The sequence below is a fragment of the Glycine max genome, chromosome 17, assembly GCF_000004515.6.
Source record: "Glycine max cultivar Williams 82 chromosome 17, Glycine_max_v4.0, whole genome shotgun sequence".
Taxonomy (NCBI): Eukaryota; Viridiplantae; Streptophyta; class Magnoliopsida; order Fabales; family Fabaceae; genus Glycine; species Glycine max.
The window spans coordinates 12,419,855-12,491,484 of record NC_038253.2 but is presented as its reverse complement, the minus strand read 5'-3'; the positions used below and the strand labels follow the sequence as shown (position 1 = coordinate 12,491,484).

Sequence of the window (71,630 nt, the reverse complement as noted above, 5' to 3'; positions counted from 1 at the left end):
AGAGCACGACTTTTTGAATTTGGTTATCATATTTCCATATATTACCTAAATGCACAATTTATTTAATAAATTAAGAATTTTGATCCCTTATTGTATGAAACACGTGATATTAGGATTAATTTGTAACTGACTCCAATTTTAACTCAATTCGAAATTTAGAATACTTTCTGTCGCTTGTCCCCCCCACTGATATATATTTGGCATTCTTCTTGCTACTAATTAAATCGTAAAAGCAAAATTACTGGCAAAGTAAAGTTTAATTTTTACTGGGTCATGAATGCTCAAGCTCTTAACACTTAACAGCTATGTTTCTACATAATTCTTTTCTTAGAAAATTATGAGTAAATTAAAGTATCCCGGATCTAGATGCATGATTGAAAGAGCTATGTTGAGTTCTTCTTCTTTGCTACAGTTTCCTTCTTGTTGGGAAGGGATTTGCTAATTAAAAGGATTTCACACAGGACTATTTCAAATGACCCAAAACTAATTAACGTAGCAAAATTTAAACCCATCAGTAGCCACAACAGTAAGGTAAGAAACTTTCAAACATGAAATGATTTAGTTATAACAAAATTGACTTTTTTAGTTTAAACCAATAAAAACCAACGTTTTCTCTGTTTACAATTTTGTTTTTATTTGCTAACATATTGTATCTTAACTAAATCAACAATTTTTCCCCTTTATTATTTAGGTATGCATGTTGCCTTACGACACGGTTACATTTCCTTGACCATTACTATCTTTGTAAAATTAAAATAGAGCAATTGAACAAGAAAAAAAATAGTGATATGTAGCTGGGGTAGAATGAATGTAATTTTACACTTTTATCCATAATTTAATTTTCATCATTATGAGGCCCTGGGTGGTGTTATGTTTATACGATCCACTAAAGTAATTTTATAATTACAATATTAAGATGATTTTTTAAAAGAAAAATAAGTAAAGCAACATTATTTGCAAATACAAATTCAAATTTAAAGAACCGTAAGCAGTTTTCCTCAAGCTCTTCAAATAAACTATGCATAAAATAAATATACCAATTTTTTTTGTTAAAAATAATGTCAATAACACACTCTTTTACATTTTTTTTATATATTTTTAGCATAAATATTATTATTGATTTTTTTTAAAAAATTCACAATTCGTGTAAAATTCATTTGATAGAGAGTAAGATTCACATGATTTCGTTTATGACAATAAATTTCTACAAGTACTAGTGTAATAGGAGAGTAAACATGCATGCATAAACCATCAATTTAGTACTTTGATTGCTACCATCTTTTCTAAGTGGTCTCAAATAGTAAAACTATTCAAATATTAGTTGAAGTATTGAATATCTATGACTTTAGTTTCGAAATTGATATATCTTCATAAAACTTAAGGATTCATTTGAAGATTTTTTTTTTTTTTTATATTTGAGGTCTACTTAAAATGATTTCTAATATTTCTAAGACTACTTGAATAGTTTTTTTAAACCTAATTTAAGGTATATATGAAGAGAAAGAATGCTTGAAATCACATAAAGATTATCATCACTCTAAACATGGATCTTGTGAAAATTAAATAAATTCAAAGGGCACCAAAATGTATAAGGAGTAATTACATATCCTCAACAAGTTGGTCGGCTAGATCCCCCATAAAAACATAAGGGTAGGTTAAGATTAAGATTTCAAATAAAAATTATGATTAATTGACGCAATCATATAATTGAAGGGTTGTTTTTATGTATACATAAATTAAGAAAAAAAAAGTTTAGAATTGACGGTGATTTGATTCCATGATTGTTGGCTATAAAAATTAGAAACGATAAACATTAGTCATTTCTTTCACTTTTTATTTTTTTTAAAAAAAAGATGATTGAATGAAATGGACTATTGATTTGGTACCAAATTTGGGTGGCGGTGAAAAATAAGTTGTTGAAGTATAATTCAAGATTAGCGAGTTAAAATCCCACGAAGAAGAAAACATTAACGAAGCCGGTGTTGTTGGGTGATCTTTCCCCAAAAACCAAGAAGGATTTTTTATCTTTAATTAATGGAAGAGAGTGACAAAGAAAGAGAGAAGCCACTAAAAAAAAAGAAGAAGAAAAGTAAAGCAAATAGAGGAAATGTGAAAGAGGGCGAATGGAATGGCATCACACAATTTGTCTTTGCTTAGGTTCCAATAAGAGGGTCGGCTAGGCATTTATCTAGCTTATTATCCTTCATCCCCCATCTTCTCATTACTATATTATCTTAATTTTTAATTAGTCTTTTTATGCACGGCAAATATGACTTTCTTTCTCTCTCTTAGACATTGTTTTCTTAACCCTCTTAATCAGGATAGCCCCACTTTTTTCCTTCTGCGCACTGCTTTGTTTGTTTATTGTTTCAGTTCATAATATTGGTGCTTACACAGTTAATAGGACAACAACCTGTCTGGCCTTGCCTTGTTTCCTTCATAAATCCTAATGCATGAATATGAATGAACACACTCCTCCTCTCTCTCGTCTCTTCTTTTATTTTCATTACTTTATCTTTTGGTCCACCAACGGCATAGAGCAACCCATTCATTCATTAAGCTTAGCTTGCTCCATAATAATACCTCCTCCTCCTCAATTACATATCAATTGCCGGACCAAAAAACAAATATAAATAGAATATATATAATTAATTAATGGATTTTTTTTAAATAGCTAGCTAGATACTAGTATTAGATGTGTAGATTTGACAATTATTACCCGGAATTATGGAAAACTGTTGTCCTAAAAACAAGATTGGACCAACACCCTCGCTGGTTGACCTCATACACCAATTATAATCTTGTGTTCTCAACGGGTCGACCAGAAATTATCAATTGCTATATATATGTTGGGTAAAGTGAAAGGTATAATATCGTATCCATATAATCCAATGTTTCGTCAAGAAAAGCAGTGGATCCAGAGTGAATTTTGTGGTGTTTGGCTTGAAAATGAAAGGAACTCGTTACATTTTCAACTGGGTTAATTGAATAACACCAAAGGAGCTGTATAGAATATAGATTGTTGATTACTACCAACATTATGGTGTTCGTGGAATTCGAGTTGGATAGTTTAAGTAAGACTTTGGATTTAATGATTATGGATGAAAAACTATAAATGAAAAGAGAGATTTTAATATAAATAACTATTAGTATTAAATTGTTTAAGTGAAATTTGAGTTAAATTTTTTAAGTTTAAGTTGTACATGAAAAAATATGAATAAAAAAAGAGATTTTAGTATAGATGATCAATTAGATTTTAAAAAACTAATCATGAATAAAGTCGGTAAACTTTATACTTATTGTATGGTAAAATAAATTTGGTAAAAAAAATAGATATGGTTGATTACCAGTGTCCATAAATAGTGTGTGAAATGTTTATATACTAATAATATTAATATTAATGATGGAGTCAATGCATGAAGGACCTGGTCAAACTGGTTAGTTTCTTACGGTAAAATTTAAAGGTATGCTGAGACAGATGGGTTATAATCATGCTAGCTAGACAATACTATGTCCATTGGGAGCTTTTTTTGGTTTTGGTCTCTTGATGGTGGTGAACTTTGTTCTTGGGTTTTGGGTTAAAAAAGAAGTCATATAGTATATATATAGCTAGTAAGTTTGCTGAGATTTTGAGATTCGCAGGGATTGGAAAAGCAATTCATCAATATATATCACATTTTTTCTTTCTCTGCGCTGTCTGCCCGTGCCGAGCCAAATCTTTCGTGACTTCTACTTCTTTATTATTTAAACTTTGATTATTATTATTATTATTAACAATTAAAACAACAATTTGGTCACATCAAAATATCGTATGCTTTACAAAAGTCTACACACGTTCTGGATTTAGCAACAATCTCTTAAAAAAAATTGGAAACTGCAATTCATAATTATCTACTCCACGAAAAAAAATATAATAAACATGATGAAACTCCAGAATGAAGTAAACTATTGTATTGTTTTTTATAACAACGATCTTATGAAGTAATTAATTAGGTGCTAATATGAGTCACCAACTTCAAGAAATGTCATGAAGCGTAGCGCATTTCCCTGGGTGAAAACAACAACTTTGCTTAACACAGTTCTTTTGTCCTTGTCCAGCCAATAACCCCGATTTCTTTGACCCACACATTTCCAACCCAAACTAAACTCCTTTCATTTTCTAGGGTTTTCCATCACTTTGTCTTTCTTACCATTTCTTTGCATCTCAATTTATATTAATTTTTCTGGGGTTTCTCTGGTTACATGGCACCAACTTGTTCACCACCCCCACCACTTCTCCACAGTCTAATCCACTACGTACCTATATATTCGGTTATGCCTTTAATTATCTTTAACATTTTTTCCCTTTATATTTTATTATTTTTTTAAAAATATTTTCCTCTTGTCCTTCCCTTCCAAGACCACCTAGGTCCTCACTCCATTATCACAAGCCAAGTGGTGGTGTTACCATCAAACTTTCAACGATTTATACCATGCCATTTTTCTTATCTACAATTTTTTTTTTATGTATTTCTCGTCACGATACAACTAATAACCCATGTATTTGCACTTAAACACGTGATTATTTCAATTGTTGGCATTAACCGATATCTCATCGTAATTATAAAGAAGAAAAAAATACTGCGCGGATCCCATGTGCTTTTATAAAGATTAGTGACTCGCATTTGTTTGTGCCCTACATATATAGTGAAGTGAACTATCACCTAAGCCAACCAAATTAAATCACCAATCACGTTCAACAAATATAATAGGCTCCCCCAGTTGCTTCTCGTGGATGAACGCATTCTCTACGCGTCTTGGCTTTCACTTTGTTTGTTTCTTTTTTTGAAATCTCATAGTGGGGTGGTATAGCTTGTGAAAGATAATAATGTCTACTATGGTTCTCAAAATTTCGTATTTGGCTTGAGTTACCCCAACACAAAGTTACATGATTAAGAAGAATATTACGTGCAAGAGCAAAGAATCAATTAACTTATATATGCATACAATGTGTATAGTAAATGAAACTTGTATTATTATTATTGAGATCAGATCTTCAATTGTAACTTATTTGTAAATTAATTTTATGGGTTATTGTTAGGTAATACACCTACCACGCATGATGTAAGACCGTAAGAAATAAAGCAAATCTGATGGGCAAGGTGTTATGTTAACCCTTTTTGGGTAATGCATGTAGTCTTGTTGTGCAATAAATAATCCCACTAAACTATTATGTGTGTGTCTTAATTTTTTTTAATCACAATTATTTTTTTATTGTACTTAATCTTATTTAAATTAGATAAAATTATTATAAACAAGAAGACTTTTTCTTTACGTATTCAGAACTCGAACATGAAATTATTATTTAAGTTAAAATAATTTCACACACTTAATAATGTCTAATGTTTTTTAATTAAGAAATCACTTAAGTTGGTTTCATATATTTAATTGAAATTTAATTAACATGTACATGTCAAGAATGGAATCAAACTAGCAAGTACATACTGATCCACCTCGAAAAGGCCTACAAGATAAATAAAAATGTTTAAATATATATAAAATTGGTAGGGAAAATTATTAATGGGGAATTGTCAGTGTTGGTAGGATGGGGAGGGGTGGGTGGTGCTATAATTTATGAGGCAGTGTGTGTTAGAGTGCATTGGCTTCCGTTTTGATGATGATGATGATAATGGCAGTCACAAGAAGAAGCAGTGAGAGCAGATAGATAGACAGAGAGAGCAGTGAGAGAGAAAAAGAAGGAAAATAAAAAGGGACTCGTGAGAGGTAATGAGGAAACAACATCAAGGTGTGGGGGAGGTGGTGGTGGGTCTCTCTCTTTCTCTCTCTCTTTGGTTGTATATATTTGCTGCAAAAGAATTAAAAGACTATAGCTAGCTTAGCTATCTCACTCTGTAACCCAACCCCTACTACTACTTACTATACATTCATTAGTGGACACAAGTATTATATATATTTGACTCTTTCTTCCTCTTCACACCCCATCATATAGGTCCCATGCATGCACCCCATATATATGCTTCAGATTTTAGCTATTGTGCTGCGAGTATAATTAACCACATCGCTTCTAATTTGAGTTGGTTGAGAAATTAATTAATCATTCTTTGGTTGAATTATTGAAATTTAGCTAGATAGCTTCCTTTCAGATGTGTATAATTGAAGAATGGTTGTGTTGCGTGGCGTGACCTTGTACACGTTTGAATTCAAAGCCTTTATGTATCACCGGTTTTAATTAAATATTAATCAATGATATTAAGCTTTTGGCAACAATTTTTTTTTAAAAAAATGACGAATAAAAAACCCCTATAAAATTGGACCAAAATACTTTTGATGGTCATTATAAGTGGCCAAGTCAAAAACTCAAAAGATTAAACGAAACCCTGTATTGCATATTCATTTTGTTATCATGAACATGATATATATAAGCTAGAGTGAAATATAATGTCAATTAACATAAAATTTGTGCAAAACCAATTAATTATTCGGTAGCGCGCATATATAGATGATATAATTATAGGAAAAAAAAATTGCTGGGATATTTAGTTATTTTATTTAACTTGAAGTCTTACATAATAATCTAAGGAATAAATTGATATATATATATATATATATATATATATATATATATATATATATATATATATATAATTTCTCTCGTTCACAAATTAAGAAAATACAAATAATTTTCTTTATCCAACTTGGGAAATTAGATTGTGAAATTATATATAGGTCCTTATAAAATTAAACTTTGATTTCAATCAGATTGAAGGAAGTATATATAGATTCGGGCACAAGAAAATTAAATGAATGGGAAATATTTGGAGAAACGCCAAGTGGACCACAAGAGAAAAGTTGATCCCATCACAAAAGTTGACCCCATCACAGGAGAACGAACGAACCCTCGCAACATTAGAATTTAAGTAAATAATCCAAAATTATGGATCACTTTTGATCTGCAAGCTCCCAAAATCCCAGACCAGAGTGAATATGGAGCAAAAGTATCAACTTGTGTTTTGGTTAAGAACAAAATTTACTGAATAGTATACCCAAAGGCACAGGACAGTGGTCCCCTAATCCAACGGTTGGAAGCACAGGTACCATATTGATAAATAGTACTGTGCCCATCACATCATGCATGACTCTCTGTTCATTTTCATTATTATTTGTTAGGTGAATTTTTCTTTAGACTTGGTGGCACAAAAGTTTTCCTCATAGTCATATATATGCATACCAATAGGATCTCTTACTAATACAAGCCACCCTTATTTTGTTTTTGCCCTACCGACCAGGGACACAGAACCAGTAACCTAATTAAGTACTGCAAGGGTATCTACAACCGCTTAATTAAAGAAGAACCGTTTTTAATTGAACTAGCTAGCTGTACCATTATTTATAGAGATTTGTTTATTTTATTAGATAATAAAAAAATGATTATGTAAATAATTTTTTTTATGGCCATGATGTCCGAAGTATCTACCGTCGAAAGAAGTGATTATGTAAATAGTTAGTTTGCATGGTTGTTATTAACTGTGAATTTCATTTCAAAGTTATTATGAAATTAGATATGTAATATTAAAACTCCATTTATGACTAACAAACAAAATAACTCATGCTGTAAAAAAAATCAGATCCATTTTTTACTGAAGTTAAACAGATCCTTATTTCTAAGAAGTTAAATTCCAAGTTTTAGTTGACACTGGGATAAGGAGAAACTTTCCTTAATTACTTTAGATTTGAGCACCATCCTATGACCTTAAAATTTTATCTACAAAATAGAAAATTCTGTTTATCACAACTGAATTTTGTAAAATTTCTTGTTAGTAAAATTGATTACAATGCCTTCTAACCTTTGAAAATTTTTGTTTGTGCAGTTTGGTAAAGGAAAACTTAAATTTGGATGGAGCCGCATAACAGGAATTTTGGGCGTTAAATGCGATTATGTAACATCTAACATCTAAAATAAAGTAATAAGCACATACTTAGCAAATTAGTAGAACATGAAATTAAAGCATCTATCAGATATGATTATTTGATTAAATTGTTTATTTTAAATTTATGATCTTACAATATTACATAAATTTAAAATCTCTACAAATAAATTCACTCGAATTCTAAAATTGTTAAAGAGTTTAATTAATTTAAGTTTATTTTTTTTTCTAATTCTTGACATGAAAAGTACCTTAATTTTTATTGATAAAAATAGTTAAACAATGTTGCTTATATAAATAATAATAGTTCTATAAAAAAATATCACGTCAAATATTTCAATAACAATTTTTATTAAACAACACGTTTTATTTTTTAGTAACTAAAATAAATAACTATTTTAGTGTTTTAACTCATCTATTCAGAAAGAAAAAAAAACTCAAATAATAAACAACCTCTCTACTGATGTTCTTAAATGAATTAGCTACATTTTCTGTTGAAGACTCGTACACAACTACATGAGTTTGGGATTGTATATTGATTCGTGTAGATACAGACAATGCCATTCTTAATTCCACTAATTATATAATACTTAAATTTTATTGTTTCAGTAGACATGTCCATTAGTCTTTCTTTTTCCCCCACTCTTTCCACATAATTCGTCACCCAATTTGTATATATAGTGTATGCATATGTAATCTTCTCCGAATAAGATCTAGTAAATAACCACATAACCATATGATTCTTTGCAACCATTACTTTTTCTCCAAAAAATTATAGCTGGCCAGGTAATTAATTTTAGCCCAAATATAAAGCCAGGACATGCAGGTATATAGTTCTGTCAAGTGAGAGATATTCAGTGAGGTGATATATCATTTAAAAGAAACACATCTGAACGATGTGGAAATTAAATTGATTTCTGCCATACAATTCGAATCGAGAAAAGTTGCGGTGTGATAAAGTTGACATTCTCTCTATGAACAGTATTGAGATTCAAAATATATAGGTAGTAGAGAGGAAGGTCATATTAATACTTTAATGCATATAATATAAAATCAAGAATGACATAATAGAAGTGAGGTTATAACTATATATAGATTAATAATAATTCGATCATTATATAAGTGTGTGGTCACATATTAGTAAACTTAAGTTGCATTTAATTAGTTGTGGGTGTTGTCAAACTGCATATTTTATATTCACCATCTATACAAGCAACCAATATTGCCTTTTGTTTTTAACATGATGAGCACATATAAACGTAAATAGATAATCATATAGGCAGGGAAGGGTGAGCTAGAGTGTGGCAATCTTAAGTTTAATTTGTTTTCTCAACTTTTAAATGCTTCTTTGGTGGACAAACAAATAATGTGATATATAATATGCGAGAATTTGAGAGCTAACACAAGTTGAAAGTGACATGTAGTGCTCCTAAGCAAGGATTATTAGCAACCACGACTATGATGCAAAGCCAAACCCTTTATATTATGACAAAATGATGAGTGATGATTTGGTTATAGGTTTTTTTTTTTCTTGGTTATAGCCAGCCACCAAGCAAACTATAAGTTAAGATATATACACGAGACACGACCCATGACTCTTCTCCAATTTATATTATATAACTTCTTTTTTTTATCAAAACAATCATGTTTAAGTCGAATAAGATAATTATTATAGACAATAAAATTTTCTCTCTAAATATTTTATATAGTTATGTATTCAGGACTTAAATATGAGATTTTTAGTTAAACTGAAATAATTTTATATCAGTTGACCCATATATTTGATGGTTGTATTATATGACTTTGTCCTCACTTAGAAGCAACAATTTAAAATGACTCTAGTTATTTAGTTTGAAATTGATAGTTAGATTCTCCCTCTCTCTCTCTCTCTCTAAGGTTTTTCTATCGTGATCATGGGCTCACCGGGACCATTAGAGAAGAGTGGTGATGCTAAGGGAAGTCTGGTGAGAAGGGAATCAATTAAAATGACATGCCATGCCATGCCATGGGTTGGCATGCTTTGGAATGACTGTTGTGTGTTAATTGGCATTATATTGACTTTGGATGCAAATAAGGGTAGCTGCTAAATTGCCTTTCAAAGCTGAGGTGCCAATCCAATATATGTAATTATTTCGACTAGAAAAATCCCCCACTTTTAGCTAGCTTCTTTGCTCCTTCTTCCGTATGGAGTTGGTGGAAAGGAAGGGGGAAAAGAGAGTTGTCCATCCCAAATTAACTTGTATAACTTTATTCTTTTTTTTTTCTTGAAGAGAAGGAAATTAACTTTAAAAAACAGTGCCAAACACATTTGGGTTCTTTAATTAGTTGTAGAATCTTAATGGACATTTTTATTTGTTTGCTTAGTCCAGATATAGGAGAGAAAATAAGAATATAAAAGAAAGAAAATAAATTTCTTATGCTGTTCCTTTTATTTCATTAAAAAAGAAGAAGAAAAGTTAATCTTCTATTCTTTTTAAATAGAGAAAAAAAGATAAATAAATGAAATTAAGAAAAAAATAACTATATTTTTATATAGAAAATATAACTATGTTAAATGATAAAGATTTTATAATTTTACAAAATAATAGGAAAATAAAGGCATTTGATATTTCTCATATGGCGTTTCCCATTTTCTCCCTTGAAATGTATCTTTTACTTAAGTACTACCTTAACTGCATATCCTTACAAACAGTTCTATCTTAATTTTCTTTTTCTTATGTTCTCTTTCCATTTTAATTAAAAGAAGAAAATATTTGGGCAAACATATTTTTCTTTGGAAAAAATAAGTTTTTGTTTCCTTAATTTTTGGCGATTTTTGTTCTAAGTCTTAAAACAAAATTTTGACTAGTGTTAATTCCTATTTTTATTTACATTTTTAGTTTTTACCTTAAATATCACTATTATTAAATGATCATGTGATAATCACATTGATAACATATATAACATGTCACATTGTCTATTAATTTGATTTGGCAATCATGTGTCAAATTTTTGGATAAATTGTATTTTTAGTCCTTTAACTATTTATAATAAATACACTTTTAGTTCTTTAATAATTTTATTTTTATTTATTTATTTTTGTAAAAAAAATAATTTCTTAATCAATTTTAGTCCATCAACAATTTTTTTGACTAATCTTAACCCCTCCCTTTTTGTCTGTTATTTTTTTAGTCATATTCGTCAAATATTACTATTAAGAGATTATGTGGAATCATGTAAACTACTAATATGATATAATAATCACCTAATAAAATATTATTGGTTCAAGAATTTTTCATAATTATAAGGCATTACAAATTTAATGATGATGGATTGAGAGGCTAGCTTGTACACCATGATAAAAATAATTTTAAGATTTAAAGAGAAAAACTACAAATTAATGAAAATATAAAAAATAATAATGATTCCGACTAAAAATATGACATTTGCAGCTATTAATTAAGTGATGGCAAAATCTTTTTTAAAATTCCATCATTTAAACATACAATAAAATATCAAAGAGCCAATTATCAATCAACAATAAATATTCAAACACTTTTTATATATTCACTCCATCCCAAATTGATATTCTATGTTCCTTTTTAATTGTCAGATTTAAAAAAATTATATTCATCTAATATTTATAAAATTCAAGATCACATTATTATTCTTTTATCAATTATACATTTACTTATTCTCTAATCTTCAATTAATTTACAAATGCATTTATTATGGAGTGGAAAGGAAAAAAGAATTTTTTTAAGAAAAACTCAACTATTTTATTAGAATTTAAAAAATTATTGTATTTCTTGACTTTTATGTAATAGCTTAAAAGACATATACAAAAGAAATAAAGGAAGTATATGTATAAGATTTTTTCACTCAGATTAATAAAAAAAAAACAAGTATATCAAGCTAATAACATCTTTAAGGGACAATTTTACTAAAGTATCGTTATTATTTTTCTTAATTTCAATAAATACATTATTAAGTATTTTAAGACAACAATAATATTTATTAGAGGGTAAAACTGAAATAGATATTTTAATATAACATTGGTCAATATTAAAAAAAATCCAATGCTAAAACATCAATTAACTTGGATAGAGGTTAATAACCAACCACAAAATATCTAACACTTGAATACCTAAAGCGCATTAAGTTGATTTTATTTATTTTCATAAATACTCAATTTAGGGCTTAATTTTTTAATTTTCACTATTAAATAAACATTTGAAAAAATTATATACGAATTAAGCAATTGGTTCATAAAATCATAATTTAACTCATTTAACTTGCAAATTAACTAAATGAACATACATATATTAGTTTGCATTTTAAATTGGTTAGAGAAGAGTGCTAACAACACACACTTCTTAATATACATTTTATTATTGATCAAAATTTATTAAAAACTACAAAATAATATAAGATATATTAAATAAAGTGTAAGATCCATAATTTTTTTCACTTTCTGAAAATTTTTAACAAATAAAAAAGTGTATTAAAAAAAAAGTATGTGTAAAAGAGTCAAGTCGCAAATCAATGCCTATATGCATAGTTCTAATCTATACTAATAATAAATGATAACCCCATTTGATTTATATATTATCTTTTGCTAATTTTACCCTCAATAATTGCTCATATACACAACAATATCTGTATGCCTATATACATTGTTCTAATCTATACTAATAATAGGTGATAACCCCATTTGATTTATATATTATCTTTTGCTATTTTACCTTCAATAATTGCTCATATACACAACAATGTCTGTATACGATTAAGAGAAAAACAATTATCCATAATATATGCATTTTAACTGTTATAAAGTCCTGTAAAAAAAACTGTCATAAAGTTAATTGTAGACCCCTTCCCATTTTCTATTTAACCTCCTCTCTCTCTCTCTCTCTCTCTCTCTCTGCCTCTACTCTCTTCTCCCCATGAAAATCTCGAGCTATGCAATTCTTAAAAATTTATCTCTTTAACTATATTTATTTGAATGAAAAATTGTTGGGCTGAAAATAAATTAATTTAGAGATAAGTACTCTGCCTATTCCTCTTTTAAGTGTCTTTTAAGGGTATTATACATTAACAAAAAAATGTAATATTTTTTCTTGTTTCTAATAAAATACTAGTAATCATTTTTATATGTATTTTTTTTTCATTTCTTCTCTATAATAAATGCATATCATCTTTTTTTCATTTATAATTTCATAATAAATATGTAAATTAACTAAAGATTATGTGGAGAGTAAGGGTATAATTAAAAAATAATAATGTTATATCTTGAATTCTAAGAAAAAAAAACATAAAAACAAAAGCTTTTTTTTAAAAGAACTATCACTTAAAAAAAGTAGGAAGAAAGCAATATATTTTTCATGACGATATAATAGTAACATAGGAAAGACAAAACTTTAACATAATATAATAATCTAATTGAAATTAAAAGTTCACTTTAATGATTGATGCGCAGTTACTGTCAATCTTTTATTATGTAGGTTACGAAGTAAATCTTTGATTAAAAAGTAATATCAAAAGTTCTTATAAATTTTACACACCCACCCACCCCCAGGGCTTATTTAACATTTATTTTTTAAAATTTTTTTAAATTAAAAAAATCTTTTTCGTATGAGTTTTAATGAAAAAAAGTTTCAAAATCCTGTTTTTAACAAAATTTTAATTGACATAAATTGTCAATACAAAAGTTTTTACACTATCCATTAATAAAAAAATTAATATCGTTATGAAGTATAAAATAATTATTATAAAAATAAATAAAATTTTCATATATTACTATTTAGGATTAGATAAAATGAATAAAAAATCTACTGTCGATGCATCTATTCAGGGCCTTGACCCCTGTTTTTTTAATTGTATTTTTTAATACATGTAATATGATATTTTAATATGAAATTAATTGTTTTATTTAAGGGTAGAAAATGTTTGAATGTCTGTAAAATTTAAAAAATATTAATTTTGTCTTTGTAAATTTTTCGTATTATTTTAATCCATATAAAAATAAAACATATTTTTATTAATTCCAATGATAATTTTGTTAAATAATTATCTGATAAACAAACTTACTTACTTTTTCTCTTTAACGTTCCAAGCACAGTCATACGATACTAGAATCCCTCACTGTTACTTTAGTTTATCCCTTAATCTAATTAAAAAGTGCAAGAAAATACTCATAAAGTGATAGAAAATTACAATTTTTTGTGATTTTTAGTTGCAAGATATAGTTTAATTTATTTTAGAAATTTCAATCATCACAAATTGTTTAATTTATTGTAATGTAAGTGTAAGGCTCTTAACTAGATCAAATTACCGTTTAATAAAATTATAATTGAAGATAAAAAAAATATGTTTTAATTTTATAGGACCAAATTAATATGAAAATTTTTATGAAGACAAAATTAATATTTTTTAGATTTTATAGAGACCACAAATATATTTTATCCTTTATTTAAATATTTTGATTATCGAAATAACAGTATTTAACTTTAAGTATTAATTATTTATTTTATTGAATTTCTTGAAAATATATTTTATTCCCTTTTATAGTACTTCTTACAAAAATAATTAATTTTTTTTCTCTTTTTAGACAAATCTTCCATTTTCTATAAATGGTATTTTTTTATAATATTCATCATCTAAATTATTACATTTATTTAAAACGAAATATTTGATGTTATTTATTTGCTTTGTTAATATATTTTCCTTTTACAAAATGTATTATTGTTATTTTAAAGGTTAAAATATTTACATTCGTAGCTAAATGACTTTATTATCCTTCCTTTTTGGATTGATTTGGTTATAATTGATTTGAAGAATTAAATATTATTTTTTGTGTATGAGATAAAGTTACACTACATAAGAAATTGATAATTCCAAAAAAAAAACAAGAAATTGATAATTTAATTTTTTAAGACATAGTAATAACTATGCTTCTTTTTTGTTATTATTATTTATGTATTTTTTTTTTGTTTCTCTTATCTCATTTTTTGTTATTCTTATCACTGTTAACTTCAATCTAATTTTGGTTAATTGTATGAGTCTAATTTTGAATTTAGGAATCTAAACATCATTATATAAACTTTAAAAAAAATAGTATTTTAATAGATTTTGAGCATTTTATAAAATAGTATTTTATTATAAAATCATTTAAATTATATTTGGCTCCCCTAAATCCCATCATTTATCTTTTAAAAGACAAAATATAAAATAAAGTTAGGATGGTTTTAAGATAAAATAAGAATAATTTCTTATAGGGAGATGAAGTGGAATAGTGGTGTGAGGAAGTTGAGAAAATTGTTTTACAAAACAAATTTAAAAACCAACTGAAACATACTCAAACAAGTCATTAATTGTTCATGATGTGTTATGAAGATGTGAATCAAATAAACTTCTTGAATGTACCGTACCTTTAAGAAATTATACTATCTCCGTACGGTAGAGAGGTAACACATTCAATAACTTGCTAAACCATATCTCTCTAGCATAATTTGGTGTGCTATAAATACCGTTAATATGGGTTCCAATAAAACAAGCTATAAACACTTCTTCCTCATGCCGGAAAAGCAAGTGGACCTTTGTGAAAAGAGGGAAGAAAGAAACAAGTGGAGCTCAAAAATTTAAAAGGTGAAGTGGGCCCATCTCACCGATCAAACAAATCTAAAATTATGCTTGTTTTTCCTAATGAAATCAATTTCAATCTACAACCAATATACAATTAACGTGGATCCAGATTCAACACCAATCTTCCCATTAAATGATCGATTGAAGGGTTTTGTTTTCCTTCCAGTTACAACACAGTTGCACATATGGTTATCATATAATATCAATATTTGTGTTAATAAGTTCATTATGATTATGAAATAGTAAGATTTATTCTTTTGTTAATCTAAATTGTATTTAATTTCAACCACATAAATATCTTAAAGGGTGAGGAAGATAGTTGTATGTGGGGCATGTTGAAGAATAATATATCACGTATGAGATGGGAAAATTTTGCTAGCAAATGTCGCCTTCACACAGATGAATTTTCATGTCTTTTTCTTTTTTTCCTTTTTAATTTTTCTAGAGGATTTTGATTTAGATTCTTACTACTTCCATCTTTAGGTGGGCATACACAAGCACGAACCTGCCATCGAACACGAGTAACATAAAATAATAATAATAATAATAATAATAATGTTCATCAAGAATTTGCCCAGATAATAATTAAATAAGAGATCAGAAGAATCGTGTGAAGTGAAAAATTGAAAATATCGGTTTTCTTGTTACTAGTACATTTTTCTCTCTCTCTTTCTGTCCTTTCTATCGAGAATTACGAGCCTAAACTTATTTCTCTAGAAAAACGAGACCCCATTAATAACGCTCACGCGTCAGACACACACATGCAAATAAACGAAGCAAAGAAAGAATACCTCCCTCTCTTTTCTGTCCCTCTCGTTTGTATGATTCTTTGCAGCTTTTCTTGTTAGAATCAAACCCCATCTCACCAACACGTAACATTGATATCCTCAACACAACATGAAAACCCAGATATATATATATATACCTTTCTTTCTATAAATTGAGTTTATTATATAGTAATTAATCAATAATAATTAACCCGTTAATATAATTTCCATTAGATATGTATTTGTTTATGATATCACCTAAGTTTTACATCTCTCAATCAAATCTTTTTCATCCACATAACTAAAAGATTAAATATCTTAAAAAATTTAGTCATCTATTAATTATGATAAACATTGTTGGTAAATATGACATTTTTCAAAAAAAAAAAAATATACACTTCAATAGCTCTAAACTTCTACCTTTAGGAAGCTTCACGTGAAAGTGTAAAAGAAATTTTACCATAAAGTTGAAAGTTCCTCTTTTTCTCTCTTCTAGGTTTCTTGATAGTGTTGGATGGAATCAGGAAAGGCCTATCACTTAATTTCTCCAGTTTGTTTTCCTTGATTTTTGGTAAGGTTCTCTTCAACATCTTTAGTTTTGGCTTGGTTCCAAATTGGAGTAGTTTGTACTAAAATTATTGTTGTGACACGTTTGGTTCAAGTCATTTTCTTGAAAACAAATAGGTAGCATAAGAGATGGGGGAAGGGAAATAAAAACAAGAAAGAAAGAACAGAACCCAATATTTATTAGAATATGTAGATGCGGGTGGATGTGGTGGAATATCATACAAGCATAAAAACCTACCTTGAAGTCCTAAACATACAAAACGATTCCATGTGGGACTCTCTCATAACTAGTATTCAAAACTTTTTTCTTTACAGTTCATTTAATTCCTCTAGCTAAAGGGAGGAAAAAACAGAAATTGACCAAACTCCCATGCTGTTTGAGAAAGAATAAATTCAATGCATCATCCATCGACATTTTTATTCATGCATCTTCAATGGTGATCGAGCACTTTAAATTATTCAAAAAATCTCCCCCATATAAAGACTATTTTTTTCTATAAACCGAATACTTGTGCAACCAAAATTCTAGACCAAATAAATAAATATATGTAGACCTTTCATCATCCTTACGTGCATTAAGGTGGTTTTTCTTTTTTCAATTATAGCGACAAATAAAATCAAAACTTGATCTCCACCCTGACATGAGAGAGATAGACTTTGAAGAAATTTTCTGACAATACGAAACTACTTTGGCAGGAATTAAAAGATTGAATTGAACAGGAACCCGGGTGTTTCAGATGAATGATAGATTTTGGTGCCATATGAACTAATTAAAGTAAAATTGACCAAGAGGCATAACAATTTTTTTTCTTTGAAATAAATTACCTAGAAAACTTTTTTTCCATAAGCCAAAGAAAAGTGGTAAAACTAAAAGACACTCTCAATACTATGGAACATGACGTCAATGTCATGTTGAAACTACCAACAAAGGTTCACATAGAAGATTATTAGAGATGCCAATGCAATTAAATCTAATTACAACTATTCAACTAGTCTCTAGATGTTAGGAAATCTCCTTGAGGAGGGTTATTCACCAAGAAAAAAAGTGACACAAGAGAAATTCAAATCCATATCTATGAAAAAAGTAAAAGTTCGTTCTGGAATAATCACTTATGTCAAACTGCATTGACATCAGATAGAAAACTATGCATCAACTACATAAGATGTGAACCAAAATTTGTAGTTTGATACTTACTATTCTTTAACTAAAGTTCAAAATTCAATCTCTAACTTGAGAATGAAGTTTCTACTAGGAGTATCACTTTTAATCAAAATAGATCAATCAAATAAGAGGAGAATTAATTAGATATCAAATAAAAATTATGTATAACTCTTGATTTTTATAAAGAAAACTACACATGATGTGAGAAGACATGTTGGATGGGTGAAAAAAAAAACAAAAGAAAGCAAATGCATGGGTTGCATTCATTTTATTTTGTTTTTGCATATTTTGTTTTAATAATTAAAACATGAATTTAATTATTCTGATGGTGTAGTGTGAGTGGGTGTGGGAGGGGTCAATTTTGTTGTGAAATATATGGCTAGACTCAAGGAACATTTACAAAGAAAATAGGGGGGACTAGCGGCTACATAACAAAGTCTCACTAAGGCACAACCTTTTCTCCCACCAATATAATCGACCACCCATCTCATAGCCACAGGTCACAGCATATGGGTGTCTGTCACTGATACATTTTCAATTTGTTTCCTTTCCTTTGCCTCCACGTTGCTTTGTTGCCTTCTTGACCCTCCCTCTCTGTCATTGCCATAATTCATGCCTTCACTTATTTTGGCACGTATCCCCATTTCAAATCCCCCCTCCCACTCAATATAATTTCCTCACCTACCTAAGCTGACATTTCTCCATTCTCCATTGCATTGCAAATTAATTGGTAAACAAATTAAGATGAGTGATTGAGATCCAACCCTTTTTAACCTTAATTAGTCAATGGCTTTTTAGTGTTTTCTCCATCTGTCTAGATTTTTCCGTAGTGTATATGTGTACATCCAACTTTCATTCAGAAGCTCACAATCCACCTTTTTGATTTTTCTCCTTTTTTATCATATAAAATATTTATCAATTTTATCGATAATTATTTTTCATTGAAAAATCTAAACAATATCACTGAACGTATGAATCAACTAATATAAGATTGATCCACCTTAACAAAAGATTTTGAATTGAAATTTTAGATATACATATATACATTAAATACTCAAAGAGAAAATTTTATTCTTTATAATAGTCCTATTAGACTTGAACATAATTCTTTTCGATAAAAAAATATTTGCGGTCTAAACCAAATAATATGAATGATTATATTTAATAAGAGATCTTCCCTCTCAATTATATTTTTTCATCTATAATATTCAAACTCTAGATTTCACCTAATAGATCCCAACTCAATTTCCCTTAAATCTACATAATGTTGGTTTTAATTTCTCTAGGAATTTAAACCTAAATTTTCTTACAGTATATATATTCACTCTAATTAAATAGTTAACTTTGGCTTTCAACTTTTGCAATCATGCTATAACAAAATTATTACTACATGCTTTATAAGACACATATGTCTATCAAAATAAGGTTTTTAAAATGCAAGTTACAGACATGTGACAGAGTTACAGCTCTCTTTTTTTATTTTTATTTTTGTTTAGCTATAGTCACATATCACAAGAGATCATTAATGTTTGAGGTACTAAAATGTAGACAACCACCTTAGCTATTTTATTTTTACCCTTGTAATGGTCTTCAGGGGAAACAAAAATGGAGTTGAATTGGGACCCACGCATCATACACGGGCTAAAGTACTAAACAACTAAAAGGACCATATTAGGTACACTGGTATCCGACCCACTGATAACCCCCAATTAATTGGATCCAATTGTCCTTTCCATCACACAAAATTGTTAGGACCCCAAGCCTATACCCAATTTTCATGCATTTGTATGATATCCTTTTCAGTCATTATACAATGGGTGACAAGGGATATCAAACACATCATGTGAGTAACATGTGACTTGGGACATGTGGATGGCAAAAACCAACAGTACAAATTTCAGCGTACATATGAGATCCGTGGATCTAATCTTTGTCCCCGTAGTTTGGTTTTGGCACAGCCTATTACAAGCCTCTTCTTTATCTACTAATTATCACCATTTTTAGATCTAAATAAACATTTATTCTCTTTTGAAAAACATTTCTTAGCCCTTTTATACAATGATGCAAAAAATTAACCCTCTTAGTCTTATATTGTTAATAGTCGATACCCTTGATCATTGTTTGTTTCACCCAAAAGAAATCATTGTTCTTTTTCAGCCAACCCAAATTGAAGGGTGGTGGTGGTTTGCTTTAGTCATAAAAGACTATTTTGTCTATTTTTTTTTTTTTTTTATGAAAATACAAGTGATAGTGTGTCATAGTGCAGAGTTCCATATTCCATCTACAAATGCTGAGACTTTATTTATTTGCTTTATTCTAATGAAAGTTATAAAGGATTTATTTACTTTTGTAGGCATGTTAATTCTTGACAATAAATAACGGAAATCAATTGGGGTTTGAATAGATAATAAACATAACTATTCTCTTCATGAATTTAAAAGTAAATAAATATATCAGAATAGCCGCTAGCCATCTCAGCAACCACAATTACAGTTTTATTTTCTTAATTTCAATAGTTGCATTCATGCAAATGCACTGATCATTGCAGATACAACCATTCAACCTTCATGCACATATATGCCCAAGTTATATGATTGAAGTTTTATATAAAAAAAAAGAGCTAATTATATATTATATTATCATTATCACGTTTGAACTGTGGAATGTGGTTTGCTGGTGGACGAGTAAGATCCATCAGAAGTTCTAGCTTCTTAATTGGCATAATTTATTAGCCCCCAATTATTATATGTTCTTGTCTGTGACTAATTGGCTCACTTGGCCTAACACATGCTAATATTGTTAGAAGCGGAATAGATGTATAACATGTGTGACACACTTGTGACAAATAATTTGTGCATGAATACTATTATAATATATATATATATATATATATATATATATATATATATATATATATATATATATATATATATATATATCACTCGAGAAAATGATCCATAAGCAAAGCTAAACCCTTCTGTTTTGGAGGAAAAACATTTTTGTTTCGGAAAAAAAAAACTATATGCTGCGCTAATCAAGGAAGAAGAAAAAAAAATGAACATGTTGAAATTGAAGAAGCATTTTCTTATAATCCTCAATAATATCACTATGCAAGCTATATATATATCCCTCAGCTTGAATGGTACATATAGGTTAGGCATTATTGGACTTTACGTATGTACAAAGTCCACTAACCAAATATGAAATGCTTCTAAAAACGACGTTGGAGAGGTGTGGGACACCTATGCGCGCACCAAGACCTCTCAATCAAAGCTTGAAATCTAGAAAACAATCGTTGATGTGGCTGATGAAATCAATTGAATCCCAAGCTTTATTGTCTGCTTTGATTGTGATCTAGGATCACCATTGCCATTCAAATTAGTTCTACTCACAAAGTGCATGCACATTGAAGTTCAAAGATAGTGTTAAGTGGGTTTTAAGAAGAAGACAAAAGGCTAATTATTAATTAATTAACAAGTTTTTCTTGAAAAAACAAAATGGGAATCTGAAGCAGACTACACAAGAGATCATTAATAATAGTACAGGGTATATGCTACTTGTTAGGATTTTTAAGATGAAAATTTGATACGTGATAAAGTTAATTACAAAGTAAAATATGAAACAAGCTAGAAGGGATTGCTCGTCTCTAAAATATTATTCTTTAGCCCCTTTAAAGTAGAAAGCAGTGCGTTACACGAAGGAAAAAAAGTCAAAAGTATAAATATGAGAGGATCGAATTACAAATGAGTGAACTATTCTAAACCTTCAACCTCAATCTGAAGAATCTTGAAACCTAATCTCATCGCATAGCCAGCATACATTTTGAGAATTTCGACTATGATTGAGTGCTTTATATATTGGGTTAGCTTAAAAGCATTATTCAAGTGACATAAATATATATAATTAAAAAAAATTAAACTGTACTACTTTCTCAAATCGTGCAAATTTCTTTAGGTTGGGGGTTGCCAAATCGTTATCTTAATTCTAAAATGTCTTGTCTTGTATGCCTCCTAATAGGACTGCTTTTATATGGATGGATTCATGTTTGGATCAAGTTAAGCTAAAGTTAAAACCCAAATCGATCTCTATCTATCTTTTCTATATATAAAAAAAAAAAAAAACTACTGTTTCTTTGATTGAAATATATATAAATCCGTTGGAGCAAAAAGGTGAAACGCAAATTAAAGAAAAGCAAATTTTGGAAATGGATTCAAATCATGTCATTATGATCATCTCTATTATAGAGATTTGTGTCATTAATCTAAAGGGGTTTTGATTGAGCAATTGTCATCAACATAGACTATAGGTGAAAACAAATACAGTTTGTGAAAAGGTTAAGTCTTGTTTGGAATTTCTTGTTTTGATTTGGGAAATGGGGTTTCCAAAATTTCCGCCAGTCTCCTTTGACTTGATCCCACAAAACTCAATTGCGCCGTGTCAATGAAGCATTAGTAGACTTATTATTATTATTATTATTATTTGTTAATTAATTAAGCATGGTAGTGATGGTAATTGATGTTTGATAATCAAGCCAGCCACTCTCTTTCGAATACATGTTTGGTTGTTTCAGTTACAACTTTTCAAGAATTTGAGGGTGTGGTAGGGACCATATAGTATAATGAGATTAGCTGTGCTTAATTTCTTCAATATAATTAGCTTTAAAACTCATTTGGATTGTCGCCACTGCCTTGCCTTTCTTTAATTTTGTCATTTTCACTTGCAAAAGATGATGAGCTTAGGTAATAATGATAAATACCCCCCTCCCAAAGAAACATAAACAAGTGAAAGAAGTCCGACCTAGCTAATTAATTTTATTTATTTTTTAAAAAAGAAAAACAAACCATCATTATTAGGTTTCCTTCTTCAAAAATGTTGAATGTTTAGTTTTTACTCTTAAATAGTAGTACTACTATTGAGTATTGACTACTTTAATTAGTGAGAGCCTAAAGGAACTTTAATGCCGGTTGAGAAGTGCACAATTCTTCTAAAAAATAAATACCAAGATTATGACAAGACCAATTGAATTTGCTCATTCGTGGTTATCACTCCCAACAAACTATAGAAAGACCTTGGTCCAAATAACCATTTTTCATTATCCAATTCCATTTGATTATTACTTCCTAACCTCCATGGACTATCTATGTGTTTGTTAGTTTCTAGTAAATTGGAGAGGAAGATGTATATAATTTATTATGCAGTCTAAATGATTGTTGAACAATTTGGATAAGTTGTTCAAATATACAAAATATCCCAGTAATTAGCTAAACATCTTATGCAAGTGAAAAGAACACCCATAAACATAGGCCAGAGAATAGAGAGCACAAGGTTCACAAGACAATGGAGCAGGATGGAATTTGGGATAAAACAAATTTAGTGCATTTAATAGAAACGAAACACACTAACCATTTATTTATTTTCATTTTAGTAATCTCCTTTGTCTATAAGGGGTTATTTAGTTTAAGAGAATCGTTTTCTATTTTTTTTAATTAAAATTTTCACTTTATTTTTATCTTATCTTGAAATTTTTAAATAAATAACTATGAAAAAAAATAAAAACAAAAAGTCATTTTCATTAATTCTTTTACAAACTTTTAAAAACAAAAAAATAAACTCCCGAAATTTTATTTCTAGAATGTATTATAAATTGACTTCCAAAATTATAACTTCAGAAATATATGGTAAATAGACTTCTGAAATTTTATTTTCGGAATGTGTAACAAATAGATTTCCCGATTTTTTTTTCCTGAACTGTAATTCTGAAACTATATATACAAATAAACTTTCGGAATTTTATTTTTAGAATATGCAATAAATAGACTTCTAAAATTATAACTCTGAAAATATATAAATAGATTTCTGGAATTATACTTTTAGAAAATAATTGGACTTTTGGAAGTTTAATTCCAGAATATGTAGAGTTTTAAAAGCTTAATTCTGGAAATAATTTTTTTTACAGAATTCCGAAATTTAAATAACAAAAGACAAAACCAATTGAAAAAGAAAAAGAAAACTCTTTGGGACATTGCAGATGTTTTTGCTACAAAAAATTCAAAAAAGAAATGGATGATGTGTTTAAAAAAATGGGTGGTTGAAAAAGTAATTCCCAGTTAAGTCTCATTTTTGTTTTTAAAAAAAAAAAGTTAACTCTCATTTAAACAGTTTAAGTAATTTCGGTTTATTGATTTAGAGAGCTACTGTATTAAAAATTCAAGAATTTTTTTTTCTTTTTTCGTGAAATTTGATGACTAACAGTGCAACATAAAGAAAATTAAATGATAAACCTAAACCCTTTCGAAAAGTAATGTTGAATTTATTACTCCAAAAGCTAATGATTTTCAACTCAAATAATAGGTGCAATAACTTTCGAGAGGAAGAAAAGTTACGAATTCCAATAGAAAAAAAAATTACCTAATCTAGTTGCATGTGAACATCAACATATTGCCAACGTATATGAAATTAGGTGCACTAAACTCTTGTATACCCTCATCAGACATAGTTCATCCTCATGCTGTATATTTCCTTACATAAACAAAAGCAATGTGCATAACTACAAATCATTATTCATGATGTAAGCTTTAGCTGTTATTCAAGAATATTGGATGGGTAAAAAAAAAAAAGGAAGGAAGGAAGCAGGAAGAAATAGTAACAACAAACATATGTATAAACGTAAGGAAAACTCATTTACATTTTGCTACCTGAGTTTATAAGATAAGATGGATTTGAATTATCAAGAGTAAAAAAGCAGTTTAGATAATAAAGTGCGTGTGATAATTAATAGTTAAATAACTATTTATTATCTCTTAATTATATTTCATCACAATTTAAAATATTAAAATTTTAAATATTATCACCTTTATACTTCTAAAAAAATGTACTGGTGGTCCAGTTTGATTCACCCAGCAAATCACCTTTTTTTACACTGAAAAGAACTAAATAGATTAAAAATAACGTGAATTCCCCATTAATTTAAGTCCTTGAATACTTGACTTTAGCTAAAATAAAATATAAAAAAGTATGAAAACCTCCATTTTAAATATAAAAAAAAATAATCAGCATATTGGAAAAATCTAAAATTTATTTATAATTTTTATGACTTAAAAAAATTAATTAATGTTTAGTTGTTAATGGATAAATATTATTGATTCACACATAAAGAAAACATAATCTTTTGATAAGAAGTTATTTTAATTCAAATTTGTGAGAGAAATTTTTTTTTTTTTTATAAGTTTGTTAGTCCTAAACACAAAACTATCCTAACATTATCTAAACATAATGTGGTCTTATTGGCACGTAGCCTTGAACCATTCAACATGTCAGTTAGTTGTACATCCTAATTCCACATAATAGTTATTCCTCCTTTGGCCGACTATCTATCTTATGCCATGAATTTAGATTTTTGGTCTACACATTTCACAACAGTGTCCCAAACCATGTGGCCCCTGACACTTCACAGGCCAAGATGACTAAATATTTTTTGTGTGTTTATAATAATTTCATGTTTTTTTTTTTTGTTTTTTTTGTCAGAGGAGAAAAGTTTTGTGTAACTGTTTTGACCATTAGGGATGCGATCAATCCCTAAAAGTACTGTTCACTATTATAGAGAAAAAAACCATGATTCGTATGTTCTAGAGAGCCATGATTCTTGGTTGTACATACACATGGGTTACTTTTTCTGAAAAGAATAATAATAATATCTAATTAAAACAATCCCCCCCAGAAACATAAATGATGCTCTCTATTGATTTCCAGCTCTTAATTAGCAAAGTTAATTATCAAGGATTATATAAATATCCTTGTTTTTAAAATTTGATTCCCTGGGAAATCACCATTTCCATGTGAACTTCTTAACTTTCCTCTCTATCCTTGTCACCCAACACAATCATAGATAGTTCTGTGGCCTTGAACAAACAACAAATTTGGTTGAATCTACAATACTTCCAGATGGAAAGCATGTAAAATGCCAAGTACTATAATTATCTATAGAGTAGAAAATGAATTGAACTGAGAGATTTTTAATATATTTTGTTATGTTATACACAACTTATATATACAATCATTTAATTTGGACGGTTGATAGAGTAATTTGCACCACAAATTACCCATGTTCAAAAGTTAAGTAAAAGTGAGATGACGTTGATTATGTGATAAGCACTTGCCACTTTGGATAGGCTCTTTTTCAATGCCTGCTTCCTTTTTTATTTATTTCTGGTGGGCTAATAATATACTCTATAATGAATCAAAATCTTATAATAGAGAATCATTACGATGATCAAGGGATTGAGAACATTTGGTCATGATAATGGGTTTGATAAATTAGCAAAGAGACTCTAAAAAGTTGATGTTGAGATGAGTATAGTATAGCCATTGAAACTTGAAAGAACTATTGACAGCATGTGTCAAGGGAAAGAAAAAAAAACGTCCTTCAAAGTTTCATTTCCACCAAGAAAGTAGTTGTGGATCGAGAGGAATGTAGGAGAATAAAGCAAGAAAAAAATAAAAATAAAGCTCTTCTATTCTACATTAAGAAACCCACATAGCCTAAAAGGCTATACTATACCAGTATTATCAAAAGTTGAGAGGAGAAATGGTGAAAGATGGAATTTTTTGTGTCCCCAACGGTATTTTGCCTTTGGAACCCACCCCCCAAACCCATCAAGGATTCTTTTGACGCAAGAGCCAACAAGCCTAATCAATGGATGAGTCTTTGATTCAAAGATAAATAAACTATGCGTAATCATAATCAAGTGTTTGATTTGATAGCCTCATTGATACTAGAATTAACTGCACGTGTACTACCACTCATGCAGGTAATTGGGTATACGTTGTTTCAATGTTTTACCACTAATAAATCATAAATCATAACCCATAAAATCAAGAGCTTCCCCTCTTCTTTTGTCGGTTGCCCAAAACATTTAATATTGAAGAGGGCAAGAAGAGCACATATTCTAAGTGGTTTCTTCACTTCTAAGGTGGTGAATAGAGGAAAAACATTTATAGGGGCAGGAATATATGTACGGCATGCTTTTAATCACCTTGTAAGCTTTAAGCTATTGACCCACTATCTTGGCTCAATGAGGCTGAGATAGCACACCTAACCAATGTATATGATGCAGCTTTATCTTATTATTATTCCCTTCAAAAGTCAAAATCAGAGAAGCCTCAGATTTCAGAGAACCCCTTTGAGGTATTGACTGGTGTAAACTACTGGACCTCAATATTTCAATCCCTCAAACTCAAATAACCTGCAACACAATCACTCTCATGGTTTTAAATTGCGATTGCTTTGCATGATTCAGAAAATCTTTATATAACGAGTAGTTACAGGAAAATACGACTGATGCGGCCATAATTACGATTAATTGTGCTGCACAATTACAGTTGCAGAATGCTGTTTAAAACCATGTTCACTCTATTTGTGCTTACTGCTTAAGCTCTGCAACCAGCTACAGGACAACATAAACTTGGGATTCTAATGTGCACTATTACCTCTCAATTTCCAATAACATGTCAAATATCTGAGAGATAATTTGCCGACAAAAGCATCCCATAAAGAGGGTTGATAGTGCATAGTCCTTTCAGCCTATAACATCCTATCGCAACATTGGTGGCAAGGAACGTACGTTAATCGATTTAGTGTGAAAGGGTTTTGCCAAATAAAATGAAGCAGCTGCGTCTTGACAATGAATTTGACAGTGTCAGAAAGTCGGGTAGAAATAAACAAGGACAGTGGAATAGAAATAGTTAAAATGTTAAAACTACTAGTCTATTCAATCACTTTACTCATTAACATTTTAGCCTATGTCTTCAGAATTGAATGAGAAATTATTGAACACCAAATTGAAGCAGCGAAGCTTTCATTTCATGATTTGATTAATGGACTAAAGTCGTTGAACCGTAATTGAATTGAATAATGCTCAAACTGAATATAATCTGTTCACACTTCAACCGGTTAAAGTATCCAGATTAGTTTCTAAAACACTTTTTGGCTTGCATTTGACTACCTAATTCTAATTAGAGAGCATTTTCCTAGAACAGCACAACATTTAGATTTCTGTTTCTTTCAAGGTAAATCACAATGTTTAAGAAATCTAGACTCATAACTGCTCTATATCCTGGGTAGAAAAGTGTTTGTCTATGGTGTTGAGAGTTTCTAGATCAATCTCAGTGGTGGTAACAAATTTCGGTAAAGAATAATCCAATCCTTCTGCTGGTACCACATCAGTTACAACAGTTTCATTCTCATGCATTTCATTGTCTTGAAGGTCTTTCACGCTAGCGCCTTCGTCCAAATTGAAGAGTTGGGTCTTCATCTCTAAGCACGGCTTCAAATCCTCCTCAGTTCGGGCTTTATTAATTTTTTCCATAAGATCACTTATAGCTGATAACCTTTCAATCCCCTTTCCCCTTTCTGAAGCTTTATTAGATTCATCATCAATTGATTCATTGATGTCACCATCTACAGCACTTTTCTTGAGCTTCTTTAATCCCTCGTCTACAATTTGTTGTATTCTCATTCTCAAACCATCACTTCTCATAGAATTTGATCTTAGCTGCAATTTTAACCCAGGGATCATTGCCTCATTGCTCTCCATTGTAGTAGGATTAGACTCCAATGCAGAGGGCACATTCTCATCCAACGACTTCACAGCTAATACTTCCTCCAGTAAATCTACATTCTGCATGTATCGGTCAAAAGCTTCATTTTCCACTTCAACATTCCGCTCCTTGTATTCCTTTATCTTGGCAAATCTCCATTCATTTATAGCTGCAGCATCCTGTAAACATCACAATGCTATTACTTTCAAACGACACACAGGTCGCCAAAACAAGTAATCACTTAAACCAAGCATTGCTTCTGCATTGTGTACCTTTCTAGTTAGTGGCTTCTTTGAACGAAGTGAAAGGTGTAAATTATTGAACTGAGCAAAACTATTGGAAAGCTGTCGAAGTGATGCAACTCTACCTGCACTTCTGAAATAAAAGACAAAAAAAATCCTCAGCTAAGGGGAAAACAGAGAATTTGAAAGAAGCTTTTAAGTGTTGATTGTACAGTTGAATTAACAAGTCACAGCACAAACACACTAGAAAAGTGCTGCATTAAGAAAATGGTATGAGAAAACTGTTAGCAGTGAATTCAGCATAAAAGAACAATCTTGCCTCTGTTTTTTAAATAAATTTGATATATTTCCAGTCAAGCCCGACATGTTTAAAATATAAACTAAAAAAATTGATTTGATGCACATATAGGATGCTGATGCTCATAACTTACGTTGATTGAGGTGGATCTAAGGATTGCTGGTCAAGAGGAGAGGCGCCAGAAGAGGGTGCCTTGTCAGGAAAAGTTGAATTAGCTTTTAACACTGCATTCACCATAAGACATGGAAGCAAAGGGACAGAAGAATAAACATCTGTTAGGATCTTATATTATGGGGAAATATTATAAAAAAATTGTATACAGAACAAGTACTAAGCATTTCTTTACTTTGTAGAAGAAAGTTGTACTTTTAATGCTACTAGTTTAACAAATGCTTACATGCCCCCTGCCAGGTCTTAAGGGTAGGGATCCACTAAAGCTGTGTTGCATGAACACATGTGAATACTGGCATTGGTACAAGAACAAGAGGTACAATGAAATTTCTAAACCTAAGGTAAAGATACACACAAAAAAGGGGATCAACTTGCACCTCTACAAGTTACACTAAAATTATGATAAGAACTCAATCCAACCATAGATTTTGAGATAAAATTATGTAATACACACACAAACAGAGAGAGAGAGAGATCACAATATCAACCAAGTCTTATGGTGTAGTTCTCCCAAGGTTTTTATCAGATAGCAGCATATAACAGGAAGCCTTGAAAACACTGTAGGGGAATAACACACACACACACACACACACACATATATATATTCACAATATCAGCTAACTTTTATGGTGTAGTTCTACCAAGGTTTTTATCAGATAGCAACATGTAACAGAAAGACTTGAAAATGATAACATGAAATAGCAGATAGCAGGATAGCTACTAAAGTGAAATTATAGGTATGAGATATGAAAATATATTTATTTATAGATATACAAATGCTTGAAAATTTAAAAATACCAGAAATTAAAGATGTTTACATTTCACAATTATTAAAAAAAAAAACAGAAAGAGAAATTTGAGAAGATTGAACTTTGAATTGAAAAAAAAAACAGAAATTTACGAACACAACAGTGAAGATTGGAGAGACAGCGTGTGAAGTGCAAACAGACTTCAGAGACAGCAGGAAGAGATGCACTGGGCGGAAAGAACCTGGGTCACATGAAATACTGGTGATGTTGGCCAGAGAATGTCTCAAAATGCAGAAGAGATGAATATACAAGAAGCAAGAATGATGAGATTGGCCTGAGTTCTTAAAACCCTATTTGATCAGAGGAGATTACTGACCCAAAAACATAAGAAAATGGGATGAAAAGATCAAAAAAGAGGGACATTTTGTGGCTTCTCATGAAGACTGAGAGCAGCTGCTGTGATCATGAAATGACCATTTATCAATACCAGCCGTAATTTTCCACAATGGAGAAGCATGCCTCTACTGCTCCTGTTATGCTCAAGAGCCAGGACACCTCAATAGTGCAGCCAGCTACTAACAGCTATTGATAACTATGCTTGAATGATAAGCGAGTGTTAAGATCAAGTGTGTAGCCATTACCCAAAAACTACCAGTACTGAATGCACATCTAATAGAGGAATGGGTACAGCAACTATTTAGGAGTACCAATACATCATAGCTCTAAGGTAAGCCAGCTTTAAAAATAAGAGGGCATTTATCATTTTATTGTTAATCATTCATGTGCAAAGGTGAATATACTCCTATTTGAATCGAGATTCAAATCATGAATCAGAAGGCTTTTTAACAAAATAAAGCATATACAAATAACAAAAACATGAAAACACAAATTCATTATCAATGGCTAAAAAACAAAAATTCAGGAACAGTTTAACATTAAGAAACATAAAAAATAAAAATCATATGTAGTGAGTATTGTGGAAGAGAAACACATGTGTAGTGACAGACAATGGGAAGAACCCAGAGTAAAATAGTGTGGTAAGAGACACGTACAAAGCACAATAGGGGAACGGGAAAGAGGAGAACAAGAATTAGGCAAAGGCGACACACATGAAGAATGGGGCACTCTGGAATTGGAGGGAAAGAATTGGTCAATTCCCTCTCTTTTCTACTATTTAGGATTTTCAGAACCGGGTCACACATGACCTGATCCAGTTATAGGAGTGACCCAGTTGTGGTAGAATAGCACACTTCATCCCCAAAACCAAGAATCCTACAATTCAGCAGCGATTCAGGTGATTCATGGTGTGATTCAAGCACCAAAACAAGTCAGCATCCGATTCACATCACCAGCCACTTGAATCATATTGTACAAATCAAATTGTCAATTGTAGGATACTGATAACAAAGTTATAGATTACTTTTTTTAGTTTTATAATAGTATAATATATAATCAATAATAAAAAACAGCAAAAAAGAAAACCATCCACAGACTATTTGGGATGGAGAGTCGCCCAATTTGGTGGGCAGGCCCAACACCAACTTTCAACCAAGAAAAAAAACAGAACTACTACCTAGCATCTTCTCCCATCATTCCCTACCTCTTCCATCTTCCCTCAGGAAAGAAAAAAAAAAGCCTATCCATAGCTACTGCAACTCAAAATAGGGCAGGAAAAACTGACTTGAGGTTGCCTTGCTAATGCCTCTTTGGTAAACAACTATATGGCTATCCAAGATTGATTATTAGCTTTAGAGGACCGTTTTCTAATAATAAGCTAAGTGCTCTACATAAGAGTAGATGACTCCAGCTGCAATATCAAGGTTTTGGGGCTTGCCACAACCACATTGTGACCACAATTGTATTCGCATTTGCCCCCAATTTCCGGCAATGTCAAGAATCGTAACAAAACCACAACCATGACTGCAGTTTAAAACCTTGGACACAGCACAAACAATGTAAAAGTTCTTTTTTTTTGGCGATGAAAAAGTACTCAAAACCTAACTCAGTTTTATCAATAACACTGAATTCATAGCTCAATTGCATGACCATTATCAATCCAAGGCATAACTATAACAAGTCAACAGCAACAAAAGGCACAACGAAACAAAGAGTAAAGCAAATCAAGAATAAGACCATAATTTTTTTTCAGAACTAATTGAATGACATGATAACAACAAAAATTCCTTCCTCTTAACTACAATTTGCAAGGTGAGATCACAGCACACGATAAGTCAGTCACACAGTTAAAGTATGTCAAATCAATAACAAACGGCACAAAGCAACACGGAAATATCATTATTTTAGGGTAGAGAAGAAGAGCAAGAATGTTTCTTTGTGTTTTGAAAAAAGGGAAAAAAGAAGGGTAAGGAACGAACCGTGGATATGACAGGGGTTTTGATTTCTAGAGCAGCAACTCTTGCAGCATTCGTAGGGGCATCTTGAACGAGCGACATTGCCGCACTGTTTGCACTTGGGCTTGTTGTGGCCACGCTGGGACTTGGGCGGAGTAGGGACCGCACCCACGCCAACGCCTAGGGTTCCTGGTTTCGCCGTAGCGATGTTGTTGTTGTTGATGATGTTGGGGTTGTTGTTGTTGTTGTTGGGTGTCGCCATAGAATAGAGTAACAGCCACACCTAGCACCACCTTTCTTTGTTTCTTCTTCTTCGCGCGAAATTGAAAACGAAAAAATTGAAACCCCCAACCAAACAAAGACCAGCAACAAAGGCTGAGTGAGGGAAATGGAGGGGTGAGAATGTGAGACTCTTTTTATTTTTTTAATTTCTTGCTCTTATTTGTATTTTGAGTAAATAGTCAAATTGTTAGAAAGTATGATCCAAATAACAAATTGATTACGCAAGTTTGGTCGTTGAAAAAATACAACAAATTAATTTTATTATTAAATTTGTGAGATTAATTTATTATTGTTTAAAAATTAATTTAATAATAAATTATATTTTTAATATGAATTAAATATTAAATTATAAAATTTAGAAATTAATTTGTCATTAAATTATTAATTAATTTTTTGAAATATTTATACATTCAAAAATTTAATTTAATTTTTTTTTATCTTTTCGAAATAAATTTATCAATACCTCACAAAATGAAATTTGACTGTTTAGCCTTATATTTAGGGAGTTGCTAAGTGCATCCAGCATTATTGTTGGTGCACCTAACACTTAAGGATAAAAGTCAAAATTATCCCTGCTTATTTTTTAAAAAGTTTTGCACCCAGCTTTTCATCTTCTTCTGCGTTCCTTCTTCTTGTTTTGCGACCTTCTTCCTTATCACCCAACACTTGTTCTGCGCATTCCTTCGACTTCTTCTTCCTCCTATGTGACCTTCGGCTTCTTCTTCCTCTTGCTTCTTTCTCCTCCTGCGTGACCTCGGCATCCGTTCGTCTTCACCTTGCGACGCGTTCTTCTTCTTCGTTTTGCTGCTCACCATTGTTGGCCAAAACTGAGGTAAGTGCATTCTTCTTCTTCTATGTTGTTTCTACTGCATTTCTGGTATTGTAGGTGGTGTAAATTAGGATTGATGTTAACTCGTTGGCAAGTGTACCAAATCGTTACAAGTAGTAAAGTTCTCGGAAGTCCGAGTGTCGAATCCACAGGGACTTTGTTTGTACTTAGATTAATGCAAACCCAATTTAAAAGCAAGAGATAAGAAATTTAAAATTTAAAATAAAAGATAAAGATAATAGATAAGATAAGATGAAAGAAATTTAAAATTTAAAATAAAAGAAAAAAGATAAAGTCAAGATAAAATAGTGTTAGGAACTGACTTGCCTTGTCTGCCTAGGATGTATGAGTTTATGATTTTTTCTTTACCAATTCAGGTGATTTTATCCCACCTACATCTATTCATTTACCTGCCCCTGATGCCTCACGATGACAAGCCTATTTTACCTATCTATCCCCCAAATGCCTTTGCAAAGACTCAATAGATAAAATGCATGAAGTTCTAATTCTAGATGTTTGCTTTGACGCATGGGCATAATGCAATCACTCTATGCCTAGCAATGATTTTATTATGATATCTTTTCTTCTTGTTCTATTAGAAGTTATCCTCTCCCGAGCGTCTAACCCCTAAAACTAATGCATGCATATCTTCTTTAAATCTTATTTAGAAGTTACCCTTTCCCGAGAATCTAACCCCTAATAGAATATAAAGATGAGTATGCAAGATAAAAACAAAAAAGAAAATAGGAAAGAAAAACCTGATATTGCATTGATAAATAGTGAAGAGTACATCATACATCACATTGGCTTCTAGGCCTGCCAGGCCCTAACTAAGGGTTTAGCCACTCATGGCCATTGAGGGCTTTACAATGAGAAAGGGGGTGAAAGAAAGAAAGGGAATAAATGAAACCCCTAGGAGAGGGGGTTCTGTGGTGGTGTCTTTTGTCCCTTGGACTGGCTCTCTATTTATAGCTGCTGAAGTGGGCTTTGGGCCTTCGTAGGTGCGCTCAGCGCGACACCCCCTCGCTCAGCGCGTGTAGATCGCGCGCTTAGCGCGCATTTTGCAGGCTTAGCGCGTGCTTCTGTTAGATCGCGGGCTTAGCGCGTGTTGCAGGCTTAGCGCGCACTTCTGTTGGATCATGGGCTTAGCGCGTGACGCGCGCGCAGCGCGCGTATTGGGCTGGGCCTGCTTCAGATTTTCTTCTTTTCTTCAATTTTTCTAGCCTTTTTGCTTGTTACACCTCCAGTTTTTATATCTGCAGCCAAAATTCAACAAAACATCAATTCTTTAATATTTAAGCGCAAATAACTGCTAAATAATTATTTTTAAAGACAATTTTGCTTTATTTTCTATTATCAAAATACAATTATTTAGCAGTTATCAAAATCCCCCAAATTAAAACTTTGCTTGTCCCCAAGCAAATCAAATTAAAAGCAGGCTCCGAATGCTTCAACACTTTCAATGGCTACAATTTCTCAGATTCCTCCAACTGGTCCTTTCCGCATTTGTCATAATCCCACAATGGAAGCATAAATTACATCAAGATGAAATTGGTTAGTATCGGAAATCAATCAAGTTGGTTTGCCTCACTTTCCTCACAAGGTTAGTGTTTATCTCTACGCACAAGTGTCTGAGGTGAGTGTTTAAAATTTATACGACCTGCAATTAAGATTCCCAAATTTGCACTTCATCTCAGTTAAAGTTATTCTTACTTACATTTGGTGGATCACTAAGGACTTTTATTGGCTTGTAATGGGGCCTGGCTAGACAAGAAATCATGGTTTTTCTGGGATTTCAAACTTAAGGTTATAAGAGAGCATTCATCCTAGAAAAACTTATACTTAGCCTAGGCTTTATTTGTTTTTCAGCCTTAACACATATGTAATCTATTTTTCTTATTTCCAACCTTAGCACTTATGGCACCTCTTTTTTTTTTTTTTTTTTTTTTTTTTTGGAAAGAGACTTTGGGCTAACAAGTTTTTTTTTTTTTTTTTTTTTGGGTGCCTTATTATGTGCTACTTTTACATTCCCAAGACCATCTTCATTCTACCCATCCCCCAAATTAGGGGTTTATCATGACTAAAACCTTTATGCTCTCTTAGAACCCTAAAATAAGGTTAGAGATATCACAATTAGGCTCAGGGGTTTTTTTTTTAAAAAAAATAATTACTAATTTGGCTCAACAAGGGTGCAAGGGATAAATTTCATCACAGGTTGGCTTTTTGGCTATGTGGCTAAAATAAAAAAACATGGCCTTGATCATATCCACCTTATGTAAATAATCTAACAGTCTAAGAATGATGCAAAATTAGGAATTTAAAAACAGACGTTCTCTCATAATTAAGTTCACACAACTCTCCGGGACAAGATAAAGTTATTGGCTTACCGGAACATGATCTATTTCCATCAAGCTAACCTTTTCTCTCTTTGTGATTCATGTCTCACTGTTTGACTGACTCTTGCTTCCAGAAAACCAGTATTTTCACAATTGTCATGTAGCATTTCAAGTGTTGAATCCTTCAGAAAAAGCCTAAATAGTAACTTCACAAATATCATGCAATTTTTATTCAATGACTAAATTTAAACTACTGAAATTAAAATGCATAAAATCATAAGTAAAGAAAAGAAATAACACAACTACCCTAAAAAAACAACTGCAACTAACTAAAGAAAGATAGGGTAAGAAATCCTGGGTTGCCTCCCAGTAAGCGCTTCTTTAACGTCATTAGCTTGACGAGTCAAATGCCTTCAAGGTGGCATGAAGGTCACAAAGAACACATCTTCCTTGCATTTTCGCCTCTTAGCTAGAGACGCCATGAAACTCATGTATGCTGGAAACACCTTCCATATTGTAGCAAGAAAAGTGCTGGTGGTCAAGGAGAGAAGGACACTTAAGGGTTTATCATGTTTTCCATGTCTTTCTTCCTTGACTATCAGTTGATGAGGAGTGGTATTGACTTGGAGAATACTTTCTTGTTGAATTTCTACTTGTGAGTACTTCTCCAATTGTTGTGCTTTCTCCTCATTTCTTTCTATCTCTTCCTTCTTTTCTTCTTCCACATCTTCCTCAGTTAAAATTACCTTGCACTCCTTTTTGGGCTTCATCTCAGTATTTACCGTAAAGGTTTCGGTGGGCCTTTCAGCAACTAGCTTAGCTAATTGTACTTCCAGATTTCTGATTGCTGCATCAGTGCTCTTCTGATGTGACCTTGTTTCTTGCATGAATTGTACCAGCAATTCTTCTAGCCTACTGCTTTCTTCCTGTGGCCTGGGCTCTTGGTCATGTAGAATGACATAATCATTGGCCGCCATATTCTCTATTAGCTCAATAGCTTCTTCTGGAGTCTTTAACTTGATCTTTCCACCGGCTGAAGCGTTAAGGAGCTGCTTGGAATGGGGTTGCAAGCCATCAATAAAGATGTTGAGCTGGACTGGCTCACTAAACCCATGTGTAGGAGTCTTCCAAAGTAACCCATGAAAGCGATCAAGGGCTTCACTCAATGATTCATGAGGGTGTTGGTGGAAGGATGAGATTTCCACCTTTCCCCCAATGGTCTTGGACTCTGGGAAATATTTCTTCAAGAACTTCTCCACCACCTCGTTCCATGTCCGCAGGTTATTCCCCTTAAACGAGCGAAGCCATGTTCTTGCTTCACCGGCCAAGGAAAAACAAAATAAGTCAAGGTGGATGGCATCTTCAGGCACTCCTACTATCTTCACCGTGTTGCAAATGTCGATGTATGTGGCCAGGTGTGCGTATGGATCTTCCGTTGGTAGGCCATAAAATAGATTCCCTTGAATCAGCTGGATCAAGGAATATGGATATGAGAAGTTGGCCGTCTGCACCTCTGGTCTAGCTATGCTGGTGAAGTACTGAGGTATAATAGGGCTAGAGTAGTCCTCTAGCGTCATTCTCTGTGGATGATTTTCTGTCATGATGCGTTCTTCGAAGAAGGAGTGTGCACTGTTAACAAAAGAAATAACTACCGTGCACGTTATCACAGAATAAATAATTTTTTTTTTATTTTAATTTTTTTATTATTTTTTTTATAAAAAAAAGAAGAATAAAGTAAGAATGAGTAAAGAGAAAAAAATTGAATAATAAAATAAAGCAGCTAAAATAAATAATAGATAAAAAAACAAAAAACAAAATAAAAATAAAAATAGAGAGTGAAAACTAATTGCTTACAAATTGGAATATGCAATTAATCAAGTACGAAAAACAAAGTCCCCGGCAACGGCGCCAAAAACTTGTTAACTCGTTGGCAAGTGTACCAAATCGTTACAAGTAGTAAAGTTCTCGGAAGTCCGAGTGTCGAATCCACAGGGACTTTGTTTGTACTTAGATTAATGCAAACCCAATTTAAAAGCAAGAGATAAGAAATTTAAAATTTAAAATAAAAGATAAAGATAATAGATAAGATAAGATGAAAGAAATTTAAAATTTAAAATAAAAGAAAAAAGATAAAGTCAAGATAAAATAGTGTTAGGAACTGACTTGCCTTGTCTGCCTAGGATGTATGAGTTTATGATTTTTTCTTTACCAATTCAGGTGATTTTATCCCACCCACATCTATTCATTTACCTGCCCCTGATGCCTCACGATGACAAGCCTATTTTACCTATCTATCCCCCAAATGCCTTTGCAAAGACTCAATAGATAAAATGCATGAAGTTCTAATTCTAGATGTTTGCTTTGACGCATGGGCATAATGCAATCACTCTATGCCTAGCAATGATTTTATTATGATATCTTTTCTTCTTGTTCTATTAGAAGTTATCCTCTCCCGAGCGTCTAACCCCTAAAACTAATGCATGCATATCTTCTTTAAATCTTATTTAGAAGTTACCCTTTCCCGAGAATCTAACCCCTAATAGAATATAAAGATGAGTATGCAAGATAAAAACAAAAAAGAAAATAGGAAAGAAAAACCTGATATTGCATTGATAAATAGTGAAGAGTACATCATACATCACATTGGCTTCTAGGCCTGCCAGGCCCTAACTAAGGGTTTAGCCACTCATGGCCATTGAGGGCTTTACAATGAGAAAGGGGGTGAAAGAAAGAAAGGGAATAAATGAAACCCCTAGGAGAGGGGGTTCTGTGGTGGTGTCTTTTGTCCCTTGGACTGGCTCTCTATTTATAGCTGCTGAAGTGGGCTTTGGGCCTTCGTAGGTGCGCTCAGCGCGACACCCCCTCGCTCAGCGCGTGTAGATCGCGCGCTTAGCGCGCATTTTGCAGGCTTAGCGCGTGCTTCTGTTAGATCGCGGGCTTAGCGCGTGTTGCAGGCTTAGCGCGCGCTTCTGTTGGATCATGGGCTTAGCGCGTGACGCGCGCGCAGCGCGCGTATTGGGCTGGGCCTGCTTCAGATTTTCTTCTTTTCTTCAATTTTTCTAGCCTTTTTGCTTGTTACACCTCCAGTTTTTATATCTGCAGCCAAAATTCAACAAAACATCAATTCTTTAATATTTAAGCGCAAATAACTGCTAAATAATTATTTTTAAAGACAATTTTGCTTTATTTTCTATTATCAAAATACAATTATTTAGCAGTTATCAATTGACATGATCCGCAATAGGGAAAAGTAGATCTGCATGCGTTTTTGGCCACGTAGTTTCGTGCGGATCAACTTGATCCGCAAGCTTGTTTTAAATTTTAAAAAATTTTGAATTATGTTTTAATTAAGGAAAAATGGTTTTTAATAAGAGTTTAGGGTTAATTTTGAAGCTTTTAGCCTGGAGTATGATGTTTTATAATGGTTGTTTAAGATATTGTGGTTGGCGTGCATTCATATTTTTAAGGTTTTAGTGGTTTTTTACTTTATTTATATCCTGTATGGTACTGAATATGCAATTGTAACTATTTATATCCTATTTTGAAATTTGGTTTTGTGGCTTTTTGGTTTGTAGCTTTACTTTGAACACAAACTATTTATATCCTACTTATGTGTTTGAAGCCCTCAAATTTAGTCACTTATTAGAATCCCAAAAAGATGATGAAAACAAATTAGAATTTGTAGCAATGCCACACCCTTGAGTAAAAAAATTGGTGCGAGTGTTTGAACCTCGAAGGAGGCATACATCTTCATCATAAGCTCGCGCAGCTTCCTCAACAGTTTGATAAGTTCCAAGCCAAAGCCTAATCTTCTTTGATGTGTCTTTGATGTCTGCTGCCCATTTCCCTGAAGCCCTTTGTCTCACTCCTACAAACTTTGGTTTATTCTTGATCTTGAGTTTCTCACAGAATCTACCCTCCTTGGCCCTTTGGTTTTGATACTCCATACTTATTAATATGAGGGCAATCAAGTTAGAGATAACATAAACATATATATAGGTACATGTGACAAGCTTAGGAAAATATCATAGGTTAAATTTAATTTAGTTGGCTTAGAGTATTAGAGAGCTCGTATTTTGTTTTTTGTATCCTTTTTTGCCAATGTTGTTTTCCCCAAACCCCCCCCCCCTATTCCACAAATGGCTACTACTCTATAGCCTTTGTTGGGGTCAACCAAACATAACTCCAAAATCCTAACAACATCTTGAACACCAATTATGTCCTTTTCAATAACATCGTCCTCAATTCAGTTTATAGTTGCAACACTTTGTCTTCCACCCCATATAGGAACATTCCTTCTTGAATGAGCAAATCACCAAGACTTTGCATTATGAAGTTCACTATTGCTTGAGGCATCTTACAAGGTTGTCCTTCTTTCTCCCAAGCAAAAGATTTTCCTGATTAATCACAACCCTTTTGCTAATTCTCAAGCTTATAACACTGTTAGTGCTATTTATTGAACAAACATTAAGCATCTAAAGAAGTTCCAACATAATAGCAATAGTCCAAATCCAAACACAAAATACCAAATTTCTCGAAACCAAAACAAATGAAATTTTGAAAACCATACACACATAAAAGGATTGATTGGAATTTGTGTGGTTTAGTGATGGAATTTGTGGTAGACATTTGCAGATCATGGTTAAGACTAGAGGATTAGGCCATGCGTTAGGTAGGGTTGTTGCCAGAGGTCTGGGGAGAGGGGATGGTGATGATTTTGACGGTGCTCCCCAGCGCCGAAGGCCGACCGCATCGGCACAAAGGCGACAGGTACCTATCATTGTTGACGATGTTGTGCCTACGGTACCTGTGGACTCACCTGCAGTACCAGAGGCAGAGGCTGTTGTAGTTGGGGATGAGCCCATGGTAGATGCTGACGCACAGGACATCGGTCCAAAGACTGACGCATAGGATATTGGTGCACAGGATGCTACAAATGAGCTTGAGGGATTTCCTGGTGGACCCAGAGACCCATAAGTGCTTACGGAGTATGCTGACCATGTTGCGGCCAACGTATGGTCTAGACAAGTATTTATAATATTCAAGTCTGTTAAGTATTCTTTTTTTTTTAATGAGTTTTTGGTTACTGATTGACGTTATTTGAACAAATTGTGTGTTCCTTTGTACTTCAATTCAGGAACGTCCTGAGTTGAAGTTATCCTCCCATGGGAGGAAGGTGCATAACTTGGGCATGCCTGTTCCTGCAATTGAGGACATGGTTGCTGGGACAAGATTAAGTCCTTTGATCGCGTGTTCGATAAACATCGGTGATCGGGGACTTATATCCTCCTTTGTTGAGAGGTGGTACCGGGAGACTTCTAGTTTCCATCTTCTTGTGGGGGAGGTTTCGATCATGCTGGACGACGTCGCGTCTCTTTCCCATCTGTCGACCGTTGGCACATTCCATGACTTCCAGCCTCTGTGCACCGACGAGGCGATGCTGCTGTTGGTTGAGTTGTTGATGGTCTCAGCAGAGGTGCCCATGGCTAAGACAGGTCAATGTGGTGGACCATACGTACGCCTGCAGTGGCTGCGAGACGTATACCATTGCAGATGTCAGACGTAGAACTGGACAGCTGCCGCTCGCGCTTATGTTCTGCATCTTTTGGGTTGCACTCTTTTTGCTAATAAGAGTGCAACCCATGTTCATGTCGCACACTTACAGGCCCTGCATGACCTCACTCTTGCTGGGCAGTATGCATGGGGAGCTGCTGGCCTCGTCCATATATACGATCAGCTTAATGATGTCAGTCTCAGCACTAGCCGATAGCTTGCTAGTTACATCACCTTGTTACAGGTAATTAACATGTATTTCATAATTTAATTACAACAATGTTTTAATGAATGTATATTTAATTAACATATATGATTTTCGTGTAAACCCTGTAGTGTTGGATATACGAACACTTTTCGTCAGTTGCGGAGTGCAATGCTGATCCGGACTACGACGAGGTGTCACCATGTGCGTGTCGGTGGATTGCGACAAAGAAGACTCTGAAGAAGGTATCTACAGCGACGTACAGGCAGCGCCTAGATCGTCTGCGGATCCCAGATGTCTGCTGGATGCTATATGCGGAGCACCGACCTATGCAGGACTTTCATCCGATTTCGTGCTTCTCGGGACAGCTCCGCTGGGGGCCTATTGTTGTCAGATACAGACCGGAGAGGGTTATGCGTCAGTAGGCTGTGTCCAGTGCATTCCTGCAGACCCTATCCATTCGTGGGTGTCATATGATGGCGTGGACGATACGTGGACGCACTACTCAGACCATCTGGCGGCAGCATGTGATCTATGAGTTGTGCCAGGTCAATGTGCGCCTGACTACATAGACTGGTTCTTCGTCATATCGCATTCATTCATGACTGCACCACAAACGGATCCTCCTCGATATGCATATGCGACGTAGCCCAGTCATATCCCTCATGAGGTAGCATCGGCATTGACACATGCGGATCCTGATGCGGACGAGCCCAGACATGCAGTGGTAAGTGTTACTATTTGGTTAGATGTATGTCATTTACTTCAATTATTTTAATACTAATTTGTATAATTCGTTTATTTTCTATTTAACAGAAGGCTTGCCATGCAATCGCGGAGGCGTTGGAGCAGCATCTAAATGCTCTAGGCACATCGACACATGAAGAGGTCATCCAAAAATGCCTCAGGATTGTCAGGGGTGTCACAAAAGACCGCAATGTGTATGTGAGGTCTCGACGTAGGCGGTGCACGGATCAACAATAGTTTATTTACACTTTAGATATCATTAGTTTTTTACAATGTATTTGACTTAACATTTTGTATATTTTAAGTTATTTTGATTAATAATATTAGTTTATAATATTAGTGTTATTTTGTCAATTATGTTTAAATTACTTGATCCGAAATTTATACCAAATTCATTTGAAATTCATCGACATATTATGAATGGAAGTAAGTAAATTAGAAATGTTAAACTAATATTACAAATGTCATTTAAAATTAAGTTTCAATAAATTTAAACTTTTTTAAAAAATCCAGTCTCTTGCTAATCAAGTTGATCCGTGGAAAACTTGCGGATCAAGTTGATCCGTGTAATACTTGCGGATCAAGTTGATTCGTGCAAGACTCGCGGATCAACTTGATCCGCATTTGGTCCGCATGTCTTGCATAGATTAACTTGATCCACATGAGACTTTCGCGGATCAACTTGATCCGCAAGTTTTTCACGGATCAACTTGATCCGCACAACGAAACATTGGAGGGGCATTTCTGGCATTTTTAGGTGATGCTGGGTGCACCAGCAATAACACTGGGTGCAGCTAGCAACGCCCTTATATTTGGTAAACAAATATTCTTGGCTTAATTATAAAATTTGTTCCCTTATTTTGCCTATCACACTAAATCGGTCTCTTTATTTTTAATTCAATATTTAAGTCTCCTATATTTTAAAAATACACTTTCTTAGTGTATAAAATAAAAATAAAACTTATATAAATATACATATTCTAATTTATGTAAAAATAGAATTTAATCTTATATATTATATTTTAAAAGATAATATATAAGATTATAAAAATATAATAAATTAAAAAAGAATAAAATTTAAATTTTGAACTATTTTTGTATAAAACTTATATTAATACTATATTTTACATGAAAGATTGAAATGAACACTTAGGTGTAGTGATAAAAAAAAGTGTGTTTCTTATTTTAAGAATCATGGTTCTAATATATGAGGACTAAAATAACATATTTTGAAATATATGAAACTCAAATAGTGATTTAAAAAATAGGAGAATCGATTTAATGTTATAGGTAAAATAGGAGGACGAATTTTGCAATTAAGCCAGTATTTTTTAATAATTTCTAATGTTTTTTTTAAAGTTACTTTAAGTATCGTTTTTTAAAACTCTTGCTTCTAGCTTTTATATTTTTATCTTCAATTTTTTTTTTTTATTTTTAAATAAATTATGATTTTATTATTTTTTTATCATTTAATACTGTTTAATTATTTCATCAATTAATCTTATCTAATACTAATAATTTAGTAATCTAATTTTTCAGCTTCCCACTACTAATTTTATGAAACATAGCCTAACAAGTTGAAAGCTCATTAAAAAAAATCAACATTTGAATTAATTTTGTATCTGTGGAAGTATGTTGCGCAAAATAGCCACGCCAAATACGTGAGAAGGACAACATTGTTGCATAGCATGCAACAAGATGTAAACGGATACAATTGAGCAGTTTCTACAGAGGTACATCGAAACTTGGAATTGTAATTGTGACAGCGAAGAAAAGTAGCAATTCAAATTATATTCATATGTATAAACTGACAAAAATGTATTGTAACGTCAGCCACCTACTAAATAAATTTCTTTTAGAGCTGAGAAAGGGGAATGTATATAAAAAAATAGTGAAACTTTTTAAAGAAACTCAAGGAATTAATAGAGATTCATTCCATAGGGAGAAATTCAAAGTAGCATCCTTCATTGCTTTTTTTTTTGTTTGTTGGGTACAATCTTAATTGCTTAATACATAGTTTTAGTTTTATTTTCTCCTTTAAAAAAACACATAGTTTTATTTTCTTGTTCTTACTAATTCTAACATCTTTAGCCTTCAACCCTTTTTGATGGTTTGCTCAATTACCATGACTTTCCGTTCCTTGAGACTGGTATAAACTTGTGGTCAAAAGCCTTTTGCTTTTGCTTCTTGGACACAACGTTAACATGGGTGTGATATAATATGACATTAGGCTTTATATTGAAGTCCTTTATAAAATGATCCGTTCTTCCATCTGATACTTGTTGAACTTGAGCAATTTTCTTTAATTGCTTCAGGCATAGGTTGGTCATTCATCATTTTCTTCCAATAATCCCCCAGGTCTTTTCTTGCATGGCTTAAGTTGATGTTGGCAACCTATCTAGTAGAGATAACATAGAAAAGTCATAAACCATGCATCTCTGTTTCAAATTTTAAATCAAATGAGTTGCTTCAGAAAAGCTTACCAGGAGAAGAGACAAGATTACGAACAATGCAGAGATGGGCTTCATTCCTTTGCTAAGATGTGTGCTCCTCCTTACAGCATGATTAAGATTAATTATGCTCTAGCTACCTTCACAACATAACATTTTTCTTTTAGTACTTGTTATCCGAGACTAAAACGGACCAAATGTATATGTAGGAAATAAGTTAAAAAGTATACGTGCAATGATTAAAATATAAAGATTGTGTAAATATATGGAATAAATGAGTAATTAAATAAAAATAGAGTAGATTACAGTTAAACTCCCTACTTCAGGTTTTGGTGAGATTGTACAAACTCCCCTCTTTTGTAACGCTTACATCAATCCATTATTGGGATGAAGTACATGTAATGTTTTTTTAAAGTGTAACATTTACAATGGTATGCAAGGCTTTAACATGCTCATTGCCTCTTTCCCCTACTTCTTCGTGAGTATCTATTGCGATTTACTTTTGTTTCAGTGAAGAAAACAATTCCATATTATTTGTATTGAAAATTAAGTTGTCTAGCAAACTGCAGTAACCAAAATATACCATTAAGTTTGACACACAGAATGAGACCAAGGCCTGTATTATTAATAGGGCTCTGATTAAAAATTCTGAAATGAAACATTACAGCATGATTGCTAATTATTGCTAGTCAAAAGCCTTTGTACAAACCCGATCAGCCTAATCCTACTTGGTAGTAGTAGTAATATACAAATATCTATGACAATTTTCTACTTTCCTCATTCTGTACAAACACCATGAGAATGAGAGCACATAAAACACGGTTTTACTTATTAGAACCAAAACAAGCTTTGCCTGTTGCGCTTTGAACATACTTAGCTTAGCCACATGAAATTCAGTGTATTAGCTCTGTGAATGAACTGTCACTATGTAGGATATGACTTGTTAGTTTTTGAGACTACAGAATAGTAGAGTAGAGCATTAGAAATGATCCCCGAAAACAATTAAAGAATGAAAAGAATAAGTTGAGTTGATCAGTCAATTTTGATCTCGCACATAGACTCTTGATCAGCCTCTGAAACAATGTCCTCAATAGTGAGAGGCAGAGGTAGGTCAGAAGAAAAGGTGAGTGTTGGCTTCACTTTTGGTACAGCAAGTGGTGCAGCCTCATTGTTTAGAATTTGCAGCACTCTCCTCATGGAGGGTCTCTCAGCACTATCAGGATTAGCACAACTCAACCCCAAAATCAACAATTTCCTCATCTCCTCCTCCTCAAACTCCCCATTCAACCTTTTATCAGCTGCCTTAATCACTTTTCCTTCAGAGTGAAGGCGCCAAACCCAATCAATCAGATTCAACATCTTAGACCCTTCTCTTTCAATTGGCCTCCTCCCACAAGCCACCCCAAGCACAACCACCCCATAGCTGAAAACATCAGTCTTATCAGTGGCTTTTCCATACTGAAGATACTCAGGTGCAAGGTACCCCATTGTTCCAGCAGTTAAAGTGGAAACAGGGCCCTTATCATGATCCATAAGCTTTGCCAATCCAAAATCCCCTAACCTAGGGTTGAAATTTCCATCCAGCAATATGTTCCCAGCCTTAATATCCCTGTGAATAACTCTCTGCTCACACTCTTGGTGAAGGTAAACCAGCACAGAAGCCAACCCTAGTGCAATGTTTTGCCTGTGAGACCAACTCAAAAGCTTCCCCCTTTCAGGTTCCTTGTAAAGCATCTTGTCCAAGCTTCCGTTGGGCATGAAGTCATACACAAGCAGCAACTCCCCCTTCTCAACGCACCAACCTTGAAGCTGAACCAAATTCTTGTGCCTCAAACCAGCAATGGTGTTGAGTTCATCCAGAAACTCAGTCTTCCCTTCGTGAGAATGTCTTGACCTTTTCACAGCAGCGATGGTTCCAGAAGATATAAAGAAAGCCTTATACACTGCTCCGAAAGATCCATGCCCAACAATCCTAATAGGGTGAAACTCTCTTGTAGCAGACTTCAACTCTTTGTAATGAAACTCCCTAGGATACGCCACGAAACCACTCTTCTGGAACTTGTCTTTCTCTCTCTCTTTTCTCCCACCAATCTTCCATCTCCGAACAAAAACATACCCCAAGAATATTGTGAAAGCCACAAAGAAAGAAACAGAATCCACAACAATGCCAACAACCCTCTTGTCGCGCTTCTTGGTGGCACCGGAACGTGAAATTTCCACCACGGAAACGTTATGAGGGTGGTGCAACGTGGTGGTCATTGTTTTGGCGTGAAAGGTCCAATTTTTTATATGGTGAAGCTCGATGCTTCCTTGAGTGGAAGCCGAGAAGCCAACGTAGACGGGGTCTCTGAGGTGATGAGAAAGATCGAACTTGACAGAGAGGAGAGGTAGGAGGGGTTTTGAAAAACGTGAATAGCTCAAGAAAACGTTCAGTAATGTGTATTGGGTGTTGTAGTCGATCAATGCAGCGATGGTGTTGCCGCTCTTGAGGTCGATGCCGTGCAAGATGGGGTCTCCGGTTACGAGGGACTTCATGGAGTCCACGTCGAAGCCCACGTGGTTCTCGTTCGGGTCGTCAGAGCGCGTGTCAAATTCGATGGCGACGAAGCCGGTGGCGGTGGGGAGGCCGAGGGGTTCGGAGAGGGAGAGGGTGGTGTTGGGGGAGAGGAAGAAGGCGAGGCCGTCGCCGGAGGAGGTGGGGTTGAGGTTGTGGATGGAGAAGGAGAAGGTGGTGGAGAAGGAGGCGTGGAAGAGGGAGACAGGTTGGCTGTAGACAACGGCGCCGGTGCTGGAGGTGGGGGCGGCGTTGGTGAGTCTTACGACGCCGTTGTTTCTGAGAGAGGAATCGCCGAGGAGGGTGATGTTGTTGAGAGTGAAAGAAGGGAAGTCGAAGCTCACGTTGTCTGCTACTGCCACCTCCCACAATAACAACGTCAAGATGAAGAAGAAGAAGAAGAAGGTGAAATCCATGGCCATGAACGACGTGGCTCCAAGAATCAACAAGAAAATGAAGAGAAGTGGTTGTTGCGTGTACTGCATGTGGAGGTATCTTTATTTTGCATTTTTTTAGCACTATGTGCATTATGAACTCATTTTTTTATCCTTGTTCGTGCTGATGGACTGCTATTTTGTTATTATGAATGGGCTTAGCTACTTTGTTGTTAACTGTTACTTCCCCATGCAAATAAACTAAACAAGGATCTATACAGAAAAAAGAAGAAGAAAAAAACTAAACAAAGGACATGATTATTAGTTAAATAGGCTAATTAACTATTTATTCTATAAGTTTTTATCAAATAAAGATTTATTCATAGAATTATTTATAAAGTTTATTCAGTTAAATTTTAAAAAATATTTGAATAAATTTTACGAAATTTATTGAAATAGTTTTTTAGAAATTATTAAAAGGTCATAAATTATTTACAATCCCAAACTCTTTTATACATTCTCAGAATGTATCATGATCGGTGAAGGATCTAGGACCAGTCAGAGTAATTTATTTTTAAAAAATGAAAATTAATAATAATTATCATACATGTTAAAATAAATTAAACATGAGATATTATAGAATGAAACTTAAGGTAAATAAAAGATCAAATTTATTGATCTTAAATTATTTTTTATAAGTCTCACAATAGATTAATTTTTAATATTTATTTACACTTTTTGTGTAGAGATATTAATTTTTTTTTTGAAAACATGTACAAATCTTATTTGTTAGTGTAGAAGAACAGATTTTTAAAGTGAAAACTAATCCTCTTGCTTCAATAATAAATTTTAGTAAGATCAAATCTTACATAAAAGATCGGATTATAAGAATACTTCTTAGAGATACTCTAATGAATTGAAAAGAGAAACAAATATATGAAAAAAACAAGTAAATAAATTAAAAGATTAAATTTGATTTTTTTTCAAAAAGTCAATAAATTTTTTATTTACAACTCTAAATGCGATATGTAGGTCTCATGATAGTTAACTTGCAATGATTAACAATTCATAAAACAAATAATTAAACTAGGTACTAGTGTTTTTGCTCAAATTACGATGATATTAAATTATGATAATTTTACTTATTTGTTAGCAAAAATAACAAGAAATTTAAACAACACAATCTAGTAAAAATATATATTAGTAATTGGATAAAAAGAATGAAATTCAACCACACCACACTACAACTATCAGTTAAATCATTTCAGCAATCCAAGTTATTATTTTTCTAAGTGAATGGATTAGATTGAATTTAAATGTAAATGAATTAGATTTTATTATATTTTTAATAATGACAGTGCTTTATTAAGAAGAAGGGTCAATAGGCCTAACTAATACTAAGCAGTTGGGGGGAGGGGGGATTTCCTCAACCCAATATCTCTCTTTAACAAAAAAAGAAGCTAATTTGGCTAAATTATCAGCAGCCTTATTTGGCAATCTATTTACAAAATTGAAAGAATGCAGATTTCTATAATTTATCAACAGAGCAGAGTGTTGGAGAACACCTAAAAAGTCGTTCCAACCATCAACAAGTCTCTTGCAATCCCTTCCAAGTCCATCTGAATGCAATTGCCTCTGCCACGTGAGGTTTATAACAGCAAGGAATAAACAAAGACCAAGCCTTAAGACGGTCATGGCCCAATAACCGCCTTTGTACAAAGAGAGTTCCTGCACGTGCCACACACGTGAGTGTGTCTTTTGGATTCGATCACTTCGACATCTCCCATTGACGACGCGCTTGCCCTAGCAGCAGCTTCTCTCCTCTGCCGTTTGCCGTGCTCCGCGCTCCTCGTCCGTTTGTGCCTGAGCTCCCGTCCATGCCGCCCATGTAACTTCCGTTACCACTCACAAAGGTCCTACATCTTTCCGATATCAGCTTCTAGTAAAATACCCCTTTTACAATTTTAACCAACAAAAATACTTAGTTTTTAAACTTTGGAAATCAGGCAGATAACGTGGTTGGCCAATTTCATAAACTTCAAAAACCTCCACCTCAGGCTCAACTATCTGACTCAACTTCAGGTAGTTTTTAATTTTTTTTTTTAAAAATGATTTCAATTTTTAAAAGTATAATCATAGGTTATGCTAATTGATTTGATTTGCACGCTGCTGCAGCAGGGGTTGAGAGCATTTTTGCTTGTTTTATTGTGTTTATAGTGCCGTGCTTTTTGTCTTATCTAGTGCTGTAATTGCAGAGGGATCACATCGTGAGCTTCCTTCGCTTAACATTGTTCGTAGTGCTTTTGTTAAGGTATGACTAATTTCACAGTTTGTTTGATCATGTGTCTCAACAATCTTTTTGGTTTTTTGTAGTTAAATTCTTAGCAACTGTGTGTTGTCCTTGGTTGGGGTTACATTGTTAGCATTCATGAGCATAATGGTAGCCGTGGTTGGTCTGTCCACTAAATTTTCTTGAACACAAAGTAAACCAATATGAATACATCTCATCATTTCATTTCGTGAATTGTTGTTTAATGATGGATCTACAATATTTATAGCTGTCTGCTCGTTCCAACTTCTCCATGCCTGCAAAACATTGTTATTAGGTCATGGATTCCACTTTTACGTTATTTTTCTGGAGCTTGTAATAGTCTAATCCATACTTTTAATTGACAAAGTAGAAAAAATAGTTAGTGACAAAAGGAAGACTTACGAAACTTAGTAGATCCTCAACATTCTCCCCATGATGAATGCCACTGTCTTTTTGGCCGCTTAAAATCTCAAGAACTAGTACACCACAACTGAAGATATTGTAACGACTTTCCCAATCCAATTGTGCTTTCATGTTTGGATCTGCATATACATCCATCAGTTTTAATTTTGTGTGAATAGTTAGGCTTTGTCTTGAACCACAAGTGAAATATAGAGAAGCAGTCTAACTATGCAGTCATTCAGACGTACCAAATGTGAAATAATCAAGGCTTTTATTAGGAACATATTCATAGACAAGTAGCCTTTCATTTCCTTCCAAGCAGAAACCAAGTAGCCTAACTAAATTTCGGAGCTGAAGCTTGGCCACTAAAAGCACCTCATTCTTAAATTTGGTATCTCCTTGGCAAGAATCTCTTGACAACTTTTTAACTGCAATCATCTGCCCATTAGAGAGCCTACCCTGAAAATGGATCTCGGTCAGCTATGGCAAATATTTTGCTAACTGGTGGTATAGCATATTTTGAATTTTGATGATGTGTATCTAAATTGGACAGAGTTACTTACCCTGTAAACAACTCCAAATCCACCTTGTCCAAGTTTATTAGAATCAGAGAAGTCTTCTGTAGCAACTTGTATTGTGTTGAAGTTAAATTGCAATGACTCGGCAATTTTAATTTCATCCTCAACTTCATCTTCTTTAACTTCACATAGGAAGCAAATTTAAACTATTTAGTACTTCAAATATGATATAACTGATTCCTTCACTAGCTTGGATGCTTGGCCAGTGATTGTTGACTAGCTTGTTATCAACAACAAGCAATTTACAGCTCCTGATTCCTTCACTTTCATTTCCTGCAGTAATTTATCTATCCATAAGGCTTGACAAACACTCATAGAAGCAACTGTTGTTGTCATTTAACAATTGCCAGTCTTTGAAGACACTATAAATCACCAATTAGAGCAATCTACTTGAGAATCTTATTTGAGTCCTAAACTGCCCATCAAATCAGAATAGGATTGCAAAAAACCACGATAAACAATTGTTATACAAAAGGTTATCTAGTGAGAAATTTCTAACAAATGTATAATTAGAAAAAGAAAAATATAAATAAAAAAATATGAAATACTGAATAACACAAACTCATCCTTAAACATATAGAATGCTTGGGGTGTGCATTGCGGCCCCTTTTTCTAATTAATAATGAAAGCTCACTGCATTGACTTGAAATTTTTGTCACCAGGCGCCTTGCTTTTTAAGGGAATGTTCTCGAAACACATAGTCCAACTTTCACTAGCACCAGTAGCAGTCAGCCTCTATATTAGAGATGATTATATCTGAAGATAAATCAGACATTGACCAATTATTGATATCCCCTTCAAAATATTCTGATAAGAAAACAACCAAAAATGGTGTAACAAGATCATTTATCCCCTGAACATATCCACTTGCAGGATGTCGAATGGCCCTGGTAAAAGATTGGGAATTGTGTTAGTGAAACAAAATAAAATAACAAATTAGTAAGCATTTGTAAGTCAATGACAAGGGTTAAAGAGTTGCAGAGTTCTGTCATGGATAAAGACTGAAGCCAGTACAATTCATGTCTGCAGAATTGTTATATACACAGTATATACAGCAGCTTCTAAGCCGAGCTTATTCTCATCCAGCTGTCATTCTGTTATTGAGAGCTGTCAATTAGTTATACTGAATTGCTGATGATCTGCACTAGGATTTTGTTTTGTATAAAGACTAGTCACCTCTGTATTACCATTGAGATTTAATAACATCAAAAATCATTTTCAGTTTTCAATTCTCCCTATTTTTCTCTCTGCTCTCTCTCTCTCTCTACAATCCTATATTTTTTCACACTTTCTGTTCATAATTAATAGTTCAAATCACTCTGAGAGCAATGGACATAAAATGGGAAAGCTAGACCACAATGGTCTATTGTGGTTCTGGCACCTTTTTTTTTTTTTTTCCTAAGTCATGGCTCAAAAATGCTGCTAAGAAGAAAGCAAAAGCATATAGTAAGACTAGATCAACTATTTCAAACATCTCCTGAATGCATAGTAAATATGCATCAGAAGGTAACCAACCATCTTGCTGATTTCTAGAAGGGTTGTGTGATCATGCCCCTCCCAAGGCCCCTCCTGAGTATCATGTAGTATCATAAAACAGTTACCAGTTTACCTAAAGGAGATGTAGCAACTTGGAAACACATTAATACCCAACTTTTTTCAGACTAGATTTAGCACAGTGCCCAAAAAGCAAGTATACGTCACACCTTATAAAACTGGTATGTACTCAAATGGTTGTCATATCTGTAATGGATACAGATCCAGTACCGTATTTGTTGGGTACATATTGGTGCATACCCAATACTTAGGAAGTCACATTGCATGACTTTCGTAGCCAAGCTAAGAGTCATCTTTCAACTTAAAAAAAAAACTATAACGAAGAACAAGTGACTAAGAATTATATTTGGCCAACAAATGGATAAGAACAATATCTAACCATGGATAAAGAATACGTTCCAATGATTTCTGAACTTCGCTGCTGCTGGAAGAATGGAACATCAGGAACAGTTCTTGGACAATCAACACCAATCTAACAAATATACAATGACAACAGTAAAAAACAAGGACAGTATTTTCATGAATAATTAAGATAGGAATATATTAAACCTGGGAATACCTGACGAAGCATGTTGACCTCATCATCTGAACGTTCTGTGTCAGGAATATCATAATTTTATTTTCTTGTTCTTACTAATTCTAACATCTTTAGCCTTCAACCCTTTTTGATGGTTTGCTCAATTACCATGACTTTCCGTTCCTTGAGACTGGTATAAACTTGTGGTCAAAAGCCTTTTGCTTTTGTTTCTGCTTCTTGGACACAACGTTAACATGGGTGTGATATAATATGACATTAGGCTTTATATTGAAGTCCCTTATAAAATGATCCGTGTTCTTGCATCTGATACTTGTTGAACTTGAACAATTTTCTTTAATTGCTTCCGGCATAGGTTGGTCATTCATCATTTTCTTCCAATAATCCCCCAGGTCTTTTCTTGCATGGCTTAAGTTGATGTTGGCAACCTATTTAGTAGAGATAACATAAAAAAGTCATAAACCATGCATCTCTGTTTCAAATTTTAAATCAAATGAGTTGCTTCAGAAAAGCTTACCAGGAGAAGAGACAAGATTACGAACAATGCAGAGATGGGCTTCAATCCTTTGCTAAGATGTGTGCTCCTCCTTACAGCATGATTAAGATTAATTATGCTCTAGCTACCTTCACAACATAACATTTTTCTTTTAGTACTTGTTATCCGAGACTAAAACGGACCAAATGTATATCTAGGAAATAAGTTAAAAAGTATACGTGCAATGATTAAAATATAAAGATTGTGCAAATATATGGAATAAATGAGTAATTAAATAAAAATAGAGTAGATTACAGTTAAACTCCCTACTTCAGGTTTTGGTGAGATTGTACAAACTCCCCTCTTTTGTAATGCTTACATCAATCCATTATTGGGATGATGTACATGTAATGTTTTTTAAAGTGTAACATTTACAATGGTATGCAAGGCTTTAACATGCTCATTGCCTCTTTCCCCTACTTCTCCGTGAGTATCTATTAAGATTTACTTTTGTTTCAGTGAAGAAAACAATTCCATATTATTTGTATTGAAAATTAAGTTGTCTAGCAAACTGCAGTAACCAAAATATACCATTAAGTTTGGCACACAGAATGAGACCAAGGCCCGTATTATTAATAGGGCTCTGATTAAAAATTCTGAAATGAAACATTACAGCATGATTGCTAATTATTGCTAGTCAAAAGCCTTTGTACAAACCCGATCAGCCTAATCCTACTTGGTAGTAGTAGTAATATACAAACATCTATGTCAATTTTCTACTTTCCTCATTCTGTACAAACACCATGAGAATGAGAGCACCTAAAACACGGTTTTACTTATTAGAACTATGATCAAAACAAAACAAAACAAGCTTTGTCTGTTGCGCTTTGAACATACTTAGCTTAGCCACATGAAATTCAGTGTATTAGCTCTGTGAATGAACTATCACTATGTAGGATATGACTTGTTAGTTTTTGAGACTACAAAATAGTAGAGTAGAGCATTATAAATGATCCCTGAAAACAATTAAAGAATGAAAAGAATAAGTTGAGTTGATCAGTCAATTTTGATCTTGCACATAGACTCTTGATCCGCCTCTGAAACAATGTCCTCAATAGTGAGAGGCAGAGGTAGGTCAGAAGAAAAGGTGAGTGTTGGCTTCACTTTTGGCACAGCAAGTGGTGCAGCCTCATTGTTTAGAATTTGCAGCACTCTCCTCATGGAGGGTCTCTCAGCACTATCAGGATTAGCACAACTCAACCCCAAAATCAACAATTTCCTCATCTTCTCCTCCTCAAACTCCCCATTCAACCTTTTATCAGCTGCCTCAATCACTTTTCCTTCAGAGTGAAGGCCCCAAACCCAATCAATCAGATTCAACATCTTATACCCTTCTCTTTCAATTGGCCTCCTCCCACAAGCCACCTCAAGCACAACCACCCCATAGCTGAAAACATCAGTCTTATCAGTGGCTTTTCCATACTGAAGATACTCAGGTGCAAGGTACCCCATTGTTCCAGCAGTTAAAGTGGAAACAGGGCCCTTATCATGATCCATAAGCTTTGCCAGTCCAAAATCCCCTAACCTAGGGTTGAAATTTCCATCCAGCAATATGTTCCCAGCCTTAATATCCCTGTGAATCACTCTCTGCTCACACTCTTGGTGAAGGTAAACCAGCACAGAAGCCAACCCTAGTGCAATGTTTTGCCTGTGAGACCAACTCAAAAGCTTCCCCCTTTCAGGTTCCTTGTAAAGCATCTTGTCCAAGCTTCCATTGGGCATGAAGTCATACACAAGCAGCAACTCCCCCTTCTCAACGCACCAACCTTGAAGCTGAACCAAATTCTTGTGCCTCAAACCAGCAATGGTGTTGAGTTCATCCAGAAACTCAGTCTTCCCTTTGTAATTTAAAAACTCACGTTTGTGAAGCTTTAACTATCTTAAGACTTGCCTAAAATTGATTTTGCAGTAAAAAAAGAGGACTTACCTAAAAAAACTATCCTAAAAAAACTCACGTTTGTCAAGGAAAAAACTTTTGACCCACACACAAAAGAAACATATTATAGTAAAAAATATTTAAGCCATGAAGGAAAAGCAAGAGTGGTTTTAATTTATATTTTTGACGTTCTCCTTTTATCCTCCATTCATATTTTTCTTGTGTACTTGATAAATAAAAACTTTTTCCACAGTTCATGGATGACATCCTTGTACTGGGGCATAATCCCACACATACCAAAGAATAGGAATCCTCACAAAGAGAAGGGACGCAAGAACATTCTCTCTCTCCTACTAATTTTTTTTTATGTTCAACTTTTGTGATTACATTGTAAAGTGGTGATCACTGTGGGGACAAAAAGCACTATAAACACTTGGATCCTACATGAGCAAAAGAAACATGGAAGATACTACTAGCTAATTATATGAATGTTTTATTTTCACTTCTACTGACCAAAAGTAATTTTGTCAAATAAATGAAGATTCTTATTTGTTATATTTACGGGGGTGACAATAGTTTATATTTTGGACTGCAAAGTAAACATAGGTGTAGCACACAATTATGCAAGTATTGGAGGCCCCCTTATGTAAGGCTTTATAATGTAGGGATTGTGGGGTGATTGTTCTTCTGAGGGGGGTGGCCCCTGTCTGGTGGCCTTCTCAAATTATTGATATTGGTGTCATGTGTTGCTCTCTTCACCTTGTTCAACTTCTTTTGGTGCTCATTTCAGGGTCATGTCACCAGTAGGGGATCCACTTTTTGCAAAAAAATTAAAACTAAATATTGGTGGGTAACATGCCTTGCCATCAACCCCGTTCATTATGAATGACTGTTAATCCTACGAAAGTAATGATCTCATTTCAAGATATGGTTGAAGCATATCAGAACATGTTTTGAGGAAAACCAAATTAAAATTTTGAGAGAGAAATAGTGTAGTCCTATCTCACTAGCCCTTTATGCGACATGCATGTTGTGCTATGGTGCTCAAGGAGTGAGTGAGATTATTCAATCCTTCAAGTGAGAGTGTTTTGGAATATATTTGTGGTCACTTTAAGTCCATCCTTGCAATTACAATCAACAGCGATTCATTTAGCATAAGCAATTTGATTTCATTTTGTATGGTTGTTGGCCTTAGAATAGACCAATGTTCACTTTTTGTAACATTACTGTTTTCTTCGTACGAATTGGTTCCGTTGATAAGTTTTCCTTAGAATAGACCACATTATTGGTGCGTGCTAATGTGCTGGTATATAACTAGAGAGTTGTCATTTGTCCGCTTCTTTTGACTTTTTTGGTACCCATCCACTATAGTTAGCACTAATTTTGTATTCTGATGGTTTTGAAAGTTAACACTAAATCATGAAGTCAGCCATCCGTTGATTGATTTTTTTTTATACACTACTTGTATTTTTCATTAAAAATAATGTTCAAATATATAAAATTATTATAGGTGACAATTTTTCTAATTACTGTATGCTGACAATTTAAACTTGAAATTAATCTTTAGTTAAATTAAATAATTTTGTGTTAATTGATTCATGTGTATGGTTTCATTATTATAATGTCCTTGTTCCAACAAAGGCTATGACAAAGCATTTTAAAAAGCCCGGGTTTACTCAAATCCAAAGCATGACCAAAATAGTTGCCAACTAGGGACTAAATGTAGGAACTGATAGTTTTCTTTGTTATGGTTTTTGTTTTAAAATTTATTGATAGTCTAGTTGTTTCTAGTCCAGTCCATTTATTACGGCTAGAGAACTGGAAATCCTGAGAAATTATTATGATTGACTTACATACCCAAAAAACAAATGAGTACTCTACTCACATATATCAGTGGCATAACAAATTGCTCCAGATCATGTATATAAATTTAAAACGAACTTTTATGGGATTAAGTGGAGAGATAAGTTGGAAACTTAGTGCAATAAAGCAACAGAGTGATAGAAAGTAAACCGAAATTAGTAATTGCTATTGCTAGGTCATTTTGAGGTCCTTCCATTCTGACTTTTGTCTATGTTTAGAAGAAATTCGTTGGTTAAACTATTTCTTTGTGCCTTATAGTTCCTATTTTAAATTTTAGTCGTTGCACCATTTTAATTCAACCATTTTAATTCTTAAGTGATATTTAATTAAAAATATATACCTATTTTAGAAGTATATCTTTGTAACTATGAATCATAGTTCTATAAATACATTTTTGAAATAGATATATGTAATTTCATAAAGACATATTTGGAAAACAAAATGGGTGTGCTTCGTTAAGAAAAAATGATATAATACATAACTGAGAGGTAGAAAGGAAGGGTATAGGGGTCTACTTAGAAAAATAGGGTATAAATAGTAAGAGCCGAAATTTACTTGTCAAAAGGAGTTCATGTGATGTGCACTGACTCGTGAGGGTGACAAAGAGACCCTAACCCTTCTCTGGGTTAGAGAGAGACGTTGGCTAAGTGGCAAATTTACTGTAGGGGGTTAGTTTTAAAAACTATTTACCATTCAGGGTCTGTTTGCAAAGTTTTAACATTGGGGACCTGTTTTTTCAATGGATCCCGCAAGTGGTAATGGCGGGATGGCTGTTCCGCCATCTGCAATGACGAGAAGGATGGGTGCCGCCATTGAAGATGGCGATAAGCTTGCTTACCTGGAGCTTGAAGTGGTGATCTCGCCAGTTGGAATGGCGAGACATGCTAAGCAAGCCCATGCCGCCACTACGAATGGCGGAACATGCCAACGTGGATAGTCTTGCCCTTAGCCTCTGCGAGACACCTTCACGTGTCTGATGTCCCCCTTCACGAGGTCTGAACACCAGTCTGAATGCATGCAAGGTTAGGATTGCAGAGTTAGTCTGAAAAGCCTATTTTGGAGGAGGTGAACGTTAAAATTTTAACGTTGCTGTGAACGTTTTCACCTATAAAAAAATGCTCATCAACGTAATGCTTGCCCTTGCTGAGTTCTTCCTCTTTCTTCTTGAGTGTGAGCTTTTGAATCTGAGTTTTTCGTTGGTGTGAGTTTCCTTGCTTTCCTTCTTGCTGTGAGCTTGTCCTTGGGGGTTGCTTTGTTTCCTTCAAAGTTTGGTGTGTGCCCTTATCCTCCATAAAGTCTTGGTAAGTATTTTTAAAGTAAATACAATTTGTATATTTTGTTAATTATATTATAAAAATAGTAGGTTAATTAGTATTAATAGATATTGTGTTAGTATTTATATATTTTGTTAATAATATTATATATTTAAGTTAGTTAGTATTACTATGTATTGTGTTGTTAATTTTTATGTATTAATAGATATTCAAATGTTAGGTGAGTTAGTATGAAAAATTTATTTGGTTAGTTAGAATGAAAAATTTATTTAATTGTTGTATATATTGTTAGATATTATACGTGTGATATATATATATGTGAAAATATTATTTGGTTGAAAATAATATTTGGTTAATTAATATGAAAATATTATTTGGTTAGTTAGTATGAAAATATTATTTAGTTGTTGTATATATTCTTAGATTTTCTACATGTGATATTAACTTTTGTAGCATTAGGTATATATTTACATGCATGATACTTTAGCCAAATAAATATATATACACGCATTACCCTTTATTCAAAGGCACACGTAATATTAGTTTGTGTAGTATTAGGAACAAGTTAATATTAGCTTTAGGTATATTTGTAAATTTTAGGCACACCTAAATTTTTAGTTTTTATAATATTAAATACTTACACGTAAATAAATAATTGTAACATAAGTCTAAAATAAGATGTGACGTTTTGGAAAATAAAATATTTGTTGTAATTTTACTTTTTTATTTTATTATTTTCTAAAAAGTTCAAATCTTAAGGTAGATGAAAAGAATGGAAACGAGCTCCATTGTGAAAATGATCATCCTAAGTAGTTGTGCTTTAACAAAAGAAAGTTAAAGTTAAATCTCAGAACAAAAATCTCACCAAAAAACAAAAAACAAAGGAAGTTAAACAAAGGAAGACGTGAGAACACATTTAAATTTATATTATGATTTTGTATGTTATATATAAATAATACAATTTTAAATAAATGAATTGATAAGTTAATATTATTTGAGTTAATTATTTTTAGTTAGAATGTTATATATATTATTTGTTAATTTTAGTTTGTAGGTTAATATTATTAGATTTAGGAAATTTACGTGATTAAATATATAATACATTGTACATTATTATTATTTTTGTATTACACGTTTAAATAATTTTTTGCATTTCAATATTTGTATTTTAATTTATTTGGTAGTCCATATTTTATTTAATTATTTATTTGCAAATTGTAGAATATATTATGTTATTTAATTAAATTTGTCTATGTGTATGTATTTGAAAGTATTTGTAGAATATATTTAAATTTTATTATTTGTATAATATATTTTGTTATTTATTTAAATTTGTCTTCACATCTATTTTAATTTATGTATAGAATATATTCAAAATTGCTCAGTTTTATTTATTACAAATTTATTTATATATATTTAATAACGTTTTTATAAATGTGCGTAGTTTTATTTATATTATTTACAAATAATGTATAAATTATTTTGGGAATTTATTGCAATATCAATGACATCTTCATCGTCGTGTCCATCACATATTAAAATTAAGTCTGGCCCCATCGATGCTGATGTATTATGGATGCAACCTAAGCATGTTTCAGAACATGTTTGGAAGGTGGAAGAAGATCGAAAATTACATATCGGACGAGTTGTTCCTACGTATCAAGGGGAAGAAAAAATTCCAGAGCAAATTTTTCCTTTTCTTCGACAATCTGGTTTCGCCTGGATTATCAAGATGGGATACTTAAAAATAAATGTCTCATTAATTAGTGCTCTGATAGAAAGATGGAGGTCGAAAACACATACGTTTCACATGAGATGCGGAGAGTGTACTATTACTCTCCAAGACGTCTCTGTATTGTTAGGTATAAGTGTGGATGGTTTATCATTAATCGGTCCAACAAATTTTGATTGGACTGATTTATGTGAGGAATTATTGGGAGTCGAACCACAAGAAGGCGAAATTAAAGGTAGTGTGGTTAAATTAAGTTGGCTGGCTCACCATTTTGCACAAATAAATAACGACGACGAAGAACAAGTACGAAGGTTTGTCCGTGCATGGATACTGAGATTCATTGGAGGTGTCTTGTTCGTTGACAAAAGCGGTAACAAAGTTTCGCTAAGGTACCTTCAATTTTTATGTGACTTTGAAGAATGTGGCACATATGCATGGGAAGCTGCCGTACTTGGTTTTCTATACAGAGAGATATGCAATGCCATTGATTATAAAACTAAATCAATTTGAGGTATGTGCATCTTATTACAAATGTGGGCATAGGAACGATGTCCAACCTTGGCTCCAAAGAGGACTCCTTCCCAAGTAGAAAATACACCATTGGGGCACATGTTAGTCATTTTTAACAGCGTTTTTCATTTCAATAGAATAAATGGTTTTAGGGTATATTAAATTTTAATCTTTGTAGGTGGCTGCAACGTGGAAACCAACATATCGACAATGATGATGTGAGAGTTTTTCGTCGTAAGTTGGATATTATGAAACGTCATGAAGTAAGAACATGCTATTGTATTTGTAAAATAAAAAGTTATGTGCTATTTTACTAAAATGTTCACAACTATGTTGTTATATGCCGTTTGTGTGAGAGTCTTACACATCAAGCGTTATATCATTGTTGCGTCCCGTTTGTTTAGTCGGAAGTCTCGCGTGGTACGCGATGGTGCCACTAATTTGTTTCCAAGTTATTGAGTGGCATCAACCGGACAGAGTATTGAGACAATTTGGGATGCAGCAACCAATTCCAGAATCTCCTTCACAACCCTTAAACATTCATGGCATAGCATTAAAAGGGAAACATGACGAAAATTGGGGGCAATTGTTCGCCCCAATGATTCATCAGTGGAATAATCGCCATGCATTTAGGGTCGACGCTTATTCCCGACAAGAAGGCCTATTGAGCTTTAACTCGGACTACATGGTCTGGTATAGGCGAAAGACAAAGATGCTTGTTGGAATTGGGCCATGATATTGTTGTGAAAGGGTCATTGTGGGCCATGAAAAATGAACTTGTGTTTTCGCAACACCACCAAACGATTGCTGGCTTGCAGAAGTATCAGTGTGATGACCCTGAAAAGGGTACTGATACATCTGTGTCGGATACTAAGCAAATGTTTGTGGCGTGTAATATATTTCATGGCCACGCTCCGCCATTTGTTGGGAATATTCTTTCGCTTCAACAGTTTCCCTTCGTCTGTCTATGCCCTGAGTTTCAACACTCGACTAAAATATGTGAAACTGTTGTGTGGGAAATTGACGCTCTGACGCAGGACCAACCATGTGACACTAGCTCAATGACTCTCTCTTGCTCTTCGGATAAAATTGTAATTTTTTTCAGATAAGGCACGAGATCATCAATCGTCCATGTATTCCTCCCTTGAGAAGACATCATATATTGTAATGTCTCCGTAATTTCAGCCTGCAATTATTAGGGTAAGAAAATTAATGGCCATCATTAAAAAAATGTTCATGGTTAAATATTCAAACAAATTAAAAAAATACCAATGTAGCCGTGTTTGCATTTTGTGGGTCAACAAACATCTTTGTCTTTCGCTATACCAGATCATGTAGTCCGAGTTAAAGCTCAATAGGCCTTCTTGTCGGGGATAAGCGTCGACCCTAAATGACTTGGCGATTATTCCACTGATGAATCATTGGAGCGAACAATTGTCCCCAATTTTTGTCATGTTTCCCTTTTAATGTTATGCCATGAATGTTTAATGGTTGTGAAGGAGACTCTGGAATTGGTTGCTGCATCCCAAATTGTCTCAATACTCTGTCCGGTTGGTGCCACTCAATAACTTGGAAACAAATTAGTGGCACCACCGCGTACCACGCGAGACTTCTGACTAAACAAACGTGAGGCAACAATTATATAACAATTGATGTGTAAGGCTCCCACACAAATTGCATATAATAACATAGTTGTGAACATTTTAGTAAAATAACACATATAATTTTTTATTTTACAAATACAATAGCATGTTCTTACCTCATGACGTTTCATAATATCCAACTTGCGACGAAAAACTCTCACATCATCATTGTCGATATGTTGGTTTCCACGTCGCAGTCATCTACAAAGATTAAAATTTAATATACCCTAAAACCATTTATTCTATTGAAATGAAAGACACTGTTAAAAATGACTAACCTGTGCCCCAATGATGTATTTTCTACTTGGGAATGAGTATGTCCACATTTGTAGTAAGATGCGTATACCTCTTAGTTTTATAATCAGTGGCACTGCACATCTCTCTGTATAGAAAATCAAGTATGGCAGCTTCCCATGCATATGTGTCACATTCTTCATAGTCACGTAAAAATTGAAGGTACCTTGGCGAAACTTTGTTACTGCTTTTGTCAATGAACAAGACACCTCTAATGAATCTTAGTATCCATGCACGGGCAAACCTTCGTATTTGTTCTTCGTCGTCGTTATTTATTTGTGCAAAATGGTGAGCCAGCCAACTTAATTTAACCACACTACCTTTAATTTCACTTTCTTGTGGTTTGACTCCCAATAATTCCTCGCATAAATCAGCCCAATCAAGATTTGTTGGACCGATTAATGGTAAACCATTCACACCTATACCTACCAATACAGAGACGTCTTGGAGAGTAACAGTACACTCTCCGCATCTCATGTGAAACGTATGTGTTTCCTGCCTCCATTTTTCTATCAGAGCACTAATTAACGAGACATTTATTTTTAAGTATCCCATCTTGGTAATCTAGGCGAAACCAGATTGTCGAAGAAAAGGAAAAATTTGCTCTGAAATTTCTTCTTCCCCTTGATACGTAGGAACAACTCGTCTGATATGTAATTTCCGATCTTCTTCTACATTCCAAATGTTCTGAAACATGCTTAGGTTGCATCCATAATACATCAGCATCGATAGGGCCAAACTTAATTTTAATATGTGATGGACACGACGATGAAGATGTCATTGATACTGCAATAAATTCCCAAAACAATTTATAAATTATTTGTAGATAATATAAATAAAATTACGCACATTTATAAAAACGTTATTAAATATATATATAAATAAATTTGTAATAAATAAAATTGGACAATTTTGAATATATTCTATACATAAATTAAAATAGATGTGAAGATAACTTTAAATAAATAACAAAATATATTATACAAATAATAAAATTTAAATATATTCTACAAATACATACACATAGACAAATTTAATTAAATAACATAATATATTCTACAATTAACAAATAAATAATTAAATAAAATATAGACTACCAAATAAATTAAAATACAAACAAATATTGAAATACAAAAATTTATTTAAACAACGTGTAATACAAAAATAATAATAATGTACAATGTATCATATATTTAATCACGTAAATTTTCTAAAACTAATAATATTAACCTACAAACTAAAATTAACAAATAATATATATAACATTCTAACTAAAAATAATTAACTCAAATAATATTAACTTATCAATTCATTTATTTAAAATTGTATTATCTATATATAATATACAAAATCATAATATAAATTTAAATGTGTTCTCACGTCTTCCTTTGTTTTTTGTTTTTTGGTGAGATTTTTTTTCTGAGATTTAACTTTCTTTTGTTGAGGCACAACTACTTAGGATGATCATTCCCACAATGGAGCTCGTTTCCATTTTTTCTCATCTGCCTCAAGATTTGAACTTTTTAGAAAATAAAATAAAAAAGTAAAATTACAATAAATATTTTATTCTCCGAAACGTCACATTTTAATTTAGACTTATATTACAATTATTTATTTACGTGTCAAGTATTTAATATTATAAAAACTAAAAATTTAGGTGTGCCTAAAATTTACAAATATACCTAAAGCTAATATTAACTTGTTCCTACAAAAAGCTAATATTACGTGTGCCTTGATTAAAGGGTCATGCATGTATATATATTTATTTGGCTAAAGTATCATGCATGTAAATATATACCTAATACTACAAAAAAGCTAATATCACATGTAAAAAATCTAACAATATATACAACAACTAAATGATATTTTCATACTAACTAATCAAATAATATTTTCATATTAATTAACCAAATATTATTTTCACATATATATATCACATGTATAATATCTAACAATATATACAATTATTAAATAAATTTTTCATTCTAACTAACCAAATAAATTTTTCATACTAACTAACCTAACATTTGAATATCTATTAATACATAAAAATTAATAACACAATACCTACTAATACTAACTAACTTAAATATATAATATTATTAACAAAATATATAAATACTAACACAATATCTATTAATACTAATTAACCTACTATTTTTATACTATAATTAATAAAATATACAAATTGTATTTACTTTAGAAACACTTACCAGGAATTTATGGAGGATAAGGGCACACACCAAACTTTGAAGGAAACACAACAACCACCAAGGACAAGGTCACAGCAAGAAGGAAACAAGGTCACAGCAAGATGGAAAGCAAGGAAGCCCACACCAACAAAAAACTCAGACTCAAAAGCTCACACTCAAGAAGAAAGAGAGAGAACTCAGCAAGGGCAAGCATTACGTTGATGAACATTTTTTTATAGGTGAAAACGTTCCCAGCAACGTTAAAATTTTAACGTTCACCTCCTCCAAAGTAGGCTTTTCAGACTATCCCTGCAATCCTAACCCTGCATGCATTCAGACTGGCGTTCAGACCTCGTGAAGGGGGACATCAGACACGTGAAGGTGTCTCGCAGAGGCTAAGGGCGGCACTGTCCACGTTGGCATGTCCCGCCATTCGTAGTGGCGGCATGGGCTTGCTTAGCATGTCTTGCCATTCCAACTGACGAGATCACCACGTCACGCTCCAGGTAAGCAAGCTTATCGCCATCTTCAATGGCGGCACCCATCCTTCTCGCCATTGCAGATGGCGGAACAGCCATCCCGCCATTACCACTTGCGGGATCCATTGAAAAAACAGACCCCCAATGTTAAAATCGACCCTGAATGGTAAATAGTTTTTAAAACTAACCCCCTACAGTAAATTTGCCTTGGCTAAGTCGCAAATTCTTAGGTCTGAGAGAAACCCCAATCTTTCTCGGGGAGTTGGCACCAGCCAAGCAAAAACTGGGTGGCGCATAGGTCTCTCTAAAAACACATTACTATTGGTTCCTACTAAATTACTCTTGACCTTTACCGGTCAATAATAATTATCAAACTACACTTCTTCACCTTACCCAAAATACTCCCTCATTTCCTGCCCTTTTTTCATTCATTCATTCTTCTCTCCCTCATTCTCTTTTCTTCTCTTCACTCTTTGGTGAAGGTTTTTTTTTTCTATTTTCGTAAACATAACATTGTACATTTTTACACAATAAAATCACGATTTCATTTTTTTTTTGGTTTTTGGTTACACAACGGAATCATTATTTCGTTGTGTGACGCATTTGTAACACAATGAAATTGAGATTTCATTGTTTTACAAGTTCTCCCCTCATGTAATTATATAACGGAACCATGCACCTTATTGAATGGACCCTTTCAATGTTGCGTGAAGTATGGTATGGGCATGGAGTATTGAAATTTGACGTCTTCGTGTTCAACGCACTTGTTCTCATCAATTGTATGTGTAGTAAGTATTCTTTTCATTTCATTCATCGTCTTATTGCGCACGTCCCCCATCCTCGGCTTCTCCTTCGTGGAGCACTCTTACTCCGTCACCCAACACATCCAGGTAAGGATCTCTCTGTAATTTTAATTCATTGCAATGTCTTTTTAGAATCACAGCAGAAATTAAAAATTTGTCTGAAACCTGTTTATGCTTTCTGTTGGCAAATAGTAGGGACTAATTTGGAATTTATTAGAAAGGAAGACAAGGATGAGATTCATGTTTGTAATTTGAGCTTGAAACTCCATCTCTTCGTGCTTAACTTATTTGGAGCTTGTTTTAATGGATTTCAGCATTGCTTGTTTTTAATGGTTTCAGGTCATGGATGTTCCACTGCCACTGGATAAATTGGCTTTAGATTTGATTGATAATGAGCCCTCCCCTGCAAACATGAGCAAGTATGTTCCTGTCTGTATTATTTTTTTATTTGTTTATTTTGTGAGGGACTTTTCTTTTGACCTTATTATGAAATAATTATGACATTCTTTTTCTGTCTCTCATTAAAACAGCAGCAGGATATATGTAATTCTGGTGGCAACTGGAAGCTTTAATCCACCTACTTTCATGCATTTACGCATGTTTGGTTAGTTGCTAGCTCCGATTCTTTTTTCTTTCATTTCCTTAAGTTTACAGTGCAGAGACTTGTTATTCTACTGCCCTGACATCTATACTTCTTTGGTGCTTATAAAACTCATATTTGAATAATTTTAACTCCTTCCACTCCTCTAACAAAAATAAGTGACATCTTGAAGATAAGTTCATTCTTGAAAGTATTGATTATTGAACAATTTGGCACTTTTCTATTTTTTCATTCAGTGTAGAAGAATTAAGGGGAAAAAATTAAGATCTCATATACATCATGTGAAAAAAAAAAGTCAATGGTTGCTTAATAGTGTAGTAGCCAACACTGCATGCATGATAATCACTTTACCATTTACAGTGGTTTTTGCATTTTGTGATCAAACCATATGTTAACCATTGGTAAAATATACTCACTATAAATTATATAATAATATAGGCTTCTTTGTCTACTTGAATTAATATTATAATTATAAAAGCCATATACATATAATTGAATTTGTTGTTCAAAATTCTATGTTGTACTTACTACATAGATGTTCAAAAGAGTTGGGTTTGCCTGGGAACAATTCATACCAGTGTATCTTCTTGTATTGTTAGCTTCCTTGAGTCATGATCTCCAAGTTTCTACTTTCTTAATGAAGGTGAATGGGAGTATATATTGAATATTCCCTCTAATTCACTTCTAGTACTACTTGATGGAATTTCATTAACTTAATTTCTTGAATTATGGAAATTTAATTCTTAGTTTCATTTATTTTTTGCTAGTCTGATTTTTTTTAAAAAAAAATTAAAATTTGTGGGTGTTATCCTTAGAGCTTGCAAGAGATGCATTGAATTCAGATGGCTACTGTGTAATTGGAGGTTACTTGTCTCCTGTGAATGATGCATACAAGAAAAAGGTATGAAGTTGTCAAGCAAAGAGAGAAAAAGATTCCTCATTTATTATATCCATACATGCGAGTTTGTAAAACTTGTTAGCAAAATAAATGAATAAATAAGGTAAAACTTATGCTTGACATGTGAAAAACACTGAAACACTTGACTGAGTTTTTATTTTACTTCTTTCAGCAAATAGATCAAATCCTATGATTATATTGATGAAATTATGATTTTTATTAATCAAGTGATGCTATTAGTTTCACTGCCACATGTTGGTCTAATTGTATTTTGCTTGCATGTTTATATAGGGCCTAATATCTGCTGAACATCGAATACAATTATGTCATTTCGCCTGCAAAAGTTCAGATTTTATAATGGTTGATCCATGGGAGGTAATTACTCTTTTATCAGCTAGATTGCTTGTCTTCCTATTTTCTGTGCATGTTAATAAGTTTCATTATCCATAGATTTGAATTTGAAAGACAGTGCTTTGATGTCATGCGTGTTGTGAGAAATTTTGGCTCTCTAGCTAACCTTATTTATTAATATTTTGCATTTTTATCTGGCTATAAACTGCTGCAGGCAAGTCAGAGCACATATCAACGCACTTTAACTGTTCTCTCCAGAGTCCACAATTCAGTTTGTGAGACAGGGTTGGTATCTCAAGGTATGCTCAACAAACAAGCCTTCAATAAAATCACATACTCTAATTGCCATTTCAAATTGCTTCCCTGTCCCATCTTAAAATTCAAAGTAAAGGAAGAAGTGACACTAACACCAGCTCTCTTAATCTCTTTTAAGAATGAAATACTAGTCACATTAATGATAATCCGTACTGCTGATGAACTTTTAAAAAAATGTGCTAAGTGTTAGGAATACTTTGTGATTTAAATGATTAATATATGGATTTTAATGTTTGGACATGTTTTCCTGTCGCTGGCATTAGGTGGTCATTTGACTCTAGTATTTTGTGGGAATTTCTTAGTACTATATGGATGCATGATTGGATGGGCAATTTGGTTCGTATGGCGCTAAAGCCTTCAAAAGTTATCTATCATCTATCTTATATATATGTTCATTGACTTAATTGTGATTTAGTCTAAAAGGAGCATTAATAGTTCCTTCGCTTCATTAATTAAAGATACCATGCTAGATTTTCATTTCTTTCTATACACGTTTTTGACAATGTTGTAACAATACAATGATTTGCTTTTGTATTGATTAGTGTAGAATCCCTCAAGGTCATGCTTCTTTGTGGTTCTGATCTCCTTCATTCTTTTAGCATTCCTGGATTCTGGATTCCTGACCAGGTACTATAACGGAAAAATCTAATATTATTTATCATGGATTAGTTTCACATTGAGTTATTTGACAATTCTTGGAACAAAAGACCTTGTCCCACCTAATAATTTGGGTAAACCAACCTTAAATGGTCGTGGAATTGAAAGTCAGGAATTATATTGATTTTGTGTTTTTATTGTTAGAATTAACAAGCTTATTGAGTAATTTGTTCTTATTTCTTACCACATAGATACAAGGCATGGGTGGAGTATGGAATAGGAGTGTCAAACTAATGAATTGGATAATTTTTTTGAATTGAAATGGATAGCCAATCCATTTATGATCCATTAATAATGTATTGCAAAAATCTAATTTATCCATAACTTATTTCATAGAAAAAGGTCCATCCATTATATTTTATTTTTTTCAAAACAATATTTTTCTAAAACAAAGTTTAATATTTGTACACATTCTTACACTGAAATACCATAGAATCCAATATTTGTCTCATAAAGACCTATGTCCAAGTAATGAACTTGGAACTACTTGATTCACTGGATTGCAAAATATGTTGGATGGTTCATTATCTATCCAATACCAAATGGTAATCCAATTCAAATAATGTATTAAGTTTTATTTTTATAATTGAATAGATTGATTGGTTGATTTATACTTGATGGATTGGACTGTTAGTGGATAAAAAGATTGAATTGCCACATATGTTAATGAATACTAATTTGCCATAGGTTATGGAAACAATAAACTGTAATTGTTTTTGTACTTTAGGTTAAAACTATATGCAAAGATTATGGAGTAGTCTGCATTCCCAGGGAAGGACAAGATGTTGAGAAGACTATATTTAAAGATGACATTCTGAATGAGAATAAGGTATATCACATTTCAAGCTTGTCCTATTTCCCTATATGCGTTTAAAATGAAATGTGGCTTATGAATTTTGGACATTTTCAAATATCTGTTTGCTGTGTATTTGACCAAATTAAGGTCAAATTATAGACCAACTTATGAAATCCTTCTGTGATGTCCCATATACTTCGAGGACACTAGTACTATATAAACTATAAAATATATATATTTTTAAATATTCAGTAATGAAACAAAATTCCTGGGATCAGACTTTGTATTAGCGTTTTGTTATGTGAACAAGAATAAGAATTAGAATGAATTGCTTGTCTACTCAGCTTTTATTCATATTTAAATTTAAATTTCCACTATTTTTTTTAGGATAATATCAAAGTTGTGAATGAACTTGTTCCAAATCAAATCAGCTCAACCAGAGTAAGGTAATGCTATGACATTGTTTACTTTCAAGAGTTACAGGACGATAATTTTTAAAAAAGAGACGTTCAATTTTCTTGTCTTTTTCTCTAATTTCAGGGATTGCATTGCAAGAGGACTATCTATAAAATACCTTACCGCGGATGAAGTGATTGATTATATCAGAGAGCAACAATTATACTTGAACTAATGATAAATTATTACTACTGTTTTTCATTACATTCTGTAGACATGGGTCTTTGCAAGAACCACTGTGCATCGCTATCCGAGCCAATTTTCTATAAACAGATGATTTTTCATTTTTGTGTTGTAAATTTGCAGATAAATAAATATTACATAATTTATGTAATCGAATTGCAAATACTACTGTTGAAATTGCAACCTAATGCCTTTAAGACTTTGGGTTAGATGTAGTATATTAAGTTTATTTGTTAAGGGTTGATGGGGATCTCTGCAATTTGTTTGTGTAAAAAAAAATAAAAATTGAGCCGGGGATATTCTTGATTGGAGCCCTGATATATTGAAATTTATTCAAGTAGTTGGTTGTTCTCAATAGAAAATTTGTTAGTGTAGGCATAAACTAGCTTTTATCCCGTGGTGATGTTATAAGGTAGTAAAATTTAGTCCAATGTCATTGTTCGTTTTAAGGTAGTAAAATTTATTAAATAATTAAGTGTCAACACAGATTTGATGGTAATGTAAAAAATTTAAACTGAAAGTACCTCCAAATTAAACTTTAGCTAAATAATATTATATAATCAATTACTGAGCACATAGGGGCACGAAAAAGAGACTCAATACTTAATGTATTAATTTTTCCATACATTTTAATACTTAACATATTAATTTTTCCATACATTTTAAACTATATACATCATCATAAAGTGTTTAATATCCTTGTGGTAATGAATAATGGCATATTAACACTTTATGATTTCAAAGATTTAATTTATATTCATTTTTTCTCTTTTACCATATCACTTATTATAAATTTATATCTATATAATTTTTTTATCTGTATAAATCAAAGAGAGAATTTACAATAATTCATTTATTTTATTCAACCATCCGAATCAGATCTTTTTAACCTATGTCTATATAATTTCATTTTATTTTTTAGGTGTCAGCTAGAATTTGGTGTTTGCCCAATATCATTTTTTTGCATTATAAATTGCAACCTTTTGTATCACCACTTCCCAACTTCAAAGA

General features: G+C 32.8%; 7 protein-coding genes across 20 annotated transcripts; 2 read left to right on the top strand and 5 right to left on the bottom strand.

Moving 5' to 3' along the window:
- Positions 1-27,964: 27,964 nt before the first annotated feature.
- On the bottom strand, positions 27,965-32,868 carry LOC100816049 (uncharacterized). 2 transcript variants are annotated; one of them, XM_006600817.4, is made up of 4 exons: positions 32,476-32,868; positions 29,314-29,404; positions 28,913-29,015; positions 27,965-28,819 (listed from the first exon to the last, which is right to left on the bottom strand). In XM_006600817.4, exons 1-4 carry the CDS (start codon positions 32,711-32,713, stop codon positions 28,139-28,141), a joined length of 1,113 nt encoding a protein of 370 aa, XP_006600880.1. In that variant the 5' UTR covers positions 32,714-32,868; the 3' UTR covers positions 27,965-28,138. The 2 variants fall into 2 exon arrangements, with proteins under 2 accessions (XP_006600880.1, XP_006600881.1); XM_006600818.4 differs by having other exon boundaries at positions 28,913-29,012.
- Positions 32,869-40,536: 7,668 nt separating this feature from the next.
- LOC102659536 (protein MAIN-LIKE 2-like) lies at positions 40,537-42,081 on the top strand. Its single transcript, XM_006601396.1, has 4 exons — positions 40,537-40,764; positions 41,036-41,413; positions 41,564-41,644; positions 41,788-42,081. Exons 1-4 carry the CDS (start codon positions 40,537-40,539, stop codon positions 42,079-42,081), a joined length of 981 nt encoding a protein of 326 aa, XP_006601459.1.
- Positions 42,082-45,825: 3,744 nt separating this feature from the next.
- Positions 45,826-47,865, bottom strand: LOC100814452 (probable L-type lectin-domain containing receptor kinase S.7). The gene has a single exon (XM_003550880.5). It carries the CDS (start codon positions 47,827-47,829, stop codon positions 45,886-45,888), a length of 1,944 nt encoding a protein of 647 aa, XP_003550928.3. The 5' UTR covers positions 47,830-47,865; the 3' UTR covers positions 45,826-45,885.
- Positions 47,866-49,223: 1,358 nt separating this feature from the next.
- On the top strand, positions 49,224-70,770 carry LOC100788396 (nicotinamide/nicotinic acid mononucleotide adenylyltransferase). 13 transcript variants are annotated; one of them, XM_006600811.4, is made up of 14 exons: positions 49,224-49,694; positions 49,792-49,863; positions 50,037-50,092; positions 66,273-66,449; positions 66,555-66,604; positions 66,702-66,781; positions 66,893-66,966; positions 67,779-67,864; positions 68,153-68,236; positions 68,427-68,511; positions 69,075-69,154; positions 69,912-70,013; positions 70,368-70,426; positions 70,521-70,770. In XM_006600811.4, exons 4-14 carry the CDS (start codon positions 66,341-66,343, stop codon positions 70,609-70,611), a joined length of 900 nt encoding a protein of 299 aa, XP_006600874.1. In that variant the 5' UTR covers positions 49,224-49,694; positions 49,792-49,863; positions 50,037-50,092; positions 66,273-66,340; the 3' UTR covers positions 70,612-70,770. The 13 variants fall into 13 exon arrangements, 11 of the variants coding, with proteins under 11 accessions (XP_006600874.1, XP_006600875.1, XP_014625268.1 ...); XM_006600812.4 differs by having other exon boundaries at positions 49,788-49,863; XM_014769782.3 differs by lacking the exon at positions 49,792-49,863.
- On the bottom strand, positions 50,155-51,771 carry LOC102664987 (cysteine-rich receptor-like protein kinase 10). The gene is made up of 5 exons (XM_006600806.4): positions 51,732-51,771; positions 51,058-51,194; positions 50,743-50,953; positions 50,495-50,634; positions 50,155-50,367 (listed from the first exon to the last, which is right to left on the bottom strand). Exons 1-5 carry the CDS (start codon positions 51,769-51,771, stop codon positions 50,155-50,157), a joined length of 741 nt encoding a protein of 246 aa, XP_006600869.2.
- Positions 51,710-53,223, bottom strand: LOC102665123 (TBC1 domain family member 22B). The gene is made up of 3 exons (XM_006600807.4): positions 53,186-53,223; positions 53,006-53,098; positions 51,710-51,959 (listed from the first exon to the last, which is right to left on the bottom strand). The coding sequence occupies exons 1-3, from the start codon at positions 53,209-53,211 to the stop codon at positions 51,785-51,787; spliced, it is 294 nt and encodes a 97-aa protein (XP_006600870.3). The 5' UTR covers positions 53,212-53,223; the 3' UTR covers positions 51,710-51,784.
- LOC112997654 (probable L-type lectin-domain containing receptor kinase S.7) lies at positions 54,693-58,248 on the bottom strand. Its single transcript, XM_026126491.1, has 2 exons — positions 58,164-58,248; positions 54,693-55,534 (listed from the first exon to the last, which is right to left on the bottom strand). Exons 1-2 carry the CDS (start codon positions 58,246-58,248, stop codon positions 54,693-54,695), a joined length of 927 nt encoding a protein of 308 aa, XP_025982276.1.
- Positions 70,771-71,630: the final 860 nt, after the last annotated feature.

What these genes read in the sequence shown, in the direction of transcription:
- LOC100816049 (XM_006600817.4), bottom strand. Translation starts at nt 32,713, where the DNA reads ATGGCGACACCCAACAACAACAACAACAACCCCAACATCATCAACAAC. An exon ending in AAACCCCTGTCATATCCACG is followed by an intron (nt 29,405 to 32,475) that starts GTTCGTTCCTTA and finishes TGGTGAATGCAG; the next exon opens with TGTTAAAAGCTAATTCAACT. An exon ending in AGAAGCCACTAACTAGAAAG is followed by an intron (nt 28,820 to 28,912) that starts GTACACAATGCA and finishes TGATGTTTACAG; the next exon opens with GATGCTGCAGCTATAAATGA.
- LOC102659536 (XM_006601396.1), top strand. Translation starts at nt 40,537, where the DNA reads ATGGTTAAGACTAGAGGATTAGGCCATGCGTTAGGTAGGGTTGTTGCC. An exon ending in TAGTTGGGGATGAGCCCATG is followed by an intron (nt 40,765 to 41,035) that starts GTAGATGCTGAC and finishes ACTTCAATTCAG; the next exon opens with GAACGTCCTGAGTTGAAGTT. An exon ending in TATACGATCAGCTTAATGAT is followed by an intron (nt 41,645 to 41,787) that starts GTCAGTCTCAGC and finishes TAAACCCTGTAG; the next exon opens with TGTTGGATATACGAACACTT.
- LOC100814452 (XM_003550880.5), bottom strand. Translation starts at nt 47,829, where the DNA reads ATGGCCATGGATTTCACCTTCTTCTTCTTCTTCTTCATCTTGACGTTG.
- LOC102664987 (XM_006600806.4), bottom strand. Translation starts at nt 51,771, where the DNA reads ATGTGTTTCGAGAACATTCCCTTAAAAAGCAAGGCGCCTG. An exon ending in CCTTGATTATTTCACATTTG is followed by an intron (nt 50,635 to 50,742) that starts GTACGTCTGAAT and finishes ATGTATATGCAG; the next exon opens with ATCCAAACATGAAAGCACAA. An exon ending in TTGAGGATCTACTAAGTTTC is followed by an intron (nt 50,368 to 50,494) that starts GTAAGTCTTCCT and finishes AATGTTTTGCAG; the next exon opens with GCATGGAGAAGTTGGAACGA.
- LOC102665123 (XM_006600807.4), bottom strand. Translation starts at nt 53,211, where the DNA reads ATGATGAGGTCAACATGCTTCGTCAG. An exon ending in AGGTCAACATGCTTCGTCAG is followed by an intron (nt 53,099 to 53,185) that starts GTATTCCCAGGT and finishes TATATTTGTTAG; the next exon opens with ATTGGTGTTGATTGTCCAAG. An exon ending in GAACGTATTCTTTATCCATG is followed by an intron (nt 51,960 to 53,005) that starts GTTAGATATTGT and finishes ATCTTTTACCAG; the next exon opens with GGCCATTCGACATCCTGCAA.
- LOC112997654 (XM_026126491.1), bottom strand. Translation starts at nt 58,248, where the DNA reads ATGGCGGCACCCATCCTTCTCGTCATTGCAGATGGCGGAACAGCCATC. An exon ending in GGGATCCATTGAAAAAACAG is followed by an intron (nt 55,535 to 58,163) that starts GTCCCCAATGTT and finishes TAAATTACAAAG; the next exon opens with GGAAGACTGAGTTTCTGGAT.
- LOC100788396 (XM_006600808.4), top strand. Translation starts at nt 66,233, where the DNA reads ATGCACCTTATTGAATGGACCCTTTCAATGTTGCGTGAAGTATGGTAT. An exon ending in GACAGGGTTGGTATCTCAAG is followed by an intron (nt 68,512 to 69,074) that starts GTATGCTCAACA and finishes TGATTAGTGTAG; the next exon opens with AATCCCTCAAGGTCATGCTT. An exon ending in ATCAGCTCAACCAGAGTAAG is followed by an intron (nt 70,427 to 70,520) that starts GTAATGCTATGA and finishes CTCTAATTTCAG; the next exon opens with GGATTGCATTGCAAGAGGAC.